Source organism: Vitis riparia, chromosome 16, assembly GCF_004353265.1.
Source record: "Vitis riparia cultivar Riparia Gloire de Montpellier isolate 1030 chromosome 16, EGFV_Vit.rip_1.0, whole genome shotgun sequence".
In the NCBI taxonomy this organism is placed as follows: domain Eukaryota; kingdom Viridiplantae; phylum Streptophyta; class Magnoliopsida; order Vitales; family Vitaceae; genus Vitis; species Vitis riparia.
In genome coordinates this window covers 21,542,238-21,603,185 of record NC_048446.1, presented here as the reverse complement: position 1 = coordinate 21,603,185, position 60,948 = coordinate 21,542,238, and the positions used below count along the sequence as shown (strand labels likewise).

The following is a 60,948-nucleotide window of genomic DNA, read 5'->3' as shown; positions in this document are numbered from 1 at the left end:
CAAGAAGTTTTTTCCTACTCACAGAACAAATAGCTTGGAAAGGCAAATTTCAAACTTCTCAGCGAAAGAGAATGAGAAATTCTATGAGCGTTGGGAAAGATACATGGAAGCCATTAATGCTTGCCCTCACCATGGCTTTGATACATGGCTGTTGGTGAGTTATTTCTATGATGGGATGTCTTCCTCAATGAAGCAACTCCTCGAAACAATGTGTGGAGGGGATTTCATGAGTAAAAATCCTGAGGAAGCTATGGATTTCTTGAGTTATGTAGCTGAAATCTCAAGGGGATGGGATGAACTGCATAGAGGAGAAGTGGGAAAGATGAAGTCTCAACCAAATGCTCTTCATGCTAAGGCTGGGATGTACACCTTGAATGAAGATGTTGAAATGAAAGCAAAATTTGTAACTATGACAAGAAGAGTGGAGGAGCTAGAACTGAAAAAGATGAATGAAGTGCAAGCTGTTACTGAAACACCAGTGCAAGTAAAGCCATGTTCTATTTGTCAATCTTATGAACACTTGGTGGAGGAGTGCCCTACAATTCCAGTTGCTAGAGAAATGTTTGGAGAACAAGCAAATGTCATTGGACAATTCAAGCCCAATAGCAATGCTTCATATGGCAATACTTACAACTCAAGTTGGAGGAATCATCCAAATTTTTCATGGAAGCCAAGAGCACCTCAGTACCAACAGCCGGCTCAACCATCTCAACCATCTCATCAAGCTTCAAGTCTTGAACAAGCAATAGTGAATCTCAGCAAGGTTGTGGAAGATTTTGTTGGAGAACAAAAGTCCATCAACTCTTAACTCAGTCAAAGAATTGACAGTGTAGAGAATACTTTGAATAAAAGGATTGATGGGATGCAAAATGACTTATCTCAGAAGATAGATAATCTCCAATACTCAATCTCAAGGCTCACTAATTTGAACACAGTGCAGGAGAAAGGTAGATTTCCTTCTCAGCCTCACCAAAACCCCAAGGGTACCCACGAAGTGGAAATTCATGAGGGAGAATCTTCATAGGTGAGAGATGTTAAAGCCTTGATCACTCTAAGGAGTGGTAAAAAGGTTGAGTCACCAACACCCAAGCCATATGTTGAAGAGAACCAAGAAGAAGAGACAAAGAAGAGGGAAGAAATGAAAGGAAAGAAGAAAGATAATAGTGAAGGGAAGAAGGACCATGATTCAATAGTGAATGTAAATTCGGAGAAAGAGCTTATTAAGGAAGAATTGATGAAGAAACGTACATCTCCACCTTTTCCTCAAGCTTTACATGGGAAAAATGGGATAAAAAAATGCATCAGAAATCCTTGAAGTATTGAGCCAAGTGAAGGTCAACATTCCATTGCTGGACATGATTAAGCAAGTTCCATCATATGCCAAGTTCCTAAAGGACCTGTGTACTATCAAAAGAGGGTTGAATGTGAATAAGAAAGCCTTCTTGACTGAGCAAGTGAGTGCCATCATACAATGCAAATCTCCTTTGAAGTACAAAGATCCGGGATGTCCTACCATTTCAGTCATGATTGGAGGAAAGGTAGTGGAAAAAGCTTTGTTAGATTTGGGAGCAAGTGTGAATTTGTTACCATATTCTGTTTATAAGCAATTAGGACTTGGTGAATTAAAGCCAACATCAATCACCCTATCTTTAGCTGATAGGTCAGTGAAAATTCCAAGGGAGATAATTGAGGATGTTTTAGTTCAAGTTGATAATTTCTACTATCTAGTAGATTTTGTTGTTCTTGATACTGATCCTTTAGTTAAGGAAGCTAATTATGTTCCTATCATCCTTGGAAGGCCATTTCTTGCTACTTCAAATGCAATCATAAATTGTAGGAATGGACTTATGCAACTCACTTTTGGCAACATGACACTTGAGCTTAATATCTTTCATATGTCAAAGAAGCTAATTACTCCGGAAGAAGAAGAAGGTCCAGAAGAGGTATGCATTATTGACACTCTAGTGGAGGAGCATTGTAATCAAAATATGCAAGACGAGTTGAATGAAAGTCTTGAGGATCTTGAAGAAGGGTTGTCTGAACCCGCTGATGTCCTTGCTACTCTACAAGGTTGGAGGAGGAAAGAAGAGATCCTACCTTTATTCAATAAAGAGGAAGGACAAGATGATGTAACAGAAGAATTCCCGAAGCTCAATTTGAAACCTCTGCCCATGGAGTTAAAATATACATACCTGGAAGAAAATAACCAATGTCCCATTGTTATATCTTCATCTCTTACCGGTCATCAGGAGATTTCTCTACTTGAAGTTCTTAAGAGGTGCAAGAAAGCAATAGGATGGCAAATATCTGACTTGAAAGGAATCAGTCCTTTGGCTTGTACACATCACATATATATGGAGGAAGAAGCTAAACCAATTCGTCAACCTCAAAGAAGATTGAATCCTCATTTACAAGAGGTGGTGCGAGCTGAGGTGCTGAAGCTACTTCGAGCAGGTATTATTTACCCTATATCTGACAGCCCTTGGGTGAGTCCTACTCAAGTGGTACCAAAGAAGTCAGGGATTACTGTGGTTCAGAATGAAAAAGGAGAAGAAATTACTACATGCCTCACTTCAGGTTAGAGGGTGTGTATTGATTATAGAAAGTTGAATGTTGTAACCAAGAAAGATCATTTTCCATTGCCATTTATCGATCAAGTGTTGGAGAAAGTCTTTGGCCATCCGTTCTATTGTTTCTTGGATGGGTATTCAGGGTATTTTCAAATTGAAATTGATGTTGAAGATCAGGAGAATACCACTTTCACATGTCCGTTTGGAACATATGCCTACAAAGAATGCCTTTTGGTTTATGCAATGCACCTGCAACATTCCAAAGATGTATGCTTAGTATCTTCAGTGATATGGTGGAGCGAATTATGGAGGTTTTCATGGATGATATCACCATATATGGAGGTACATTTGAAGAATGCTTAGTAAATTTGGAAGCGGTTCTTAAAAGATGCATTGAAAAAGACTTGGTGCTCAATTGGGAGAAATGCCATTTTATGGTACATCAAGGAATTGTCCTTGGCCATATCATCTCCGAGAAAGGCATTGAAGTTGATAAAGCAAAGGTGGAACTTATTGCCAAATTGCCATCCCCAACCATTGTAAAAGGAGTAAGACAATTTCTTGGCCATGTAGGGTTCTACAGAAGATTTATACAAGACTTCTCTAAGCTTTCAAGGCCTCTTTGTGAACTTTTAGCTAAGGATGCTAAGTTTATTTGGGATGAAAGATGTCAAAAGAGTTTTGATCAATTGAAGCAATTTTTGACAACTGCTCCAATAGTAAGGGCTCCTAACTGGTAATTACCCTTTGAAGTAATGTGTGATGCCATTGACTTTGCTATAGGAGTTGTACTTGGCCAAAGAGAAGATGGGAAACCCTATGTGATCTACTATGCAAGCAAAACATTGAACGAGGCTCAAAGAAACTACACAACTACAGAGAAAGAATTATTAGTTGTGGTGTTTGCTTTAGACAAGTTTCGTGCTTATTTGGTAGGGTCTTTCATCATTGTTTTCACTGACCATTCGGCCTTGAAGTATTTATTGATGAAGCAAGATGCAAAAGCAAGGTTGATTAGATGGATTCTTTTGTTACAAGAGTTTGATCTCCAAATCAGAGATAAGAAAGGGGTGGAGAATGTGGTAGTTGACCACCTTTCAAGATTAGCTATAGCACATAATTCCCATGTATTACTTATTAATGATGACTTTCCTGAGGAATCACTTATGTTGCTAGAGAAAGCTCCTTGGTATGCTCATATTGCTGACTATTTGGTTACTGGTGAAGTTCCAAGTGAGTAGAAAGCGCAAGACAGGAAGCACTTCTTTGCAAAGATTCATACTTATTATTGGGAAGAGCCCTTCCTTTTCAAGTATTGTGCAGATCAGATCATAAGGAAGTGTGTCCCTAAAGAAGAGCAACAAGGGATCCTCAGCCATTGCCATGAGAATGCCTGTGGAGGCCACTTTGCCTCTCAGAAAACAGCCATAAAGGTCTTGCAATCAGGGTTTACTTGGCCATCGCTTTTCAAAGATTCCCACATCATGTGTAGGAGTTGTGATAGATGCTAAAGATTCGGGAAGCTTACAAAAAGAAACCAAATGCCCATGAACCCCATCCTTATAGTTGATCTTTTTGATGTTTGGGGTATTGACTTCATGAGACCTTTTCCAATGTCTTTTGGTAACTCTTATATATTGGTGGGGGTGGACTATGTTTCCAAATGGGTGAAGGCAATCCCCTGTAAACATAATGATCACAGAGTGGTTCTCAAATTTCTTAAGGAGAACATCTTCTCAAGATTTGGGGTGCCCAAGGCCATAATCAGTGATGGAGGTACTCATTTTTGCAACAAACCTTTTGAAGCCCTATTAGCCAAGTATGGAGTGAAGCATAAGGTAGCTACACCTTATCATCCTCAAACTTCCGGACAAGTGGAGCTAGCAAACAGGGAAATAAAAAACATACTGATGAAAGTGGTCATTACAAGCAAAAAAGATTGGTCTATTAAGCTACATGATTCGTTATGGGCATATAGAATAGCTTATAAGACTATTCTTGGCATGTCCCCCTATCGTCTCGTCTATGGCAAAGCATGCCACCTCCCTGTGGAAGTTGAATATAAGGCTTGGTGGGCAATCAAGAGGTTGAACATGGACTTGATCAGAGCTGGGGCAAAGAGGTGCTTAGACCTTAATGAGATGGAGGAATTAAGAAATGATGCTTACATCAATTCCAAAGTTGCAAAACAGAGGATGAAGAAGTGGCATGATCAACTAATCTCCAACAAAGAATTGCGGAAAGGACAAAGAGTCCTACTCTATGACTCAAGGCTCCATATCTTTCCAGGGAAGCTCAAGTCAAGATGGATAGGTCCTTTCATTATTCACCAAGTACATCTCAATGGAGTGGTGGAATTACTAAATTCTAATGGCATAGACACCTTTAGAGTCAATGGTCATCGCCTTAAGCCATTCATTGAGCCGTTCAAGCCAGAAAAGGAGGAAATCAACCTCCTTGAGCCACAAAAATCCTGATCAGAGAAGGGTTAGATGGACTTGGTTGCACCAAAGTCCATAATTTTGTTAAATATGTTAATTTTTAAGTTTTGTAAATTATTTGATTGTAATTTTGGTCTTGAATTATGTTAATTGTAACTAACTTTTTGAATGATTAAAGTCAAGGAGGAATTGCAAGAAAATCGAAAGAAGCTACTCTGAGCTGATGCCATTCCCAACTCATCAGAGCCATCACAGGCCCCTCCTTTTGTTGATCAACCTATGCCTCATCAAGAGGTACCACTCCATGTCACTCAAGAGGTACCACTTCCTCCTTATTTTTCAATCGCTTTTGTCACATTGAGGACAATGTTCGGCTTGGTTGGGGGGAGATTTGAGGAAGGAAGTATTGTTAATAATGCTAAGTTATTTTGGTAATTTAGTTGCTTTTTGCTTAATTTTAAAATTTTTTAAGTTTTTATTCTACTCTCCATGGTTATCAAGGAAAAATTCTCAAAAATGAAAAGAGAGAAATTGAATTTTTGTCTTTTTACTTGACTTAGATTTTGTATTATGTTTACTAAAGTTGATGAATTGTTGAAACTTCTATTGAATTCAACCTTAGTTCTTCCACTTTAAGCTATTCACACACTGTGAACAATATGTTCTGATTATACGATGAAAAACTATTTCCCTCTTGACTTAGGAAAATTTTAGACTTGGTACATTTGACCTCATTTAATAGTGTTGGGACACCTTATAAAAGGCTAATGAGCCTTTGAAAAAATATGTTTGCTTGCCTTGAAACCCGAGCAAGGTCCGAGAGGTATATGGTGAAAATCTTTAAAACATGGTGCCCTAAGCCTTAATTGGTTGGGAGTCACCGACCGCAATGCTCGTTACAAGGGTGAATAGGTGGAGTTTAACATACTGTAGGTGCTTGGGTATTAAAATTTATTCTCAAAAGTCCAGGGTAAAATCCAAGGAGTTAGTGGTTGAAAGATCCTTAAAACTTGATGCCCTAAACCTTAATTGGTTGGGAGTCATCGATGGACCCCCATTACATGGACAATTTAGAAAATAATACCTTTAAGCCTTATACTCCTACAATGAAAAAAAAAATTTGTGAAAAAAGAGGTGCGTTCTTAACCTATTGGAGGTTGATTAGTTTGCTAAGCTGTGAAAAAGAACTAGGTTGGGGGGAGAGATTAGTTCAACATACTATATTCGGAAGCTAATAAATAACACCTAGATTTTTGTGGAAGAGTAAGGTTTGACCCTTTGGGAGTGGAAACTCTTTTAAAGCTTAAATTTGCATAATGCCTTCTCTTTAAGAATTGTGATTAGACAAGTTATTTGATAACTCTTGTTGAAGTTTGAGTTTTATTTCTTTAATGTTCCATGTGAGAGTTAGATCATCATGCCACTTGAAAATTGTTTTTTGATCAGCATGATGTTGTAAATAATAGTACTGTTTATTTTTATTTTTCTCTCCTTCATTGCTAAGAGACTAGCAATATGTCGGTTGGGGAGAGTGATTACTACTCAAAAAGTGCTATTTGATAGCTTGTAGTAAACTCTTTTAAACACTTTTGAGTAATAGTTATCACCTTTTAACCCAATTAACATATTAAGGACCCTTGTAATCAATTCTAATCAAATTGTGTTAAGTTTTGGTGTTTTGATAGCTTTTTGATCACCAAAGCAATCAGAGATTGAGGAGAGTTCTTTGGAATCCATGGCATAGCAATGGAAAGCTAAAAAACATGTAGAACCGAAGCTTTGAAGTCCTTTGCCATAAGCAAATCCGGAATATAAGGAGTAAAAGATGTCCGGACAGGGTGTCCGGATAGGATGACGGCGGAACGTGGGCTGTAGCAAGGCTTGGTCACTTTAGTCAATGATCCGGACAACATATCCGGATAGGATATGCTATCGTCTGGGTGTGATGTTCACGAGTGCCATGTGCTTCTCCCTAAGGGAGTCCGTATAGGGGAGCGCGCCACATGTCCTCTTGGGGAATCCGGATGGAGTTGATCCAGATAGCCATGCGCACTCCGTGTCATCCGGGAGAGGGGTCCTTACACCTTGCACACACAGACGGTCCCCTTTACGGCATAGCTCATTCCACCCGGGGAGGAATTCCGTCCGCCGACATTTCACATCTGGAATTCCGTCCGCCAAAATTTCACATCCAGCGCCTGACATCCGGATGGGAGAGGAGGACGTTTCAACTTCTCCGGTCAGACATATCCGGATCCTCTGATAGCGCTTACTCGGAGAGTTTTTCTCTCAGTATACAATGCCACGGTGTTCTCCTGAAGCTTCCTGATATTTTCGACCGACATCTTGAGATATTTTGCTTTAGATATTTGTTGTCTAAATCCCCAAAGTCTCCTTGTAACCCACCTATCATAGGATTCCTTAGTCTTTAAGTAAGAAAAAGGGTGAATAACCTCATATATAAGTTTGTAATTTTCTTGAGAAGAATTATTATGTAATCGGTGGAAGGAAGAAATATATTTTATAGAGCACTTGCTCTGTTTTTCCTTCATATGTTTGTTTTCTCGATTAGTTTTCTTTCTATCCAAACAAGCTCTGAGGAAGTTTCCTCAGAGAATGAGTGGCTAGACTTTTAGTTCCTTGGAGTTAAGGTTGCCGAGAAAGGTTCCAAGTGCAAGAATTTATAGCTTTGTGGTTTCAGCCATTAATGAAGAGAAAGTGTGATCTTTTAATGATTTCTATGTTTTTAGTTAACTTAAAACACCTTCAATTCACTTAAGCCAACACGTGGTAAGGCAAGTGATCTCCATCCAGGGAGATGCACTAGTTTACCTCTTGCGAGCTTTTGGGAAGTGACTTGAAGGTAGGATTTTCTAGAATTGCCAACACTTGGTAAGCTTTTGGACTCCAAGGAGACATCCATTAGTTATCTCTTGCGAGCTTGAGAAGGGAACTCCAAAGTTAAAGATCACCTTGAATGGAAAATGCTAGGTGAGAGGCACGAGCCATTGCAAGTTGCATCAGTGAGAGGGAATTAGAGCTGAAATCCATTTAAAGGTTACATCTGTACACCACCGATTAGAGAATCGACTATATGTTAATTCTCTAATGCGAGGAAATGAACCAAATGACCGGAGCTCTGCTTTTGGCATAAGGAACCTCCCCTGTGAACCTAAACCTCCAAGGAATGTTTTTCTTCATAAGTAATTTCCATTACTTTCTTTTTAGTTAACTTTAAACAAAACCTCATTTAAACAAAGTTTGTGTTTTATTTCTTAAGCTAACCTTGAAATGAAAATGCACCAATTTAACTTTGAATTGATATCAGTTGAGAGTTGAAAACCCTTCCCAGTGAACGATCCTAGAGCCACTATGCTATATTAGCTAAAGCTATCCTAATGCATGGTGATATAGGTTATAAATTTTGTTGATCACTCCCTCAGTCAAGGAGCACTAGCTGGACATGAATCAGCTGAGACACCAATTGGGAACGAATCACTAAGTTTACTATTTTCAAGTTAAATACAATGGTCCCAAAAATAATTTGGATTTTGAGCACTCCGGGTTGAGGTGTGATTTCATACCCAAATTGCCCTCCCCATTCAGCCATGTCAGCGTCCACATATGATAAACCAAAAAATAAAATAAAAAAAACCAAAAAAAATACATCCCTCCTCACACATTTCTTTATCCGTCTTAACTGTCTCTCCACCGGCACTAAACTCAAATACTCTATCTGTTCATCTCCCTCTCAAAACCCACCATTTCTGAAACCCTAACCTCTGCCTGGTCTTCATCTCAATCTGAAGAACCTAAATCCTGTGAAGCCTAACCTGCTATTTTCCTATATATCCCTGAAATCTCTAGAATCCCGGGAAACCAACCCTAACCTCTTCTTCGTGAGTCAACAACGTAGATTGAAGAATTTGGGGAAACTGTATCTGCTCTCTTCGTCTTTGTCTACAGATCCAGCTCCGAATCTCTATCTTCATCACCATCATCAGGTGATTATCTTCTTTACTAGTCATTTGAATCATGTTTCTCTCCCTCGTTTTCTGTTTTTGTTGATGTATTTTTTTTGTAGATTTATTTATGGTTTATTTGTGTTGGTTTATTTTCACATTGATGGAGGGGAGATTATGTAGGGTTACAACATTTTTGGAATCCAAATATTATTATTCGATTTAGGTTTTGAGTGGTGCACATTTGGAAACAAATAGGTTATAAATTTCTTTGGGGAAGTTGTGTTTTAGGAGGCCCATATGAACAGATCCATAAAACACAGGGATGGAAAAAAAAAAGCAATTTTTTTTGTTTTCCTTGGGGGTTTTGCAAGGATTTTCTCGGAAATCAAACTAGGATGAATTTTCCTGGAAATCAAATGGGGGATGGATTTTCTTGGGATCCAAACGGGGGTTTAAAAAAAAAAAATTAATAACGTGATTAGATTAGCACCTGCGAGAATTGAGAGTGGCAGAGGAAAATAAGGCCTTTCTAGGGATTCTCTTGTCTAGAGGGAAACTTCAGAAAATGGCTCCTTGATGGCCGAATGAGAGAAGTGGGTCACCCTTTTGAATTTTGGATTTAGTATGAAAAAAAAAGGAAACAAATCATGAGCACAATTTGCTCCATATAAATAATTATTAATTATCCATTTTAATTTTTATTAAATCAGCTGATAATCTATTGTGTCTTACACTTCATTTATGATTTGGCTGAAATGAGTTCTAATTCATGGCTATGGATATCGCAAATACACATGCTGTTTGTTGTTACCCAGAAAATTATGCCTTCAAGCTAAGTTGAGTAATTAGTATGGCTACTACAATTTTTAAGATTTATGTCCATGGCATTTTGATATCTTGTGAAAATTATGCTTGCTCTTCAGTTTGAAGATTGAATTACTATTTCCAAAAAAAAAAAAAAAAAAAAAGGTTTCAATATGGAAATCTATTAAAATTGGAAAATTGAGAAAAGGGTAAGGTTAAAAATATGATTGGTTTTGCAGCCCTAATCAAGTTTTAACTGACTCAAACAACACTGTAGGAAATATTAGCCATGAAATAGGAGGAGAAAGTATCTCGAATTTGTCTAATGTTGGACCTCAAGAGCATCATAATATAACAGTGGAAAAACTAGATGATGAGTGTTTAAAAGATGGTTCTCAGTAGAATTCTGAGTTCCCTCCTGCTTATAGTAATGCAAAATGCAAACAAAACCATGAAAACATTATGATTCAAGCCAAGATACAAAGTAAGAACACAAATGAATCAGTTAGACCTTCCACTAGGCCTGGTAAGGCAAACCAAAAAATCGACTTGAAAACCCCAGTTGGGGAGAGAGCAAGCAGTTCTGGAAAGAAGACTAAGAGGAAATTAGATTACAATATACAGGTCAGTTGTTCTCAGGACTTCTCTTTATAAAGTCTATTTTACTTTTCCTTTAACTTATGTGCATTAATTATAAAAACCTGGCTGTTCATCAAACATATTGATTTACAATTTGATGACTATTTACTGACTGACATTTCCATTATGATCAACCAGATATATTCTCAATAGTTTCTCAATTTATATAGTGATTATGATATTGAAGGTGATTAAAATCTCTAGTTAGGAATTATTTTCTAAGTGAAGGAATTGATGGGACAATTCTTATTCTAATATAACAATATGATGCAATATGATAAGTCTTGTATATAATGGTGTTGCTAACTAAGATATGTTAGCATTTGGGTTTCCTATAACATTTACGTAGATAGCAAATGAAATGTCATCATCTAGGTACCTTAACAACCTTGGTGCTTGAAATAGCATTTAACCTTGAGTTAGTTCTTACTCATGATTACTGTAACTTGGAAATTGGGGGTTCATGAGATGGGATAGGACGCAGCTATTATTGTTGGTTGGTTGATGTAACTTTCTGATGTTCTTAGCATGTTTCTATCTGCAATTTTGTTGCCCATTTGTTTTAATTTATCTGGGTTTGTTTTTATTTATCTGTTTTATTGTTTCTTAACTTTATTCTATAGCTTTTTTTCTTTCCTTCTTAATGTGTTTTATTTAGGTAACGCATCCTAGCATAAAAGAGAGAACAGAAGTGTCAATTGTTTCTCCAGAATTATTGAGTTTGAAACGATCCAGATCAGGTAAATTTGTAGCAATCCCTCTCCTGGTGTCCTGTTTATGTAATAGCTAAAATAAAAGAGCATTGACCTACTTGTTTTTCATCCTCTCATGCATTTATTTTCTGTATGTTTTTTAATTGTAACCTATCTTTGGCGAACTCCTCAAAAGTGTTATTATTTTACTTCACAATAAATTTGTTGCTACAAATTATACTCGTTATTGGTTAAATCAATGTCCCCTGTGGGGGCTGGGGTGGTGGAAGAAGATGGTAGTTCTGAAGGGAAGAAGTCATTGTATTACATTTTTCATCACATTTGGATGTTTTCATTTTATTTATTATATTGCTTGTACTGAGTCTAATATATTACAAATTATTAGTTGTTAATTGAAAACAAACCAATTCATTTAATAGAAAATGAGTATAACACGACAAGAAGGATTAATTATCGTTAAGAAAAAAATAACAACAGACCAAGACATGGATAAGGATAACCAAAGCAAAAGTAACAAACTCAAGTGAAAAAAATCCCCTACTAAAGGGTTTAAATAAGAAGCTATTCCCATAGCCAAAAGTCTGATATTTCATGTAGGATCAATTTTGAACTTCTGCCAAAAAAGGTAGTAGAAAATCTAAATGATATAATTTCTTGAAATCTTTTAAGCATGAACCTTTTGCCTTGCTATGCTATGAAATTTGGTAATGAATGATTTTATCACCATGGGATGTTTGGATACACCCTTTATAAACCAAAAAATGTTCTTTCATCTTCTATGTATACTCATATGTTGCTTTCCACATTTGTGTTAGCTTTTCTATTTATCAAGTTTAATTTTTTGCAGGAAGACTACTTTTACCTTCCCTAGATTTCTGGCGCAACCAAAAGGCAGCTTATGATGCGGTTCGTGATATCTTCCTACCTCATACATGGTTTCAATTCAAGTTTGCAAGTTGAATTGAAATGAAGTGTTTGCACCTCTCTAAAATGAAAATGAAGAGCTTGAATCTCCAGAGTTTCCAATGTTGTGGAAAAATGAGTTTGGTTTGGGCAAAAGAAAGATCCTGAGATTTTTTAGTGCCATGAGAAAAAATATTGGATATCTCAATTTATTTAAATAATTTTAAAAATCATTACATTTTTAAGAACTTTTGTATCTCATATACAAAAAATATTAATATTTTTTATTTTTAAAATTTATGACAAGAAGTATAATTAGATAGATATTAAGTTAGGGGTGCAACTTGGGCAGAATACGGACCCAACTTGTAGACTTGGACAATCATTTTCAGTACTCGGGTTGGGCAAAAATTAGGTTTTTTTTTTTCCCGAACTTAATCAGGGCTGGGTTTAGTTCAAGGTTCAAACAACCTAAGCCTAACTTGAACTTGATTTAATGTTTTTATAATATTTATAATGTTGTGAAACAATTGCCAATAAGAGGGCACTTCCCTAGTACTTGTGATGTTCATAAGGATTTTAAAACGAAAAAACAGGGGGGAAATTAAACTCCTTGATCCTTAAAGTAGCAGCTGAAATATTAAATGAAATCTACGAAAGAAAGGCCTCTATTTCTTACTGATGTAGTAGACCATTCAATAAAAAATTCAGGAAAACATTTTTCAGGTACAATTCTGATTGATCAATATCATCAAAGATTGTTTTATTCTTTCACTTCCAAATACATCAAGATATGCATGGTCGGCTCGTAAGCCATACTTCTCTCTTTCCTCTTGTAATCTCCTAGTCAACTATTCAATATGTCCTTAATTTAGAGATTTGCTTTATGCAAACTTTCAATCTTGTCCTCTCATAAATCTGTGTTCCATTTGTCTCTCTACCAAACATGATCTTAGATTCTGATGACTGGGAATATACATACAAGATTGGAGTTGTATGATGACTGGGAATTGTTACCACTAGGCCTAATAAATGGGTCCTGAGAAATTGCAATCAATTTATCCAGATTGCTAGTTATTTTTATTGAAGGTATAATGCTTCTATTTTATTTTTCTGGCTATATTAGATCAGAAAACCATCCTTTGGCTCTGTTTTGATCTCTATGGTTCTCTTGTTTTCCTTTTCTATATTTCTTTTCAGAAATAAAATTTTCTACTACTATTTATTTATTTATTTATCTTTTCTCTCTTTGGATAGTTCTTAAGCCTTTTATCTATAGTTATTGATTTGGTCATTGGAAGCTTGCTAAAACAGTAAGACATCATAGTTGTTAGCAATTCTGTTGTGGTACAATTTAGGAATTATTATTGGATTGGTTAGAAGCTAGGCACTTAGGCATTTTATGGATATTGGTCATTTTTTTTTCTCTCCTCTGTAAACAAATAACTATGAAGTTAATCCTCTTTAACTGATACTTTCTCTTCTAGTTGTTGCTGGCTAGAGATTGTTATTGAGACTTAAGAGCTTTAATCTTAATTGATGGAGATTTTAATAAAAATTCCCTTTGCGTTTTAGAGTATCTTTTGACGTTATTGGGCTGTGGAAGCTTGCTGTATCCAAGAGATTTTAATTCTTTAATTCTCACCAACCTAATAAAAATTCCCTTTCCTTTTCTCACCAAAGCTTTAATTCTGACTACTTAGGGTTGGATACATGGCTTCTTTTTCACATTTCATCTTTATCTATGAAGAATTTGTTTAGAAGTTTGGGATTTCATATTTAAACTATAGGAATATCGTTGGTTTGGTTAAAGATATCTTTCTAGGAAAATATTTGTGTGTTTTTATATAATTAACTTGTCTTTCTAGAAGAGAAGAAAGTATATGGGGGTGGGGTAGAGTCATGATTGGAAATTTTTTGTTTTCACTCTCTTTGTCTATCTTCTTGTTGTTGTACTATGAAAGTCTGAAGTTTAGCTATATAATTTTACAGCAGCCAATGAATGGAAGGATTTTATGTTATCATTTTTTCTCTGATGGCAAAGTTTAAAAAGATCTTGTGGAAATATATTTAATCTCTTGGATGGATATTGATTCTTTATTTTATCATGTACTTGAAATAATATATGCTGATTATTTTCTCATAATAAATTTGTTCTTTAATATATATATTTGATTACTACCAAAAAGTGCTATTTTGTAGACCTAATTATAATGGTTTTAAGCACCTTTAGGTAGTAATCATATTCATTTAACCCAATTAATTCATTAAGGTCCTTAGTAATTGGTTTTAACCATTTTGTGGCAAGTTTACATGTTTATATCAGCTTATGAATCAATTCAAGCATGCCAAATGATGGAGGAGCTACTTAGACAAGCCAACCAAAGAAGAAAAGCAAAGAAAAGCAAAGAGAAGCAAAGAAAAGCAAAAGAGAAGCAAAGAGAAGCAAGGAGAAAAACAGAGGACAGCAGCTGCAGTCTTCTTTGGCACTTTTGGAGCACTTCCCGAAGTCCATTTTTTACATGCTATATACCATTTCAAAGCTCAGGAAGTTAAGAATCTAACGCTTCAAACCGTGCACGATTTGGAGCTGAAACGAGGAAGTTGTGACCTTCGGAAGAAAACTGCTCCAGGTGTGCGAAAATTTCGCACACCTTCTGAATGGTGTGCGAATTTCGCACACCTCCTGATCAGGTGTGCGAATTTCGCACACCCCCTCCCCTGTTTTGCCGACTCCACACGAGATCTTTTCTTTTATATATTTTTGTATAAATTTCCATTCTTCTCCTTGTAATCCACCAATCATAAGATTTCTTAGCTAGGAAGGATGGAAAAGCTTCTCTATATATACTCCTTTGCATCCGTTGAAACAGATGGAGAAAAATATGTAATATACCCATATATATTGAAATATACCACAGAGCCTTGCTCTGTTTCTCCTTCTCTTTTCTTTCTTATTTTCTTAGTAGCCAAACATCCTTGGTGGATGAAATCCCCAAGGATGAGAGGCTAACCTTTTAAGTTTCTCAAAGTATGGATGTTATGTGATGGCTTGGATGCATTCCCATGGAAATTTCTTGCACCCGGAAGGTAAGGTAGTCATTTTTCATTAATGGTTCATTAATGCAAAGTTTAGTTTTTATTTCCATTAGACAACTTCCAATGGCCAATACTTGATAAGCTTTTGGATTTCTATCCATTAGTTATCTCCTACGAGCTATTGGAAGGTGAGGTTTTCAATTCCAAGTTTTGCATTAATCCATTAGAACCAATTTCAATGGCCATTGAAAGGTGAGTTTATCACTTGGAATGACTTTGAGTTGCCAATATTTGGTAAGCTTTTGACTTTAGACCATTAGTTATCTCTTACGAGCCATTCAAAGGAAGTCTAAGGTGAATAACCATTGATGAAATTCACTACCATCTGTTTTGACATTTGAAAGGATTAAAACTTGATTTGCTAAATCCATACCGGTTCGGGAAGCAAGCATCACCATAGTTGCAACCCCAACGCGAGGAGCCTATCCTGAGATTTCCAATTTGCATAAGAGCCAGAGCATAGCTATCCTATCTTTGAGAAACTTGTTTTTACACCCTTTCATTTTAGTCTTTAATGTTAGCTTAAATTAGTTTAAATCTTTCTAAAACATTTACATCTTCTTTTAAAGCTAACATCCATAAGAAAATCACCTACTTTCCTAATTTGAATATCACTTGTGTTTGCGAAAACCCTTCCTAGTGAACGATCCTAGAACCACTATGCTATAGTAGCTTGGCTACTTTAGTAATAGTATCTAAGGTATAAATTTTGTTGATACGCCTTTAAAGCTAAGCTACCATGAGTCGCATCAAATGGCGCCGTTGCCGGGGAAGGTGCCACAAGCACAGTGAAGCAACCATTAAGGGTAACTTGTGATCTTCATCACAAGTTTGGTGAGTTTTCTTCTAATTTTTTTTTATTTAGTTTAGTTTTTACTTAGTTAAATTTTTTTTTTATTCTCTTTTCTTTTATTTTTGTTTTAATTTCAATTTGTGCATTCCTTGTTGGATTCGAGACCAAGAGGGAACCCTGCTACAAGTTGAAGAAAAGAGCCTTAGTTGAATATCATTTTTTAGAAATGGAAATTCCACATGAAGATCAAAGCTCTCATTATGATCATGAGAAGGACAAATTTGCATACTTATCCATGAGGGATCGGATTGAATTAGGGAAAAGGCGGGTTCAACAAATCCAATGGGGTAGTAAGAATGCTTTGAATGAAGACATGAGCATGAAGGCAAAGCTAGCATCTATGGCTAGAACGATAGAAGAGTTTGAATTGAGAAATGTGCATACTGAAGCACAACCACAAGCCATGCCAACTTCATTTGAGTATGTAAACCATCCTAACCTTACAAGCCAACCTCAACATCAACCGAATGACAAATTCGCATACCTATCCATGAGGGATCGGATTGAATTGGGGAAAAGGCAAGTTCAACAAAGCCAATGGGGTAGTAAGTATGCTTTGAATAGAGATGATTCATATGAGCATACGGTAGGGGAGTGCCCTACCATTCCAACTATGAGAGACATGTGCGGTTATCAAAGCTCCTACACCTCAAGTTGGAATAACCATCCCAACCTTACAACCCAACCTCAACCTCAACCATCAATGAGTACATCTTCATTGGAGCAAGCCATTTTGAAGATAAGCAAAGTCATGGAGGACTTTGTAGGTGAGCAACAAAAGATCAACTCTCATGTTAATGAAAAGATTGATAATTTGGAGAGTTCAATAAATGTAAGAATGGAGGAGATTTATAATGATCTATCACTAAGGATAGAAAAAGTTCAAGACTCCATTGAGAAGCTCACCAATCTCGACATAGCAAGGGAGAAAAGGACGCTTCCTCCTCAACCCCACCATAACCTTCAAGGAACCAATACAAAAAGATTAAGGAAAGTGTTGAAGATTGACACTTTGGTGGGGGATTGCTATGACAACTCTATGAACCAACCTTCCATTGAAAATCATAAGGTTCAAGATGATAAAGGGTTACTTGAACCCTTTAAAGCATCCACTTCTCTAGGGAAGAGAAGAGAAACGAATTCCCTTGGACCAATTGGGAAGGATGCCAATTTTGTTTGGGATCCAGGGGGATTTCAGCATGAAGTGGGTGTGTGAGTGAGGATGAGCTAACTAGTTCATCTTCTTTTTGGGGTACATGCTATTAGCTCCATTTAAATTCTATGCTTTTTTTTAAATTTATGCATGTTTTAGTTTGAATTCTTCGCTTTAATTTAGTTTTAATATGTTTTTGAGATGAGTTTTGAAGTGTTCATGTAGGTAGGAAGGCTTGAAGAATGAAGTCTTGGTGGAAACAGGGGAAAACAGGGGAGGAAAAATCAAGTTTCAGCAAATTTCGCACACCCCCTTTTGAGGTGTGCGAATTTCGCACACCTCCCCTACCCGGTGCGAATTCATTTTTGCTCCACTTTTCAAAATTGCATACTCTCTGTCCCCCTATGCGAATTTCACAGGTATGCGAACCTGGTGCGAACCCGGTGCGAATTTGTTTTTGCGCCAATTTTCAAAACCATGCTCTCTGTCTTGGAGAACCACAGGTGTGCGAAATTCGCACACCCCCCCTCCCCTGTGCGAAAAACTTCCCAAAGTTCATTTCATGCATACTATATCTCATTTCAAAGCTTGGGAAGTCAGGAGTCCATAGCTTCAAACGGTGCTTGATTTGGAGTTGAAACGAAGAAGTTATGGCCGTTTGAAGACGGCTGTGCAAAGCTTAAACGGAAATATTGCAGCCGCACCCATTTTTTTTTTGCTACTGTTGGACACGTTTTTGGAGCACTTTCTGGAGCTCAAATTATGCATGCCATATGTCATTTTGAATCTTAGGAAGTCAGGAGTCCAGTGCTTCAAACGGTGATCAATTTGGATTTGAAACGAAGAAGTTATGGCCATTTGAAGGAGCCACACTTTTGCATTTGCGCGGGTGAATAGTGCCCTGTGCGAAAATTTCAACTTCTTCATCCCTACTCTCCCCAAACCTAAGCCTCTAAGCCTCATTTCTTTACTCCATTATGCCTAAGACCCGAGGAGGCTATGCCACAGCTCCCCAGAGCAGTCAAAGAGCCCCGCGCACCCTGGGATCACACACATGAAGCCTCTCACTCTATTTCTAACCTCCTTAAACCATCAAAGCCCATAGCTCCAACTGAGAGCTCCAGTTGAGGAGACTATGCCATCCAAGGAGAATACCAGAACAGAGGCCAAAGTCCTGATCCAACCTACTCAGAAGGCCACCACAGATGCATCAACTCCACAGGACCCTTCCATTACTTGATCATCTCTTTAATTTTTTGCATATTATATTAGTATAAATAATTCCATGTTTTGATGCTTTATATTAGATGTATTACTGATGATACATCATATATAGACATCAACTCTTGTTTAAAACTTGGCATTTTTCTATTTCCTCTACTCACTAACTCTTATGTTTTCTTTGAAACATGTGGTTTCTCCTACATGACTCAAACTCCATGTCACTCAGGAGGTACCACTTCCTCCCTATTTTTTAATCGCTTTGTCACATTGAGGACAATGTTCAGCTTGGTTGGGGGGAGAGTTGAGGAAGGAAGTATTGTTATTAAATGCTAAGTTATTTTGGTAATTTAGTTGCTTTTTGCTTAATTTTTAAAATTTTTTAAGTTTTTATTCTACTCTCCATGGTTATTAAGGAAAAATTCTCAAAAGTAAATGGGATAAATTAAATTCTTATCTTATTGCCATAGTCTTAGAGTTTGTATTATGCTTACTAAAGTTGATGAATTGTTGAAACTTCTATTGAATTCAAGCTTAGTTCTTCCACTTTAAGCTATCCACACACTAAACACAATAGGTTCCGTTTATAAGATGAAGAACTATTTCCCTCTTGACTTAGGAAAATTTTAGACTTGGTACCTTTGACCTCAATAGTGTTGAGACACCTTGTAAAAGGCCAATGAGCCTTTGAAAAAGAAAGAAAGAAAAATGTTTGCTTGCCTTGAAACCCGAGCAAGGTCCGAGGGGTATATGGTGAAAATCTTTAAAACCTGGTGCCCTAAGCCTTAATTGGTTGGGAGTCACCGACCTCAATGCTCGTTACAAGGGTGGATAGGTGGAGTTTAACATATTGTAGTTGCTTGGGTATTTAAAAATTTATTCTCAAAAGTCCGGGGTAAAATCCGAGGAGTTAGTGGTTGAAAGATCCTTAAAGCTTGATGCCCTAAACCTTGATTGGTTGGGAGTCATCGATGGACCCCCGTTACATGGACAATTTAGAAAAGAATGCCTTTAAGCTTTGCACTCCTACAAGAAAAAAATTGTGAAAGAGGTGTGTTCTTAGCCTATTGGAGGTTGATTAGTTTGCTAAGCTTTGAAAAGAACTAGGTTGAGGGGAGAGATTAGTTTGACATACTATATTCGGAAACTAATAAATAACACATAGATTTTTGTGGAAGATTAAGAGTTGGTCCTTTGGGAGTGGAAATTATTTTGATACTCAAATTTGCATAATGCCCACTCTTTGCATGTTGTGATAGGTAAGTTATTTGATGACTCTTGTTGATGATTGAGTTTTATATCTTTGACTTGCCATGTGAGAGTTTGATCCAATCATGCCACTCATATCATTTTTTGGAGTGATTTGCATGATCTCTTTTATGTATATTATTATAGTTTACTTAGTTTTTATCTCCTCCATTGCTAAGGGACTAGCAATGAGTCGGTTGGGGGGTGTGATTACTACCAAAAAGTGCTATTTTGTAGACCTAATTATAATGGTTTTAAGCACCTTTAGGTAGTAATCATATTCATTTAACCCAATTAATTAATTAAGGTCCTTAGTAATTGGTTTTAACCATTTGTGGCAAGTTTACATGTTTATATCAGCTTATGAATCAATTCAAGCATGCCAAATGATGGAGGAGCTACTTAGACAAGCCAACCAAAGAAGAAAAGCAAAGAAAAGCAAAGAGAAGCAAAGAAAAGCAAAAGAGAAGCAAAGAGAAGCAAGGAGGAAAACAGAGGACAGCAGCTGCAGTCTTCTTTGGCACTTTTGGAGCACTTCCCGAAGTCCATTTTTTACATGCTATATACCATTTCAAAGCTCAGGAAGTCAAGAATATAACGCTTCAAACCGTGCACGATTTGGAGCTGAAACGAGGAAGTTAGGACCTTCGGAAGAAAACTGCTCCAGGTGTGCGAAAATTTCGCACACCTTCTGAATGGTGTGCGAATTTCTCACACCTCCTGATCAGGTGTGCGAATTTCGCACACCCCCTCCCCTGTTTTGCCGACTCCACACGAGATCTTTTCTTTTATATATTTTTGTATAAATTTCCATTCTTCTCCTTGTAATCCACCAATCATAAGATTTCTTAGCTAGGAAGGATGGAAAAGCTTCTCTATATATACTCCTTTGCATCCGTTGAAACAGATGGAGAAAAATATGTAATATACCCATATATATTGAAATATACCACAGAGCCTTGCTCTGTTTCTCCTTCTCTTTTCTTTCTTATTTTCTTAGTAGCCAAACATCCTTGGTGGATGAAATCCCCAAGGATGAGAGGCTAACCTTTTAAGTTTCTCAAAGTATGGATGTTATGTGATGGCTTGGATGCATTCCCATGGAAATTTCTTGCACCCGGAAGGTAAGGTAGTCGTTTTTCATTAATGGTTCATTAATGCAAAGTTTAGTTTTTATTTCCATTAGACAACTTCCAATGGCCAATACTTGATAAGCTTTTGGATTTCTATCCATTAGTTATCTCCTACGAGCTATTGGAAGGTGAGGTTTTCAATTCCAAGTTTTGTATTAATCCATTAGAACCAATTTCAATGGCCATTGAAGGTGAGTTTATCACTTGGAATGACTTTGAGTTGCCAATATTTGGTAAGCTTTTGGCTTTAGACCATTAGTTATCTCTTACGAGCCATTCAAAGGAAGTCTAAGGTGAATAACCATTGATGAAATTCACTACCATCTGTTTTGCCATTTTAAAGGATTAAAACTTGATTTGCTAAATCCATACCGGTTCGGGAAGCAAGCATCACCATAGTTGCAACCCCAACGCGAGGAGCCTATCCTGAGATTTCCAATTTGCATAAGAGCCAGAGCATAGCTATCCTATCTTTGAGAAACTTGTTTTTACACCCTTTCATTTTAGTCTTTAATGTTAGCTTAAATTAGTTTAAATCTTTCTAAAACATTTACATCTTCTTTTAAAGCTAACATCCATAAGAAAATCACCTACTTTCCTAATTTGAATATCACTTGTGTTTGCGAAAACCCTTCCTAGTGAACGATCCTAGAACCACTATGCTATAGTAGCTTGGCTACTTTAGTAATAGTATCTAAGGTATAAATTTTGTTGATACGCCTTTAAAGCTAAGCTACCATGAGTTGTGATTACTACCAAAAAGTGCTATTTTGTAGACCTAATTATAATGGTTTTAAGCACCTTTAGGTAGTAATCATATTCATTTAACCCAATTAATTCATTAAGGTCCTTAGTAATTGGTTTTAACCATTTTGTGGCAAGTTTACATGTTTATATCAGCTTATGAATCAATTCAAGCATGCCAAATGATGGAGGAGCTACTTAGACAAGCCAACCAAAGAAGAAAAGCAAAGAAAAGCAAAGAGAAGCAAAGAAAAGCAAAAGAGAAGCAAAGAGAAGCAAGGAGGAAAACAGAGGACAGCAGCTGCAGTCTTCTTTGGCACTTTTGGAGCACTTCCCGAAGTCCATTTTTTACATGCTATATACCATTTCAAAGCTCAGGAAGTCAAGAATCCAACGCTTCAAACCGTGCACGGGGAGCTGAAACGAGGAAGTTATGACCTTTGGAAGAAAACTGCTCCAGGTGTACGAAAATTTCGCACACCTTCTGAATGGTGTGCGAATTTCGCACACCTCCTGATCAGGTGTGCGAATTTCGCACACCCCTTCCCCTGTTTTGCCGACTCCACATGAGATCTTTTCTTTTATATATTTTTGTATAAATTTCCATTCTTCTCCTTGTAATCCACCAATCATAAGATTTCTTAGCTAGGAAGGATGGAAAAGCTTCTCTATATATACTCCTTTGCATCCGTTGAAACAGATGGAGAAAAATATGTAATATACCCATATATATTGAAATATACCACAGAGCCTTGCTCTGTTTCTCCTTTTCTTTTCTTTCTTATTTTCTTAGTAGCCAAACATCCTTGGTGGATGAAATCCCCAAGGATGAGAGGCTAACCTTTTAAGTTTCTCAAAGTATGGATGTTATGTGATAGCTTGGATGCATTCCCATGGAAATTTCTTGCACCCGGAAGGTAAGGTAGTCATTTTTCATTAATGGTTCATTAATGCAAAGTTTAGTTTTTATTTCCATTAGACAACTTCCAATGGCCAATACTTGATAAGCTTTTGGATTTCTATCCATTAGTTATCTCCTACGAGCTATTGGAAGGTGAGGTTTTCAATTCCAAGTTTTGCATTAATCCATTAGAACCAATTTCAATGGCCATTGAAAGGTGAGTTTATCACTTGGAATGACTTTGAGTTGCCAATATTTGGTAAGCTTTTGGCTTTAGACCATTAGTTATCTCTTACGAGCCATTCAAAGGAAGTCTAAGGTGAATAACCATTGATGAAATTCACTACCATCTGTTTTGCCATTTTAAAGGATTAAAACTTGATTTGCTAAATCCATATCGGTTCGGGAAGCAAGCATCACCATAGTTGCAACCCCAACGCGAGGAGCCTATCCTGAGATTTCCAATTTGCATAAGAGCCAGAGCATAGCTATCCTATCTTTGAGAAACTTGTTTTTACACCCTTTCATTTTAGTCTTTAATGTTAGCTTAAATTAGTTTAAATCTTTCTAAAACATTTACATCTTCTTTTAAAGCTAACATCCATAAGAAAATCACCTACTTTCCTAATTTGAATATCACTTGTGTTTGCGAAAACCCTTCCCAGTGAACGATCCTAGAACCACTATGCTATAGTAGCTTGGCTACTTTAGTAATAGTATCTAAGGTATAAATTTTGTTGATACGCCTTTAAAGCTAAGCTACCATGAGTCGCATCAATATTTTTTTTTGGGATGAGTGGTGTTGGGAGGAAGTAGATGCTGGGGATGAGTGGTGTATGAAGATCTAATTCTCCTTGTTTTGTTTATTATCTCAGTGTAACTTTTTTCAAAGCAATATTCATGACTACCTTACTTACTCTGTAGACAATGAGGGTCGTGAATACGTTCTGAGGCATATTCTCTGTAAAGCTGTTTGTTATGGAAGTGAAGTTCTGAAAGCACAAGAAGGATTCTTCAATAGGTAGAAATGACAATGGTGCTTAGGTTTCTTTTAATTTTCCCCTGTGTAGGCATTTAATGAAGTTTTTCTTGTATCTTTTTTCCCTAATTTTTCACATAAAGGACCACTTGAAACTTCGTTCACAGTTTTTGTTACTAATTCATAACTCTATATACTGACCATTTTTGTTAAAACTAGCCTCGTAAACATTATTGTAAAAGTGATGGGTGATGTTTTCCCTGAACTAAAACAACATGAAGTGCACATCAGTTTATAATTACTGAAGAGGAAGCAAGTTTTGGCAAGACATTACTTAAGGTATGCGTGCGTATATGTATATAATTATTGCTAAGTTTCTTTACCTTATGCTTGATGTTTTGGTCTGAAATTCTAACATTTGTGGACTTCACTGAATTGTTTTTATGGGTTCACAGTTTAGCATTGCTAGAAATATTGAAAATTTTGAAAATGGGAAACTTTAATATATTTCTGAATGGGTAGAACTTAGAAGTTGCGGTGACATTTTTTTGTCCTTTAGGTCAAATCTATATGACATGTTGTGGAACTCCCCAGAAATGGATTTAAAAAACTTTACAAGTTCTAGGGCTCCATGTTTTTTTTTTTTTTTTTCCTATAAAAGAACAGTGAACATGAATAATTTCAGAAACTTTCTCACTGCTAGGCATATATTCTAAAATTTAAAATAATTTCAAATTCTTATTCTTTCATTGTCTGATGTTGCTAGAATGCTAACGGGAATTATTTTGTGTCTTGTTGAAACCATTATTTTTGAAATTATGTTGTTAGTTTAATACAAAGAGGGCTTTTATGATCTTCTTTTAATTTTAATTTATCTTTTTGGTTGTGTTGTTGGATTTTGTCCTTCCTTGTGTTGCCTATTGTAGTTAGTGCACTGCTTGCATATTCCACATAAAGAGTTGATCTTAAAGGCTTGTTTGGGATAGCATTAACTTTTGTGCAGTAGAGGTGGAAGTAGAAGTAGATATTGTCGTCGGGTTGCATTTTATGTTTGGGAATTGTATTTTAAAAATACTTTTATTCAAAGAAGGATAATTTGCACATTTTTAAACATTTTAATCAAATAAAAATTTTCTCCCTGCTTCATGTTTGAGGAAAACCTTGGGTCTTCCTGATTTTCCAAAATGTAAATAAATCACGTTTGAATGTACATGGCCATTGTTGAAAGTTCTATCCAAATACTCTCTTAAAAGCTGCATTTGACCTTCAAACCCTGCTTTTAACATCTTAGAAGCTCTCCCAAGTTGGGTTAAATGTTGTTGGATAAGTAGATGGGTAGAGGGATGCCCATTATGGAAGATCTTCCATTTCATGGGTTTTGAAGTATTCACTTTTTGTGTGTGCGTTGGGGGGAGATGGAGAGGGACATTGAACCTATTAAATTGGGAGGTCTTTAAGGGATGAGACAAAGAGAGGAACACCCTTTGTTTACAAGTATTTTTAGTAGGTGTTGTAGTTGTCAAATTTCATCAAGGATAGGTGAATTAATACACACACACATAACATGCTTGGTTCCAAGAACAGTATTTCACTATTACAAATACCATCATGTAACTAATAAGCAAATAAAGGATGTATTTTTGGGGACTTATAGTGAGCATGCAGATTTTAACTATTAGGCCTAAACTAATTGCATCAAAAGAATGTCCCTCTTCGATATGTGCGATCATTTAACTATTAATGTCTTGTCCCTGGTAAAAGGTTCTTTTCGATAACTGTTATAAGATGTAATTATGTTTTTAGGATGATGAGGAATGGAAGTGGAAAGAAACATAGAAAATCGGTTGGAGATGAGGACATGGGAAAGGTGGGTAGGAAGGAAGCCACCATTCATATTCCTTAAGCAACTTCATGGCATTAGATTATGGATACATGTATATATTAAGGATTTGAATATAGAAAGGGGCCCTTTAATCCATGCTCCCTCATTTCCTCTATGTCTTATGTGTCACTAAGAAAAAAAATCTTAGACGTTCGATTACCATCACATGGCCCGAGGATGACCCCTTTATGACCTTTCTCTTCTCCTCTTTCCTTCATCATTATATTCATACATAATCCCTATTTACTTTTGTTGTCATTTTTTTTGTAACAAGTTTATATTTAATTAAGGTGATGGAAGAGGACATGTTCTGCTACATTCATGAAGGCGGTTAGCTAGTTAAATGTGTTGGAGGGTCTGTTCAATATCAGGGTGGTCGTAGTGAATCGATGGTTGTTAGCCGGCATATGTCACATAGTAATTTCGTTACAAAATTGTGTGATGCACTGCACTTTGACCAGAATTCTATCAAATTGGAATTCACAGTCAAGTTTGAGCCATCATGTTTACTACCGTTGCATGATGATGCAACCCTACTTAAGATGTTTTGATTCAACAAAATTTTTTGTCACGTCTATGTCTCATCATTAAGTGAAGTTGTTGAAGGATGTATAGCACCGAATAGGTACTGATAGCCTTCCCAACATCACATCCACTATGTCTATTAACTTTTCTTCAAATATATGTAGATGGATGATTTTTTTTTTTTTTTCCTTTGTAGTGCCCCTTCTCCTATTGTTGGTTCGAATTCTGCACACCTACTTCCATCCGATGGCGAAATGCCAATTAATATTTGTAATGACTCTCTTACAATTGAGTCATATGGGTTTTCCCATAGATGTGCGGAAGCAAATATACTTGAACGTGACTCAAGGCGGTTTGAAAATTCCATTATGGGTAGTGGACATACCTTCCCCAATGCTGCCGAGTTCCGTGATGCCGTTTATTTGATGTCAATTGCTACTAGATTCCATTATCGCTTCAAGAGGAATAGTACGAAACACATGACAATTGTTGCACAGTTACTAAATGTCCTTGGAAAGTCACAGCTTGTGCAATTGGGGATTCGAACATCATCTAAGTTCACACTTTTCATAACCACCATAATCATAGTTTGGAAGATGTTGCCGCATGCCAACCTTTAGTGAGATCTAATCGGGCTTCATTGCTTATTGATGATGTCATCCGGTCCACTCCCGATTACCAACCTCACCAAATTTGTAAGGACTTTCAAAGGCAACATGGGATGTAATTGACGTATCTTCAAGCATGGAATATCAAGGAGAAGGCAAATGAGTGCATTTATGGAGAACTCAAATATTATTACAAATTCTTGCCTTGGATGTGTGAGAAAATGGTTGCAACAAATCCAGGAAGCATTGTTGAGTTGCGGCATTCAAGTGATGGACATTTTGAGCAACTCTTTGTTGCTCATTCGGTATCTATCCAAGGGTTTGTAATGAGGTGTCGACCAATCATAGTTATTGACTCCGCCCATATGAGTGGGCCATATATAGGTGCGCTATTTTCAGCGACCACATACGATGCTAATGACGCCATGTTCCCCTTAGCCTTTGGCGTGATGAGCTCAGAAAATTATGACGATTGGTCTTGGTTTTTGCAAAATTTGAAGAAGGTTGTTGGAGATAAGGAAGTCGTTATTATCTTAGATAGACATCCTGCTCTCCTTTGTAGTGTTCCTAAAGTGTTTGGGCTTGCAAACTACTATTACCGTCACTTGAAGGAAAATTTCAGCTCTTTCTTGAGCAAACATAACACAAGAAGGAACAAAGGTAAAGTAAATGCACTCCAATTCCTTGATAGTATTGCCTATGCAAGGTTAGAGCACGATTACAATGTTTCCATGTTTGAACTACAGAAATACAATGACGCTTTGGCCAAATGGGTTGAAGAAAATGAACCTGAACATTGGGCTATGTCCAAATTCCCAAAACAAAGATGGGATAAAATGACCACAAACCTTGCCGAGTTGTTTAATGCTTGGCTAAGGAATGAAAGACATCACTCCATTTGTACATTTCTAATGGAGCATATGGCTAAGTTAGGTTCTATGCTTGTCAAACATAAAGAGGAATCAAACAATTGGAAGGGATGCATAGGGCCAAAAATTGAAGAAAAAGTGCAACAAAAAATTGCCAAGGGTGAGGTGTATCTGGTCACTCCTTTCATGAATGGAATATTTGGGATTTCTATCAGAACCACCTTCTTGAATGTGGACATTATGAAGCGTACTTGCACATGTAGGGGTTGGGAAATGTTGGGCATCCCTTGTGAACATGCAACAACCGTTATTCTTTCCATTGGTCAGAATGTTGTTGATTTTGTTCAAGATTGGTACAAATTCCCAATGCAAGAGCTGATTTACTCAGGCTCCTTCTCCGGTATAGAGACCCATGACATGCCAATGGTCGCTAATGATGGTTTGGTTCGATCTATCACTGGTGAAGTTTTCCTCTCTCTTAACCCTCCCCATACCAAGCGGCCTTCCAGTAGACCAAGAAAGAAGCGCATTGAGTCCCAATTTCAAGATAAACGGATTGTCTCTTGCTTAAGATGTCATACTTCCGGGCACAACAGGAAAACATGCAAGAACCCTTTGTCTTAAGTGCAATGCTGTCACATTCTTCCATGACTGAAACTATGTGTTTTTTGTATATCCATTACATGTTTTGAATACTCTTTTAAAGGTTGTTACCAACCAAGAACACATATGTAACACTTTTCATTGGTGTGTTGCAATGGGTAATATTACATCAAGATTGTTATCATAATTCCTTTTGTTTTATTTCTTAGTAGGCTAATCTTGTTGAAAACCATATAGTGGTGTACTTTTTTTTATTCCAATTTAAGGTATATTGTAAATATCAAGCTCCCATTTATTAAGAACTGTGTTGTACAATACTTGAAAAAATGTTATTGTTGTACTAAACAAACTTATACAGGTTGTAAATCAAAATCCATCATTCCCAGACATAGGGACAACTGTTTTATGTAAACTTTATTAATTTTCTTTGACCTCTGAACTCATTTTTATTATATTTGAGATCAATTCTGATCAATTGATACAACTACAACACTATACATGTAGCATTTTAAGATTGTTATGCTGTTAATGATGCATACATATATAAAACTGCTCATTTCATTGTGCAGATGCAGCATCTACCCCTTATATTGCTATTATCACAATGATGCTCCATTCACAATCTCTTAGTGCATAATTTTCCCCAACTACTAGTCTACGCTGTTGCTGAAAATACTCAAGGAAAAGAAGCACTTCATTTATTAAACACATGGATAGCAGACAAAGGAAACGGAGAAGCCATGTTCCATCAAGATCTGAAGCAGTAAAATATTCAACAACCCTTTAACCTACTTTTAAAACTATTGCCCTTGAGGCTTAACTCTGGAATTGCGACATATTTGTAATATATTTTCCTTCTTTTATGTCGTAGGTTAAGTTACCAAAATCCCGCTGCTCGGGAAAGAAATTCCTATCAATCATGGATACCCTCCCAATGGATAAGAAAAATGCCATTAGCGATATGGGATTCAGGGGCTTGCTGCAGCTTGGTTGTAAAGAATTGCGTTATGAGCTAATAACGTGGATAGTCGCCAAGTACGACATTGGCTACCACCACTTATGCATGGAAACAAAAGTTGTTGTCCCAGTCACGCCCAAAGATGTTAGAGAGGTGTTGGGCATCCCGGACAATGGCGTTGACATTCTCATCTACAATAGGCGTGGCACACCCAACCACACATATGACATTAAAATATTGGAAGCTAATTTGCGTGATCTACCAGTTGGTGAAGAATTCATGAAATCCTTCCTCATTTTCGCCTGTGCCACTATCCTTGCCCCCAACTCAAAACAAGAAGGTATTCATGACTTATGGGACACAGTTAAGGATAGTGAAGTGGGGGTGTGCAAAAATTGGGCCAAGTTTGTTCTCCAATATGTCGAGGATGGGATAAGGGACTATCGTACAAGTCACCCGACATACATTAGAGGTTGTGTCTTGTTTCTTCAGGTATTCGTTTCTCAACCTCTCTACATTAATGTTGTATGCGTTTACCAAAATAATTTCTTCTTTTGTTGATATTGTAATAGCTTCTCTAACCAACTTATATTTGATACCCAATTCACAGCTTTTCTATATCACAAAGTTCTATATGACGGCTTTCCAAGTTGAAGTCCGCAGTCCACTTTCGGCTGCATGGACAAATGAGCAAGTCAAGAGGCGCTTGGCTACCGAAATACACACCTATGGCAATTATGGCCATGTCCAAGTATGCTAAAATTCAGCAACTTCATAAACGTAGTTTGGTGTTATCATTAATTTATGTTTCAAACGTAATCATCAATGTTTGTTTGATGTATGGGCAGGTTATACAAGAAAGCAAACCTTCTGCACATAATGATGGACATCCATACGAGGAGGGTTGCTCACACTCTAATGACCCAACTGAGGTACGCCATGGCACTACGACTTTATTACTTCACAAAAAAACTTGAGCACCATCCTCATTCTAGTTGACTGTGCTAATTGATATTCATTTTCCAAAACCCTAGACCATTGAAGCACGACTGAGTCAGAATTCCAAACATCTTATGAGTCTCGCTTCATCTGTGGCACAAGACATTGCCACACTACGTGGAAGGTCCAATGGAGGACAAAGTGGCTATGCACTCACCCCACTAGAAGAAGCTGTGAATGTAGAAAGAAAAAAAGATGAGGGAAGCACCGATGTGCATCCTTATAGTGATGAAATGATGAGAAAATGAATCGATGCCGCAAACACTCATTCTGGCCAACAAAGAGTCACCGGTGCAGTAGTAGATGATGACCCATGTATTAACCACGACACATTCCCACCTTCACAAAAGAGTGTTGAATTGCAATCACTTAAAGGGGTGCAAATGGGTGTTCAAGAAGGCTGTGGCAGCAAACAACCTTCTCCTACTCCTAGGCGGAGATTTAAACACACAGCGAAAAGGCTTGTCAAGCCAGCCGCCATTTGCAAATCCCCTTTTGTCTCTCAATGTGTTCAACTATTTCCTAAAATCAGCCAACAAGAAAGGTTGGTTGCGGATTATGCGTTGTCAGAAGACGGTGAGCCAAGGTACTTCACATGAATTCACCATTTTTTGTTAAAGTTGACATTATTGTTAATGTTTATGGCTGTTGACTTAACACATTTTTGACATGGCAGCGAGATCTTGTGCGAGATGCATGGCACATATATAACATGGGATGAGCTTTCTTTGCTCAATGAAGGCCGTTGGCTAAATAGTGTGGTATGTCTCAAAGATTTCTATTCTGCCTTGCTCGTTATATAAGATGCACATTATTATGTTTTATGGTCATTTACATGTGTACATTTTCAGATTATCGGAGTGGTATGCCGAATGATGAATGCAGAACAAGCTATACCACCGCGTGCGCACTATTTCGACCCATCATTTTCCGTGAGGCCTTAATCATAATTCTTTAATGCGTTTCTCTATTATTTTAAATTAGAGACTATGTGGTGAGCTGTAAGAACAAATGGCCAGGTGGTGCTAGCCAGCCTTACGGCAAAGGCCAAAAAGCATGAAATCAGAGAGCGGTGTCGGATGTTCCTTCATGCTGAATTTCCGGGCCATGATTTCTCAAGTTGTGATATGGTACGTCAAACCTAGTATAATGGCATCATGGTCAAAGTCTTTGTTTCATTTAATTATCATATTATAGTGCCCTACTAACCTATTAATGGCAATGTCATCAATATGTGTGTAGCTATTTTTTCCCGTCTACGACAACAACCATTGGCACGTTGGTCAATATTCCAGCTTCAAGGGTCGAAATCTTATCTTCATTGCCTTTAAGAAGGGGTAACGGGATAAGTGTCGTATCGAGACATTTGTCTGATGCAATTGATAAAGCATTCCATGCTCATGGCATGCTCAGGTGATTAGAGGTCTCAAAATTCCAGCATGTGCAACCCCAAATTGTGCAACAACTAAATGGGTAGATTACTTTAATCGTTATTATTTTAATTATCATTAAATATTCGGTACTGATGTATTTGTCTTTTATGCTTGATGTATGCATATGATTGGTGTAATGCAATTGGTGGTGTAGATATGATTGTGGCATGTTCGCAATCAAGTACATGGAACATTGGAACGAGGCGACACTAGCACATTCAATCACGGAGGTAAGTGCAACCAAGACTTTAGAAATTGGTTTATTTGAATTTTTACCAAACCAGCCTATGATTTTGGTGTGTGTTGTGCAAGACAAGATGCATCTATATCGACAGAGGCTGGTCGATACTTTGGTTACTAATGCGGCAAACAATGCTAGAGATAAGGTCTTGAAGGCATGTCGAATTTGATTAATAGAGGCCACCTTAGACAGGCAAGGTCAATGATGGAACCGTACTTGCATGAGAGTGGGGCTGGTGGTGCCGGCAGTGCATAATCAGAAGGTGGCGCCCTCTATTTTTTTCTTTGTTGTTTGTTTCTCTTGAAAATTTATATTTGAGGGAATTACCTTTCCAATAAAAAATACTCAGGCATAAAAGAAGACTTTTTCTTGGAATCACAATTAAATACATATGAACTAAGCCAATAAATTAGTGTCCTTACGAGTTTTGATAAGAGAAGACACACACTATAATGAATACCCTATGAAGTATTTTATTTATTATTATTTTTTTCTGTGATAAGTACCTTGTCAAGTGATTTTGATAGTTTATTACTAAAAACTTTATACCAGAATTATATCTGTTGAAACATATAGAGGCTTACTGTTTGAATATTTGAGCATGTAGGCTTTATCAATGGAAATTTAATGGTGCGGAATCTGGAGGTGGTTCGTAAGCTGGGAAAGCACTGAGAAAAGAAGAATAAGAAAATACCAAGGTTCTCCTCATTAATGCGATCTCACTTGCACATGCCAGTTGTAAGTTCTCATTTCTTGGATTGTTTGGATCTTTATGTTAAAGTTGTTAGTATCATGTGAAAGAGCTACCATCATACTATTGACTTCCTTTTTTTGTTGTGTTGTGAATTTCATTAGGTGCTTTTGTTTTTTGCTACTTTCAACGATACAGATAAAAATTACGTTATTATTATTATTATTATTTCGTAATTGTAGGCGACAATTGGAAAATAAGATGGTTGACAACCATAAAGACATGAGTAATGTTACAATTCGAAGTCGTGGCTGCTGGAGAAAGGGATGTGATCATAAGACATTCTCATCATGACTCAGACTTTATAATATAACTGTTCCTATTTTGATTTTTGTTTGTAAATGTAGGCATGCCCAAGATTGAAGCCCTCTAAAAACTATATAGATACATCATAATTGGTTTTTTGGTTTACCATTTTTACTTTGGGCACCCATTGCATACTTCCGATATATTTGGGTTGTGACCCCCTTTCTGTTAGGTGCTTTTAGATTAATTTACCACTGACTATAAAAAATACATTGGTATATGAAATTTTCGTTGAGCTAAAGAGATTACTCCATGACCTCTTTGCAGGTGCGTAGTTCTAAGAGAGTCATGAAATATGAGAAACTATTGGCTAGGTTGAAGAAATTGATTTCTATTCTGCCTACTACTTGGCCAAGCTAATTCTGCTACATGAGAGGTGAAGCTAAAATTTTTAAGTAAGATATGGTGAATTCTATTTTGTGTCATCATCATGAATAACACCTATCTAATATCTGCATACTGCTGATATTGAATCTGTAATGGACAGTATCTCTTGGATTCTTTGAAGACGTCTACAGACTGGTCCATCTTATGCCAAATCCATCCCACTATGAGCCTAACCCATAAAAAAATCTCACCTACATTTAAATTTTTAATGGAATTAAAATTAGATTGTTTAGTATTTCACCATTTGCTTTCTTTTTTTCTTTTGTCTTTTTTCACTCATTTCATGGCTACTCCTTACAGCTGTATGTATAGTGTAAGGACTTATTTCCTTTTATGGAATTCTAGGAGTCAAGTCATATGGATATCGGATAATCAAGAACAAAAATTTCCTATAGATGGGATAGACAAGGTTTATGTTGCATAATTCTGTTTATAGATCTATAATTATGCTAAAACTTTCAGTTGTGGTTTGCCTTAACTTTTGGTGTTCTGCTACAGATAAGGTTCCAAGTTCAGAGTGTAAGTTATTCTCCAATTCCAGTTGAGCAACGAAAAGAGTCAAAGCCATTTGCCCCTATGATGATTTCGGTAACTTCATCCTTTGAACTTCATCCTTTCAAGGTTTTTCATCTCTAGAAGTAGGGCACCTCAAGCTCTTTTTCCTTTGGAAGCTGTGGTATAAATTTAAGGGCCAACTGCATAGAGATATTGGTATCTACTAATTTTGTTCCCATTATGCATTATGTTTCATCCATAAAATTAGTAAGTTTTTACTAAGTGCCATTTTCATCGAACTAATCTAAGAGCAATTGTTTCTCATACTGAAACTACAGTTTTAAATCATTAAGCTGTGTAATAATCATGATTTTAAGGATTGCTTTTATTCAGAGTGTAAGGCCTCCTCAATTCAACTCAATATTATGACTATATCAATTAATATCTTTCCAATCCAGTAGGTTAATCCAGCTTTTTTTATCCCTTATCATATGCAAAATGAATTTTCATGAGTAATTATTATTGCATTGCAGGCATACTTGATTTAGTATTTTAGTTTTGTCATAGAATGCAGAGATCAGGTTGAACTGGAATGATCAAATATGCGGTTGCTTCATGTTTGCCTGCCAGCAATGGTTGTTTAATGCATTTTGATTTAAAATGGTGCTTTTACATCAGCATATTCTATTTTTTCTTTTTACAGATGAACCACCTTTTGTTGGAATCATTTATGACCGGATATCTCAACTTACATGTCCATGGAGTTAGATATGCTTATTATTATTTGGTTGATGGATGCATTGCTTTGTTTTATTCTGCTAAATTTTTTTACTGTCTTAACCAAGTAGGCATTGGGAAGTGTCTTTGGGAAAATAGGTTTAATTTAAGATAGTTTTCATTCATTTTGTTTCTTCATCTTTTGTTGATAATCTATTTTCTGATGTTTCAAGTATCTTAGTTGATTTGGACAACATTTGTATTATGAACATCAAATAGTGGTTTACAACTTATGTTATATTTGAAGTGCTTGGCTTGAAGTTTGATGGAGTTTTTTTTGTCTTTTGAAGAGTTCATATCTAGTTATTTTAGTGATGTGCAGACCCTCCACCCCCCAAAAGTAGGAATCGGATAACCTCATAAGTCATGATAGTGAAACTTAAACTAATAATATTTTCAACTTGAGGTTAAATTTAGAGATTTTTTCAAGTTCATTACTTTCTTCTTAAAGATTGAATTTTTAGGGGTTATCAATGATTTAACAAGACACAACCTGGAGGTTTTTGGAGTTACTAGTGATTGTTGCTCACCTCTCAACCTTCCATTGATAAAACAGAACAAAGAGGTATTTTTTCCATTTTATTTTGTCATACTTCCACTTAGATGATCATCGTGGATTCTTTTGTCTAGTAAACTATCAATCTAAACTTCTTTAATCATAGAAGAATGATGAGATTTGGTTATTTATTTATTTTTATTGCTTTGGCTAAGAAATAAAATTTTCATATAGAGCACTTGTTTAATTTTATCTGCATAATCTTGTTTAGCAAGTGTCTTAGCTTTGAGGAGATTTTGATTCAATATTCAAGGTCTTTTTCTGGCCTAGGTTTTCTATCATTGTACTTATCTGGCAAATACAACCATTTGACAATAGAGGCCATGTTGCAAAACTTTGCATTGTGTTTCTTTCCCTACTCGTTGCATCTCTTATTGGCATTTCTCGAGTGGATGACTAGCAAGATGTTTTCCTTTTTGCTTCTCTATTTTTCTATAATTAATCTCATTATTAATATGTTTGTAAACATGAACTTGTGTGCCTTTTTTGCTTCTTTTATATTCTTTTTCTATTATTATTATGTTTTTGGATTCGTGTGCATTTATTTTCCTGCATCTGCATCTGCTCCAATTTCAACCCCGTATAAGATCTCTAAGCTTGCCCATGAAAAATAAATCTTAGAAGTTGCAGAATCCAACATAAATGAACCTCATTGTCCAAGCTAAGAAAAGTTTGTGTATTTATGATTTTCTATTTTTTGGACATTGAGAAAAATTTTTTTGTTCCTGTTGTTTTCTACTGCAGGCATTCAAGAATGTATTGATCAATATCTGGGAGTAAATTATAATGGCCCAAAACCATTGGTTGGGTGAGATATACGCTGACACAAACTTCTCTAAAGAAATTGGTCCCGCCAGTAGCCATAAGAGAGCAAATCGATGCATGTCCCCAGAAGATGCTTTTGTCTCAATTGGTACTTTTACATGTGAGTCATCCACATAATTGTAGAGTATGAATCATTGCTAACTTTAGATGGTGTTGTATTTCTCAGTTGAGTACGTGCTATCTGAGCCATGCTAAATGATCTGCAATGCTAGTCCATTCATTATTTGATGTTCTGTCTGGTTTTAAGTTATGAGACATGTTTTTGTTCTTCATCCAACTTACATGGCATAAAACATACTGATCCAACACTGTTCACCAAGATGATCTCAACTACCCACTAGTGTATTAAGAGTATCACTCCCTGAGTATGATTAAAAAATTTCTAAGTTTACCTTATAACCTCTTGATATAGGTGCCAAAGAAGTTTGTGCTACTATGGCTCACCAATTAATCATAATTAGAAGGATATGTTCTAATAATTATCTTTGTCAATCATTTGAAGTGAATTTTGTGTAGGATTGATTATGGCTACATTTTTTCCCACCCCTATATAATGTCGAAGGTATTTCTTATGCATGCAACTAAGGGTTGTTTTTTATTTATTTATGGAAGTTGTATTTTTTATTGATGCATTTCTTCACCTGTATTGATTCAATATCAATTATACACGCATAAGTGTATGTGGAAGGCACTTGATGTCTCTATACTCTAGCTTACATTTTGAGTATTAAATCACCGTATTCAATCAATTTGACCAGAATATTTTTACATTTTGAGGGGATCTATTATGCAACAAATTCTATTTTTAGGATAGAATGTTTAGTGTAAGATCTTCATCTCTTTTGTTGCTGCTAATGTTCTCAGTGTTCTTTATACAGCAAAGAATGCTAAAAAAACTAGGCACATTATTCACTAGGTGCATGTGGGCTTCCTACTGCTAATCATCAAATGTGCCTCTGTTATAAACACTTCAAGGGGCTGAGAAATACTGTTGTGGCCCCGGGCTCCAGATTTCCAGATGTGATCTTCAAAGATATCTATAATTCCAAGTTGAGGATGATAACAAGTGCTAGTTAATAGGGAGTGTAATTTTGCCTTTTAAGAGTTAAACTGTGATATGCATTAGAAGATGCAACATTATTCAGAAACTTAGTTTTTAGTAGTTTGTGTTTGTTCAAGCTAAAAGATTATGTACCATATATACCTGAAACCTCTTACTTGGGTGCTGATTCTCCTAGACCATTGTTTTGGAGAGGCAACCATTAGCAAGATTCCAGAATGTCCAATAACTTGTATAGAACGCTCAGATGCAATGCAATAAACAGGGTATTGGGCACCATAGCACGCTCATTAGTTGACCTACTTGGTGTTGGATTTTTCAAGGTGTTATACCTTAGGTTCTGAAATAAAGGTCTTGATCATCTCCGAGTTTTATTTTTATTTTTTTGATAAGTTTGATTATCTCCAAGTTTTGAGTATACATATCCAAGAAGAATACATCTTTGGCTTGGAAACTTCTAGGGCTTTGTATAATTTGATATGGTAGAGATGGTATAGGTATAGCTTGAACACATTGAAGGTTAAGTGTGATGATAATGAATATATTACTAAATATGGTTGTAATGATTTCATCAATTTGTTTCAAGCTGGTTATAGTCTTAGCATACCCTTACACAATGTTTGATGGTTCTCTCTTTTTAAAATTTCTGCTATGCATTTATATGATCATGTTTATATGTTGTGTTCACCAAGTTTGCATAGTCCATTGTGCCACATTTATGATTTTCATCAATGTACTGGGGAGAACTCTAGCCTACAGTAGAGAAAGATGAACCAACTACTGTCAATTAGAGGAAATGAGGCATGAACCTTGATGGTTCTATTCAACTCAGCTCTATGAAAGTGGGATTAGCATTGATAATCAACAACTTGGAATAAACATCTTGTTCTATCTGCCTGTCTGATCATAAATGAATTTGTTTGTTTTAGAATTAGCTCTAATCATACTTCAACACTTTCCCCCTAACTTGTTATTTTGTGCTTATTTAATTTCATGGTTATGCTCCTACATTCCTCTTTAACTAATCCCATGTCTCTTATATTTCTCTTCTGTAGGAGCAGGACAAGAGAATTGAAGAACTGACAGTAGAGTTGGAAAATGCAAGTCAGGGGTGTGAGGTGATTACTACCCAAAAAGTGCTATTTTGCGCCTTTAATTCATTATGTTTTAAGCACTTTTGTGTAGTAGTTCTCCATTCTTATTCCAATTGGCATGTTAAGGACCTAGCAATGACTTCTAATCATATTTGTGGCTAGTTTTAGTGTTTTGATAGCTTTTTGGATCATTAAGACAAGCCAAGCAAAGGAGAGAAGCAAAGAGGAAAACAGAGTGAAGAAAACAGAGGACAGAAGCTACAGTCTTCCTTCAAACTTTTGGAGAACTTCCTAAAGTCCATTTTCTACATGCTATATACCATTTCAAAGCTCAGGAAGTCAAGAATCCAACACTTCAAACCGTGTATGATTTGGAGCTGCAATGAGGAAGATATGGCCTTCGAAAGACAACTGCATCAAGCCATGGGAACACCATTTAGCAAGGTGAATTTCACCTTGCGAAAATTTCGCAAGGAGATTTTCTTCATAAATGTTTTCATTCAAAGTAAAGCTTTTAATCCCTCTGACTTGCTTTGAATGGCCAATACTTGATAATCTTTTGGTCTTAGTGGATTCTTATTGTTAGATCCACTGACGTTCATTAGTTATCTCCTACGAGCCATTGTATTGCAAGTCGAGGAGATGACCTATACCAATAAAAGAACATTTATGAGGTTCAACTACCCTTTTTGTAAGTTTTCAAGGACTAAAACTCAGTTGTTAAACTCATACCGGTTCGGGAAGTAAGCATCACCTTAGTTGCTTCCCCAACTCGAGGTAAACAGTCCCAAAATCTCCATTTTTACACAGTGAGTTAAGCATGGCTATCCAAAGCTTTGAGAAACTTATTTTTCCATCTTTTAACCTATTTTCATGTTAGTTTAGTTTACAGCACCTTCATCTTTTTATGTTTTCATCTTAACCTAATTTTTATTAAGAAAAGTTCACTCCATCCTCTGAACTTCACCAGTTAAAGTAAAAACCCTTCCCAGTGTTCGATCCTAGAGCCACTATGCTATAGTAGCTTTGCTACTTTAGTGTAAGGACCTTAGGTATAAATTTTGTTGATACCCTTACATGCCAAGCTACCAAGATTCTGGTTATCAAATGGCGCCGTTGCCGGGGAAAGGAGATTGGAAGAGCTAGAAATGGACCAGATGCAAGAAGTGCAAGCCATCTCTCAGACACCATTGCAAGCTATGCCTTGTGCCATTTGTCTATCTTATGAGCACTTGGTGGAAGAGTGTCCTACCATTCCAGCCGCGAGGGAAATGTTTGGTGATTGCAACACCTACAATTCCAATTGGAGGGACCATCCAAAATTCTCTTGGAAACCACAGCCACCTCGGTACCAGCAACTTGCTCAAGCACCACAGCAAGCCTCAAACCTTGAACAAGATATGATGAATCTTAACAAGGTCATGGTAGACTTTGTTGAAGCTAAAAAATCCATCATTGATCAAGTCAGGCAAGAAATTGACAGCCAAGACAGAAAGATGGATGGGAAGTTGAATGATCTGTCTCAGAAGACAGACAATCTCGAATACACAAGCTCAAGGTCTGTCAACCTCAACACAATGCAAGAGAAAGAAAACTTTCCTTTTCAACCTCATCAAAATCAAAAGGGTATCCATGAAATGGAGGCTAAGGAGAGTGATAAAGAGGTTGATCTGCCCACATGCAAGCTAGAGCACAAGGAAGAAAGTGAAATAGAGAAAGAAAAGAGGGAGGAAAGAAAAAGGAAAGAAAAAGGGGAAAAGTATAGAGGAAGATGGCTATGATGTTAATGTACAAGGAGCACCACAAAGGATAGTCATCAAGGAAGAAATGATGAAGAAACACATCCCTCCACTTTTCCTCCAAGCTTTGTATGGAAAAATCATACAGAGCAAATCTCAAGTGAGGGATGCAAACTTCATATGGGATCCGGGCAAGCTAAATCAGGATCAAAATTTTTTGATGGACTTAGTCTTTCTTAAGACTAACTAGTCCATAGCTTTTTGTTTTATTTATTACTTGTTTTAATTTTGATTTCAATGCTTTAATTCTAATTTGTTTTGATGTAATATAGGTTTTTGGATTATCAAAATCAAGAGGAGCTCAAAAAGCAAGGAGGGGAAGCAAAAAGAAATCTGCCATGAAGCATTCTTGATGACAGTCATTTCAGCCACTTTTGGAGCACTTAACGAAGTCCATTTCATGCATACCATATTTCGTTTCAAAGCTTGGGAAGTCAGGAGTCTAGAGCTTCAAACGGTGCACGATTTGGAGTTGAAACGAAAAAGTTATGGTTATTGCAAGAAAACTGCGCCAAGCTGAAAGAAAATTTCGCACGGTGCGAATTCGAGTGCGAAAATCAAAACATGGTGCGAAATTTTCGCACCTTGAAATCCAAAGTGCGAAAAATCCTTTCCAAGCCATGGCCAAGACTAGAGGAGAGCCCCGTGCACCCTGGGATCACATACATGAAGCCTCTCACTCCATTTCTGACCTCCTTAAACCATTAAAGCCCATAGCTCCAACTGAGAGCTCCAGTTGAGGAGACTATGCCATCCAAGGAGAATACCAGAACAGAGGCCAAAGTCCTGATCCAACCCACTCAGAAGGCCACCACAGATGCATCAACTCCACAAGACCTTACCATTATTTGATCATCTCTTTACTTTTTGTCTTTACATATTATATTAGTATAAATAGCTCCATGTTTTGATGTCTTGGGATTGGATGTATTACCGATGATACATCATATATAGACATCATTTTTTTGTTTAAGCTTGGCATTTTTCTATTTCCTCTACTCACTAACTCTTATGTTTTCTTTGAAACATGTGGTTTCTCCTATATGACTCAAACTCCATGTCACTAAAGAGGTACCACTTCCTCCCTATTTTTCAATCGCTTTTGTCACATTGAGGACAATGTTCAGCTTGGTTGGGGGGAGAGTTGAGGAAGGAAGTATTGTTAATAATGCTAAGTTATTTTGGTAATTTAGTTGCTTTTTGCTTAATTTTAAAATTTTTTAAGTTTTTATTCTACTCTCCATGGTTATTAAGGAAAAATTTTCAAAATGAAATGGGAGAAATTGAATTTTTATCTTTTTACTTGACTTAGAGTTTGTATTATGCTTACTAAAGTTGATGAATTGTTGAAACTTCTATTGAATTCAAGCTTAGTTCTTCCACTTTAAGTTATACACACACTGTGCACAATAGGTTCCGTTTATAAGATGAAAAACTATTTCCCTCTTGACTTAGGAAAATTTTAGACTTGGTACCTTTGACCTCATTTAATAGTGTTGGGACACCTTGTAAAAGGCCAATGAGTCTTTGAAGAAAATAAAGAAAGAAAGAAAAATGTTTGCTTGCCTTGAAACCCGAGCAAGGTCTAAGAGGTATATGGTGAAAATCTTTAAAACCTGGTGCCCTAAGCCTTAATTGGTTGGGAGTCACCGACCTCAATGCTCGTTACAAGGGTGGATAGGTGGAGTTTAACATATTGTAGGTGCTTAGGTATTTAAAAATTCATTCTCAAAAGTCCGGGGTAAAATTCGAGGAGTTAGTGGTTGAAAAATCCTTAAAGCTTGATGCCCTAAACCTTAATTGGTTGGGAGTCATCGATGGACCCCCGTTACATGGACAATTTAGAAAAGAATGCCTTTAAGCTTTGCACTCCTACAAGAAAAAAATTGTGAAAGAAAAGAGGTGCGTTCTTAGCCTATTGAAGGTTGATTAGTTTGCTAAGCTTTGAAAAGAACTAGGTTGAGGGGAGAGATTAGTTTGACATACTATATCCGGAAACTAATAAGTAACACTTAGATTTTTGTGGAAGATTAAGAGTTGGACCTTTGGGAGTGGAAATTATTTTGATACTCAAATTTGCATAATGCCCGCTCTTTGTATGTTGTGATAGGTAAGTTATTTGATGACTCTTGTTGATGATTGAGTTTTATATCCTTGACTTGCCATGTGAGAGTTTGATCCAATCATGCCACTTGATTATTTTTTGGAGTGATCAGCATGATTTTGTAAAATATTATATTATCTATTTTTCTTTATTTTTCTCTCCTTCATTGTTCAGGGACTAGCAATGTGTCAGTTGGGGGGAGTGATTACTACCCAAAAAGTGTTATTTTGCGCCTTTAATTCTTTATGTTTTAAGCACTTTTGTGTAGTAGTTCTCCATTCTTATTCCAATTGGCATGTTAAGGACCTAGCAATGACTTCTAATCATATTTGTGGCTAGTTTTAGTGTTTTGACAGCTTTTTGGATCATTAAGACAAGCCAAGCAAAGGAGAGAAGCAAAGAGAAGCAAAGAGAAGCAAAGAGGAAAACAGAGTGAAGAAAATAGAGGACAGCAGCTGCAGTCTTCCTTCACACTTTTGGAGCACTTCCTGAAGTCCATTTTCTACATGATATATACCATTTCAAAGCTCAGGAGTTCAAGAATCCAACGCTTTAAACCGTGTATGATTTGGAGCTGAAATGAGGAAGATATGGCCTTCGAAAGACAACTGCATCAAGCCATGGGAACACCATTTCGCAAGGATATTTTCTTCATAAATATTTTCATTCAAAGTAAAGCTTTTAATCCCTCTGACTTGCTTTGAATGGCCAATACTTGATAATCTTTTGGTCTCAGTGGATTCTTATTGTTAGATCCACTGACGTTCATTAGTTATCTCCTACGAGCCATTGTATTGCAAGTCGAGGAGATGACCTATACCAATAAAAGAACATTTATGAGGTTCAGCTACCCTTTTTGTAAGTTTTCAAGGACTAAAACTCAGTTGTTAAACTCATACCGGTTCGGGAAGTAAGCATCAGCTTAGTTGCTTCCCCAACTCGAGGTGAAAAGTCCCAAAATCTCCATTTTTACACAGTGAGTTAAGCATGGCTATCCAAAGCTTTGAGAAACTTATTTTTCCATCTTTTAACCTATTTTCATGTTAGTTTAGTTTACAGCACCTTCATCTTTTTATGTTTTCATCTTAACCTAATTTTAATTAAGAAAAGTTCACTCCATCCTCCGAACTTCACCAGTTAAAGTAAAAACCTTTCCCAGTGTTCGATCCTAGAGCCACTATGCTATAGTAGCTTTGCTACTTTAGTGTAAGGACCTTAGGTATAAATTTTGTTGATACCCTTACATGCCAAGCTACCAAGAGTTGGGTTATCATGAGGCATATCGAGCCAGTCTGCTTGCTATTTTGAAAGATATGGAGGAAGAGAAATTAAAGATAGCAATGAAAGTTCAGAACACAAGGCTGAATCTCAAAGGTTGAACTTAGAGAGATGGTGGGCGTGCCTTATCCATAATCGCCTTCATCACGTATACTACAAAAATAGCAAAAACCAAAGAGTGTGAGTTAGGTTGGTTTACATTGTGATGGACTACCCATGATCTCTACATATTTTTCTTCAGTGACCAGAAGAGAGTACAGTTTTTTTTTTTTTTTGCCTTAGCCCTAGCACCATTAGTGTGATGTGTATTCGTTGTGAAGAATTCTAATAGGCTTGTATTATTATTTCATTCTGCTTCTTGTTCAATTTCTCCTCTTCTACTCTCGTGATCTGAAAGAAAAAGTTCAAAATCATTAATATGTGATATGCTATTAAGGCCATGTTTGCTTTCGGAAAATTTTGATCATGTTTGCTTTTGGAAAATTTTGATAGAAAATGTGTAGAAAAGAAAATATAAAGTAAAAGTAGAAAAAAAGAAAAAGAAAAAAGTGAAAAAAAAAAATTATACTCAATAAATTATGTTTATATGGTTATTTAGACATTTGGTGACACATCATGGCCTTCTCCATGTGCATTTAGACATTTGATTTAAACCCAACTTAAATCCTTCTGAAGACCATACCAATGGCTTTACTAATGGAAACTGAAAAGTTGAAAAACTTTCTGAAAATTCAATCTACTTTGAAGGATCAAGAAAACAATCATGAAATAGTATAGCATTTTATTCTAACACAGGTGCATGTAAGGATTGAAGTTTTCTTCCAGTACACTGTATTTGCTTACATACTAGCACAAATCAATCAAGATAGCTTTATATTTGAAACAAAAAGTTTTCATGAGGCAACACATACAAACTAGCAATAGCAGCCAAGTTATGCAGCATATTATCCAAGTGTACAACCATTCTCATACATAGAGGATTTACATGTAATATGGGAGGTTACTAAGTTACTACAGAAGCATACAGAGACATTAAAACTTCTACCTTCCTATTATGCTCAAAGCTGACTCAAGGTAAATAACTAAATGCATTCGGATAGTATTAAGACCTAGGACACAGATTTATTTGCCTTAATTGAAAGTTCATAGACTATGATAGTGCAAAATTGTTACATTTTTCCTAAATCACAAATTACCAAGTTTGACAAGTGAAAGTACATGAAGTTGTTAACATACTTCAGAAATAGTGTTTAAAATTCAAGCTTTGATAAACTATTATGGTAGAGATTATCAAATACAGTGGTTTTGCTTTTAAGTTGCTTAGATTAGTTTTGCATCAAGATTGTCCAAAATAGATTGATTTGAAGTAAATAACAATTGACAGTTGAGACCTAAGTAGAAGTCAACCGATTGATAATGTCAAAATCATATCCAAACCTCCAAAGCAATAAGTTTAAATAAACCTAAGCTGCAAAAGTATGGAGAAAAGTCCAAGTAGCCTTTCCAAGCTCTACTTTAGTCAACGGATTAGCTGATTTTCCCTTAACAAAGAATTAATGAAAAAATTTAGCAAGAAAGCCAAGTCTTACATAATACCATATGATAGAATAAATTCACCAAGTAGATGCAAATATGAATAGATATCGGTATTACAACATAAATCAGGCACTAAGAATCCTATATCTGGTATGTGTAGAAGGTTTCACTGAATCATCAATTTTGACATGGCAAGTTCAATGTAGCATGATAGAAGTACCAAATCGAGAGAAATGGCATAAAATGGGGAAAACCCAATTGAACCAACAAGCCATTCACAAAAAACCAAACATTAGACAAGGTAGTAGCTAAGGACCCTTAAGATAGTACCTAAGGGATATTAAGGTAATACCAAAGGGCTCTTAAGGTAGTACCTAAGCAATAGTCCCAAAAAACCAAAGGTGAACCACTTGAACACACATGAGAACCACGTAATGGCATGGTCTAAGGGTCATAAAGGAACACCCGAGGCTTGGGAGAGGTTGAGTTGAAGTCTAGCTAAGGTAGTACCTAGGGTCCCTTAAGGTAGTACTTGAAGCCCACTAAGGTAGTACCTAAAGGCCATTAAGGTAGTACCTAAGGAACAGTAGCAAAAAACCATGGGTGGACCACTTGACGACTCAAGAGAAGCATATAATGGCATGGTCTAAGGGTCACAAATGAAGACCCGAGGCTTGGGAGAGGTTGAGTTGAAGTCTAGCTAAGGTAGTATCTAGGGTCCCTTAGGTAGTACCTAAAGGCCACTAAGGTAGTACCTAAAGGCCATTAAGGTAGTATCTAAAGGCCATTAAGGTAGTACCTAAGGAACAGTAGCAAAAAAACCATTGGTCGACCACTTGAGGACTCAAGAGAAGCATATAATGGCATGCTCTAAGGGTCACAAATGAAGACCCGAGGCTTGGGAGAGGTTGAGTTGAAGTTTAGCTAGGGTAGTACCTAGGGTCCCTTAAGGTAGTACCTCAAGGCCACTAAGGTAGTACCTAAGGAACAGTAGCAAAAAGCCATTGGTGGACCACTTAAGGACTCAAGAGAAGCATATAATGGCATTGTCTAAGGGTCACAAATGAAGACCCGAGGCTTGGGATAGGTTGAGTTGAAGTTTAGCTAAGGTAGTACCTAAGGGCCCTTAAGGCAGTACCTGAAGGCCACTAAGGTAGTACCTAAACGCCATTCAAGTAGTACCTAAGGAACACTAGCAACAAACCATTGGTGGAGACCTTGAGGACTCAAAAGAAGCATATAATGGCATGGTCTAAGGGTGACAAAGGAAGACACGAGGCTTGGGAGAGGTTGAGTTGAAGCTTAGCTAAGGTAGTACCTAGGGGCCCTTAAGGTAATACCTAAAGGCCACTAAGGTAGTACCTAAAGGCCATTAAGGTAGTACCTAAGGAACAGTAGCAAAAAAACATTGACGAACAACTTAAGGACTCAAGAGAAGCATATAATGGCATGGTCTAAGGGTCACAAAGGAAGACCCGAGGCTTGGGAGAGGTTGAGTTGAAGTCTAGCTAAGGTAGTACCTAGGGTCCCCTAAGGTAGTACCTGAAGGTCACTAAGGTAGTACCTAAAGGTCATTAAGGTAGTACCTAAGGAACAGTTGCAAAAAACAATTGGTTGACCACTTGAGGACTCAAGAGAAGCATATAATGGCATGGTCTAAGGGTCACAAAGGAAGACCCAAGGCTTGGGAGAGGTTGAGTTGAAGTCTAGCTAAGGTAGTACCTAGGGTCCCTTAAGGTAGTACCTAAAGGTCACTAAGGTAGTACCTAAAGGCCATTAAGGTAGTACCTAAAAGCCATTAAGGTAGAACCTAAAGAACAGTAGCAAAAAACCATTGGTGGACCATTTGAGGACTCAAGAGAAGCATATAATGGCATGGTTTAAGGGTCACAAATGAAGAACAGAGGCTTGGGAGAGGTTGAGTTGAAGTTTAGCTAAGGTAGTACCCACGGTCCCTTAAGGTAGTACCTAAAGGCCACGAAGGTAGTACCTTAAGGCCACTAAGGTAGTACCTAAGGAACAGTACCAAAAAACCATTGGTGGACCACTTGAGGACTCAAGAGAAGCATATAATGGCATGGTCTAAGGGTCAAAAAGGAAGACCTGAGGATTGGGAGAGGTTGAGTTGAAGTTTAGCTAAGGTAGTACCTAGGGTCCCTTAAGGTAGTGCCTGAAGGCCGCTAAGGTAGTACCTAAAGGCCATTAAGGTAGTATCTAAGGAACAGTAGCAAAAAACCATTGGTGGACCACTTGAGGACTCAAGAGAAGCATATAATGGCATGGTCTAAGGGTCACAAAGGAAGACCCAAGGATTGGCAGAGGTTGAGTTCAAGTTTAGCTAAGGTAGTACCTCAAGGCCACTAAGGTGGTACCTCAAGGCCACTAAATTAGTACCTAAAGAACAGTAGCAAAAACAATTGGCATGGTCTAAGGTAGTACCTGAAGGTCACTAAGGTAGTACCTAAAAGCCATTAAGTTACTACCTAAGGAATAGTAGCAAAAAATAATTGGTGGACCGCTTGAGGGCTCAAGAGAAGCATATAATGGCATGGTCTAAGGGTCAGAAATGAATACTGAGGCTTGGGAGAGGTTGAGTTGAAGTTTAGCTAAGGTAGTACCTAGTGTCCCTTAAGGTAGTACCTGAAGGCCACTGAGGTAGTACCTAAAGGCCATTAAGGTAGTACCTAAGGAACAGTAGTAAAAAACCATTGCTGGACCACTTGAGGACTCAAGAGAAGCATATAATGGTATGGTCTAAAGGTCACAAAGGATGACCCGAGGATTGGGAGAGGTTGAGTTGAAGTTTAGTTAAGATAGTACCTAGGGTCCCTTAAGGTAGTATTTGAAGGCCACTAAGGTAGTACCTAAAGGCCATTAAGGTAGTACTTAAGGAACAGTAGCAAAAAACCATTGGTGGACCAGTTGAGGACTCAAGAGAAGCATATAATGGCATGGTCTAATGGTCACAAAGGAAGACCCGAGGATTGGGAGAGGTTGAGTTGAAGCTTAGTTAAGATAGTACCTAGGGTCCCTTAAGGTAGTACCTGAATGCCACTAAGGTAGTACCTAAAGGCCACTAAGGTAGTATCTAAGGAACAGTAGCAAAAAACCATTGGTGGACCACTTGAGGACTCAAGAGAAGCATATAATGGCATGGTCTAAGGGTCACAAATGAAGACCCGAGGCTCGGGAGAGGTTGAGTTCAAGTTTAGCTAAGGTAGTACCTAGGGTCCCTTAAGGTAGTACCTGAAGCCCACTAAGGTAGTACCTAGAGGCCATTAAGGTAGTACCTAAGGTACAGTAGTAAAAAACCATGGCTGGACTACTTCAGGACTCAAGAGAAGCATACAATGGCATGGTCTAAGGGTCACAAAGGAAGACCCGACGATTGGGACAGCTTGAGTTGAAGTTTAGTTAAGGTAGTACCTAGGGTCCCTTAAGGTAGTACCTGAAGGCCACTAAAGTAGTACCTGAAAGCAACTAAGGTAGTACCTAAAGGCCATTAAGGTAGTAACTAAGGAACAGTAGCAAAAAACCATTGATGGACCACTTGAGGACACAAGAGAAGCATATAATGGCATGGTCTAAGGGTCACAAAGGAAGACCCGAGGCTTGGGAGAGGTTGAGCTGAAGTTTAGCTAAGGTAGTACCTAGGGTCCCTGAAGGTAGTACCTGAAGGTCACTAAGGTAGTACCTAAATGCCATTAAGGTAGTACCTAAAGGCCATTAAGGTAGTACCTAAAGGCCAATAAGGTAGTACTTAAGGAATAGTAGCAAAAAACCATTGGTGGACCACTTGACGACTCAAGCGAAGCATGTAATGGCTGGTCTAAGGGTCATAAAGGAAGACCCGAGGATTGGGAGAGGTTGAGTTGAAGTTTAGCAAAGGTAGTACCTAGGGGCCCTTAAGGCAGTACCTGAAGGCCACTAAGGTAGTACCTAAAGGCCCCTAAGGTAGTACCTAAAGGCCATTCAGGTAGTACCCAAGGAACACTAGCAAAAAACCATTGGTAGAGACCTTGAGGACTCAAAAGAAGCATATAATGGCATGGTCAAAGGGTGACAAAGGAAGACACGAGGATTGGGAGAGGTTGAGTCGAAGCTTAGCTAAGGTAGTACGTAAGGGCCCTTAAGGTAGTACCTGAAGGTCACTATGGTAGTACCTAAAGGCCATTAAGGTAGTACCTAAGGAACAGTAGTAAAAAACCATTGGCAGACCACTTGAGGACTCAAGAGAAGCATATAATGGCATGGTCTAAGGGTCATAAAGGAAGACCCGAGGCTTGGGAGAGGTTGAGTTGAAGTCTAGCTAAGGTAGTACCTAGGGTCCCTTAAGGCAGTACCTGAAGATCACTAAGGTAGTACCTAAAGTCATTAAGGTAGTACCTAAGAAACAGTTGCAAAAAACAATTGGTGGACCACTTGAGGACTCAAGAGAAGCATATAATGCCATGGTCTAAGGGTCACATATGAAGACCCGAGGCTTGGGAGAGGTTGAGTTCAAGTTTAGCTAAGGTAGTACCTAAGGTCCCTTAAGGTAGTACCTGAAGGCCACTAAGGTAGTACCAAAAGGCCATTATGGTAGTACCTAAGGTAAAGTAGTAAAAAACCATGGTTGGACCACTTGAGGACTCAAGAGAAGCATATAATGGCATGGTCTAAGGGTGACAAAGGAATACTCGAGGATTGGGAGAGGTTGAGTTAAAGATTAGTGAAGGTAGTACCTAGGGTCCCTTAAGGTAGTACCTGAAGGCACTAAGGTAGTACCTAAAGGCCATTAAGGTAGTACCTAAAGAACAGTAGCAAAAAAACCATTGGTGGACCACTTGAGGACTCAAAAGAAGCATATAATGGCATGGTCTAAGGGTCACAAATGAAGACCCGAGGCTTGGGAGAGGTTGAGTTCAAGTTTAGCTAAGGTAGTACCTAAGGTCCCTTAAGGTAGTACCTGAAGGCCACTAAGGTAGTACCAAAAGGCCATTATGGTAGTACCTAAGGTAAAGTAGTAAAAAACCATGGTTGGACCACTTGAGGACTCAAGAGAAGCATATAATGGCATGGTCTAAGGGTGACAAAGGAATACTCGAGGATTGGGAGAGGTTGAGTTAAAGATTAGTGAAGGTAGTACCTAGGGTCCCTTAAGGTAGTACCTGAAGGCCACTAAGGTAGTACCTAAAGGCATTAGGTAGTACCTAAAGAACAGTAGCAAAAAAACCATTGGTGGACCACTTGAGGACTCAAAAGAAGCATATAATGGCATGGTCTAAGGGTCACAAATGAAGACCCGAGGCTTGGGAGAGGTTGAGTTGAATTTTAGCTAAGGTAGTACCTAGTGTCCCTTAAGGTAGTACCTCAAGGCCACTAAGGTAGTACCTCAAGGCCACCAAGGTAGTACCTAAGGAACAGTACCAAAAAACCATTGGTGGACCACTTGAGGACTCAAGAAAAACATATAATTGCATGGTCTAAGGGTGACAAAGGAAGAGCCGATGCTTGGGGGAGGTTGAGTTGAAGTTTAGCTAAGGTAGTACCTAGGGGCCCTTCAGGTAGTGTCTGAAGGCCACTAAGGTAGTACCTAAAGGCCATTAAGGTATTACCTAAGGAACAGTGTCAAATATCCATTGGTGGACCACATGAGGACTCAAGAAAAGCATTTAATGGAAGGGTCTAAGGGTGACAAAAGAAGACCCGAGGATTGGGAGAGGTTGAGTTGAAGTTTAGCTAAGGTAGTACATGCGGTCCCTTAAGGTAGTACCTAAAGGCCATTAAGGTAGTACTTAAGGAACAGTAGTAAAAAACCATTGGCAGACCACTTGAGGACTCAAGAGAAGCATATAATGGCATGGTCTAAGGGTCATAAAGGAAGACCCGAGGCTTGGGAGAGGTTGAGTTGAAGTCTAGCTAAGGTAGTACCTAGGGTCCCTTAAGGCAGTACCTGAAGATCACTAAGGTAGTACCTAAAGGTCATTAAGGTAGTACCTAAGAAACAGTTGCAAAAAACAATTGGTGGACCACTTGAGGACTCAAGAGAAGCATATAATGCCATGGTCTAAGGGTCACAAATGAAGACCCGAGGCTTGGGAGAGGTTGAGTTCAAGTTTAGCTAAGGTAGTACCTAAGGTCCCTTAAGGTAGTACCTGAAGGCCACTAAGGTAGTACCAAAAGGCCATTATGGTAGTACCTAAGGTAAAGTAGTAAAAAACCATGGTTGGACCACTTGAGGACTCAAGAGAAGCATATAATGGCATGGTCTAAGGGTGACAAAGGAATACTCGAGGATTGGGAGAGGTTGAGTTAAAGATTAGTGAAGGTAGTACCTAGGGTCCCTTAAGGTAGTACCTGAAGGCCACTAAGGTAGTACCTAAAGGCCATTAAGGTAGTACCTAAAGAACAGTAGCAAAAAAACCATTGGTGGACCACTTGAGGACTCAAAAGAAGCATATAATGGCATGGTCTAAGGGTCACAAATGAAGACCCGAGGCTTGGGAGAGGTTGAGTTGAATTTTAGCTAAGGTAGTACCTAGTGTCCCTTAAGGTAGTACCTCAAGGCCACTAAGGTAGTACCTCAAGGCCACCAAGGTAGTACCTAAGGAACAGTACCAAAAAACCATTGGTGGACCACTTGAGGACTCAAGAAAAACATATAATTGCATGGTCTAAGGGTGACAAAGGAAGAGCCGATGCTTGGGGGAGGTTGAGTTGAAGTTTAGCTAAGGTAGTACCTAGGGGCCCTTCAGGTAGTGTCTGAAGGCCACTAAGGTAGTACCTAAAGGCCATTAAGGTATTACCTAAGGAACAGTGTCAAATATCCATTGGTGGACCACATGAGGACTCAAGAAAAGCATTTAATGGAAGGGTCTAAGGGTGACAAAAGAAGACCCGAGGATTGGGAGAGGTTGAGTTGAAGTTTAGCTAAGGTAGTACATGCGGTCCCTTAAGGTAGTACCTCAAGGCCACTAAGGTAGTACCTTAAGGCCACTAAGGTTGCACCTAAGGAATAGTAGCACAAAACCATTGGTGGACCACTTGAGGATTATAAAGAAGCCTATAATGGCATGGTCTAAGGTTCACAAATGAATACTGTGGCTTGGGAGAGGTTGAGTTGATGCTTAGCTAAGGTAGTACCTAGGGTCCCTTAAGGCAGTACCTCAAGGCCACTGAGGTAGTACCTAAAGGCCATTAAGGTAGTACCTAACGAACAATAGCAAAAAAACCATTACTGAACCACTTGAGGACTCAAGAGAAGCATATAATGGCATGGTCTAAGGGCCACAAAGGAAGAACAGAGTATTGGGAAATGTTGACTTGATGTTTAGCAAAGGTAGTACCTAGGGTCCCTTAAGATAGTACCTGAAGGCCACTAAGGTAGTACCTAAAGGCCATTAAGGTAGTACCTAAGGAACAGTTACAAAAAACCATTGGTGCACTACTTGAGGACTCAAGAGAAGCATATAATGGCATGGTGTAAGGGTCACAAATCAAGACCCGAGGATTGGGAGAGGTTGAGTTGAAGTTTAGCTAAGGTAGTACCTAGGGTCCCAGAAGGTAGTACCTGAAGGCCACTAAGGTAGTACTTATAGGCATTAAGGTAGTACCTAACGAACAATAGCAAAAAACCATTGCTGGACCACTTGAGCACTCAAGAGAAGCATATAATGGGATGGTCTAAGGGCCACAAAGGAAGAACCGAGTATTGGGAGAGCTTGAGTTGAAGTTTATCAAAGGTAGTACCTAGGGTCCCTTAAGGTAGTACCTTAAGGCCACTAAGGTAGTACCTAAAGGCCATTAAGGTAGTACCTAAGGAACAGTGTCAAAAATCCATTGGTGGACCACTTGAGGACTCAAGAGAAGCATATAATGGCATGGTCTAAGGGTAACAGAGGAAGACCCGTGGATTCGAAGAGGTTGAGTTGAAGTTTAGCTAAGGTACTACCAACGGTCCCTTAAGGCAGTACCTCAAGGCCACTAAGGTAATACCTTAATGCCCTTACGGTAGTACCTAAGGAATAGTAGCATAAAACCATTGGTAGACCACATGAGGACTCAAGAGAAGGCTATAATGGCATGGTCTAAGGGTCACAAATGAATATTGTGGCTTGGGAGAGGTTGAGTTGAAGTTTAGCTAAGGTAGTACCTAGGTTCCCTTAAGGTAGTACCTTAAGGCCATTAAGGTAATACCTAAGGTACAGTAGCAAAAATCCATTGGTGGACCAGTTGAGGACTCAAGAGTAGCATATAATGGCATGGTCTAAGGGTCATAAAGGAAGACTCGAGGATTGAGAGAGGTTGAGTTGAAGTTTAACTAAGGTAGTACCTAGAGTCCCTTAAGGTAGTACCTGAAGGCAACTAAGGTAGTACCTAAAGGCCATTAATGTAGTACCTAAGGAACACTAGCAAAAAACCACTGGTGGACCACTTGAAGACTCAAGAGAAGCATATAATGGCATTGTCGAAGGGTCGCAAATGAAAACCCGAGGCTTGGGAGAGGTTGAGTTGAAGTTTAGCTAAGGTAGTACCTAGGGTGCCTTAAGGTAGTACCTCAAGGCCACTAAGGTTGTACCAAAAGGCCATTAAGGTAGTACCTAAGGAAGAGTAGCGAAAAACCATTGTTGGACCACTTGAGGACTCAAGAGAAGCATATAATGGCATGGTCTAAGGGTCACAAATGAATACTGAGGCTTGGGAGAGGTTGAGTTGAAGTTTAGCTAAGGTAGTACCTAGGGTCCCTTAAGGTAGTACCTAAAGCCCACTAAGGTAGTACCTAAAGGCCATTAAGGTAGTACCTAAGGAACAGTAGCAAAAAACCATTGGTGGACCACTTGAGGACTCAAGAGAGGCATATAATGGCATGGTCTAAGGGTCACAAAGGAAGACCCGAGGCGTGGGAGAGGTTGAGTGAAGTTAGTTAGGGTAGTACTAGGGTCTTAGGTAGTACCTGAAGGCCGCTAAGATAGTACCTAAGGGCCATTAAGGTAGTACCTAAGGAACAGTAGCAAAAAACCATTGGTGGACCACTTGAGGACTCAAGAGAAGCATATAATGGCATGGTCTAAGGGTCACAAATGAGACCCCAGCATTTAGAGAGGTTGAGTTAAAGTTTAGCTAAGGTAGTAGCTAGGGTCCCTTAAGGAAGTACCTGAAGGCCACTAAGGTAGTACCTAAAGGCCATTAAGGTAGTACCTAAGGAACAATAGCAAAAAACCATGGGTGGACCACTTGAGGACTCAAGAGAAGCATATAATGGCATGGTCTAAGGGTCACAAAGGAAGACCCGAGGCTTAGGAAAGGTTGAGTTGAAGTTTTGGTAAGGTAGTACCTAGGCGCCCTTAAGGTAGTACCTGAAGGCCACTGAGGTAGTACCTAAAGGCCATTAAGGTAGTACCTAAGGACAAATAGCTAGAAACCATTGGTAGACCACTTGAGGACTCAAGAGAAGCATATAATGGCATGGTCTAAGGGTCAGAAAGGAAGACCTGAGGCTTAGGAGAGGTTGAGTCGAAGTTTAGCTAGGGTAGTACCTAGGGTCCCTTAAGGTAGTACCTCAAGGCCTCTAAGCTAGTAACTAAGAAACAGTAGCAAAAAACCATTGGTGGACCACTTGAGGACTCAAGAGAAGCATATAATGGCATTGTCTAAGGGTCACAAATGAAGACCCAAGGCTTGGGAGAGGTTGAGTTGAAGTTTAGCTAAGGTAGTACCTAGGGTCCCTTAAGGTAATACCTCAAGGCCACTAAGGTACTACCTGAGGAACAGTAGCAAAAAACCATTGGTGGACCACTTGAGGACTCCAGAGAAGCATATAATGGCATGGACTAAGGGTCACAAATGAAGACTCGAAGATTGGGTGAGGTTGACTTGAAGTTTATCTAAGGTAGTAGCTAGGGTCCCTTAAGGTAGTACCTGAAGGCCACTAAGGTAGTACCTAAAGGCCATTAAGGTAGTACCAAAGGAATAATAACAAAAAACCATTGGTGGGCCACTTGAGGACTCGAGAGAAGCATATAATTGCATGGTCTAAGGGTGACAAAGGAAGATTCGAGGCTTCGGATAGGTTGAGTTGAAGTTTAGCTAAGGTAGTACCTAGGGGCCCTTAAGGTAGTACCTGAAGGTCACTAAGGTAGTACCTAAAGGCCATTAAGGTAGTACCTAAGGAACAGTTGCAAAAAACCATTGGTGGACCACTTGAGGACTCAAGAGAAGCATATAATGGCATGGTCTAAGGGTCACAAAGGAAGACCCGAGGCTTGGGAGAGGTTGAGTTGAAGTTTAGCTAGGGTAGTACCTAGGGTCCCTTAAGGTAGTACCTCAAGGCCACTAAGGTAGTACCTAAGGAACAGTAGCAAAAAGCCATTGGTGGACCACTTAAGGACTCAAGAGAAGCATATAATGGCATTGTCTAAGGGTCACAAATGAAGACCCGAGGCTTGGGATAGATTGAGTTGAAGTTTAGCTAAGGTAGTACCTAGGGTCCCTTAAGGTAGTACCTCAAGCCCACTAAGGTAGTACCTGAGGAATAGTAGCAAAAAACCATTGGTGGACCACTTGAGGACTCCAGAGAAGCATATAATGGCATGGACTAAGGGTCACAAATGAAGACCCGAGGATTGGGAGAGGTTGACTTGAAGTTTATCTAAGGTAGTAGCTAGGGTCCCTTAAGGTAGTACCTGAAGGCCACTAAGGTAGTACCTAAAGGCCATTAAGGTAGTACCAAAGGAACAATAGCAAAAAACCATTGGTGGGCCACTCGAGGACTCAAGAGAAGCATATAATTGCATGGTCTAAGGGTGACAAAGGAAGAACTGAGGCTTGGGAGAGGTTGAGTTGAAGTTTAGCTAAGGTAGTACCTAGGGGGCCTTAAGGTAGTACCTGTAGGTCGCTAAGGTAGTACCTAAAGGCCATTAAGGTAGTACCTAAGGAACAGTAGCAAAAAACCATTGGTGGACCACTTGAAGACTCAAGAGAAGCATATAATGGCATGGTTTAAGGGTCACAAAGGGAGACCCGAGGCTTGGGAGAGGTTGAGTTGAAGTTTAGCTAGGGTAGTACCTAAGGTCCCTTAAGGTAGTACCTGAAGGCCACTAAGGTAGTACCTAAAGGCCATTAAGGTAGTACCTAAGCAACAGTAGCAAAAAACCATTGGTGGACCACTTGAGGAGTCAAGAGAAGCATATAATGGCATGGTCTAATGGTCACAAATGAAGACCCAAAGCTGGGGAAAGGTTGAGTTGAATTTTAGCTAAGGTCGTACCTAGGGTCCCTTAAGGTAGCACCTAAAGGCCACTAAGGTAGTACCTTAAGGCCACTAAGGTAGTACCTATGGTACAATCCATAAAAAGCACTTGTGGCCCACTTGTGCACTGGAGAGAAGCACATAAGGGGATGGTGTAAGGGTAGGAAAGGAAGGCCAGAGGCTTGGGAGGGGTTGAGTTGAGGTTTAGCTAAGGTAGTACCTAGGGGCACTTAAGGTAGTACCTGAAGGCCACTAAGGTAGTACCTCAAGGCCACTAAGGTAATACCTAAGGTATAATTCCTAAAAAGCACTTGGGGACCACTTGAGCACTCAAGAGAAGCACATAAAGGGATGGTGTAAGGGTAGGAGAGGAAGGTTTGAGGCTTTGGAGAGGTTGAGTTGAGGTTTAGCTAAGGTAGTACCTAGGGGCCCTTAAGGTAGTATCTAAAGGCCACTAAGGTAGTACCTAAGGTACAGTCCTTAAAAAACTAGACTACTTACCAAAATTACCTTCTAAAATATTATTATTGAGCCTTAACTTGAGGTAGGTCTTTGGATGAACGGTTCTATAATTGAGAAGTGTTGACCAAAATCATCAAATCAATTTCGACCCCATATGAAAAAATAGCCTTTTTTTTATCTAATTTCCCAAAAATACATTGAAATGTTGAATTTAAATGGTTTTTTGTTTGTTCGATTTGGGGATGAACTTTTGAATTTAAATGGTTTTCTACTGGTACCATTATTATTAATTTTTCCTCAGAAATGGTGAAGAAGAAGACAAGATTACTCCTTGAAGGTGGAAATTCGTACCAGCAGAAATGGTCTTCTTCTTCACCTTTTCTGAGGAAAAATTACAGGATTACTCCTTGAAGGTGGAAACCCACTGAACGGAGACCCACATAGCTCATGTTGTGTTTCCTCTTATCGGCTTCTTCTCGGTTCAGATTTGAGCGCTTATTACATGGAATATTTTGGAGACCAGTGGCTGCTTACATGGACACCGTGGGGCTGCTGACAAGGAAAACAAAAGTGCAATTTTGGAATAACTTTTTGAAACAGTATTTAGTGCATAAAACTCATATTCCACTTTCTATGGGTTTCATTCCCATATAACCTTCAAATGGGCCTCCCGAAACACAACTTCCCCTTCATTATAGGCTTAACATCATTATTGCATGAGATAACACTCAAGTTCATTGTTGGGCAACTGAATCTGACACCTATGTTCCTTGTAGAGGGGCATCAATCCCTCTAGGGCAAAGACAAAAACCCTTATTTTTCAAACTATTTTGTCTTTATTGCCAATGTTATTTAATGCACAAAAACATCTTGAAATACCTTTCTTACAATGCGTTGCTTCCTAGAAAGTACCCTAGTGTTAGCACAAGATAGTGATACAGCTTCTAAGTTTGTGTCCTAACTTATATTTGGCCCTCTGGCTGAAATACAAGGAAATAGCAACAGAGACAATGTGCCCTCCATTTGAATGCCCTACCAATCTTCATATATGATAATGGAGCTATTATTTCATGTGGGTTTTGGGGTATTTTCTCTCTAAGAATCCCATTTTCATATTCTTTTCAGGACTGAACACAATAAAGATCAACTATGTAGGCTAAGGTTGTTGCCGGATTTGTTACTCAGTGGCTAGATAAAGTCTTGGATGACAAGAATTTGCAAAAACCATGGCCAGAAATATACTCAATAGGGGTGTGATATTTCACATTGAACAGAGGAAAAAGTTTCTGGTGATATATCAAACCTAAAGCGGACCATGGTTTGCAGAAACCATGCCCTACAAGTTTTTCACATATTTTAAGTCTGCAAAGGCATATCAAACCTAAAGCGGACCATTTACAGTTAGCCCATATTTTGTCTTTCTAACAATTAAAATTGTTGCAATTTTGAATATGCCGAAAACCATGAAGAATCTCACTGGATAGCCACTGAATAAAGCTCCTCTACATATGATCCATTAAGATTCATTCATCTCATGATTTTATTCTTTACTACAATATATTTTACGTGTACAGAACGCCAAGATCAGTGCCTAGAGCTCCAGCTCCAGTACTCAAAGGCCATTAACCGCCAGTAGAGTGAAGTTTGGACATGGATAGACTTGTCCAGGCCCTTTCACATTTATGGGTGGAAGCCACCATCTTTCAAAAGCAACACTCTAGCATTATGAGAAAATTTGTAATTATCTCATGGAAATGCATCCTTTGTCCCAATATGCAATTACTGAGATCATAGACTCAACAATGCACAACCCATTAGGCAAAGATGGCAGGGATGTTGATGGATACCAAACAAAGCCATACAAAAATGGTTATCTGACTTTTAAGTGCCTAGATATAGGGTAGTACCACAACTTCAAGAATCCTATTCTAGAAATGTTTGTCAATACTGGGGGAAAGCTTTCATTAAAACCCACCAATAAGAGTGTTAGAAGTTTGCTTTTTGGACTGCCATGTTATGTTTTAATTTTTCAAAGTTTGAATAAAACTAAGTCATTGTTAGTTCCTTTTCTTTAGGAGATGTGAGTCCACTTTCATAAATTGTGGATAACGTACTATCTGTTTTGAATTTGAGATTTTTTTTTCTCTTTTCGGTTATTTTCCAGTTCTATAAATGTACATTGGATGGAGGAAATAAAAAATGGACTTCCACTGATATATTTTCTCTATTTTCTATTGTGTATTCTTTCCTTAGCTTGTCTTAAAACACCAACAATTAGTATCAGAGCTTTATATTCTTGAGGGACCGTGAGTAAAAAAATTGTGAGTTTTCAAGAGAGTTGAGGGCCACCAAAACACCACGTATTCCACCAAAATTTCAAGCATGGAAGGAGACTCAAGTTTCTCAGCAATGGCACCTCCAATCTTCAATGGTAATAATTACACCATATGGGCTGTGCAAATGGAAGCCTACCTAGATGTTGTAGATTTATGGGAGGCTGTTGAAGATAACTATGACGTTCCTCCACTATCAAACAACCCAACGATGGCTCAAGTCAAGAACCACAAGGAAAGGAAAACTAAAAAGTCTAAGGCAAAAGCTTGCCTATTTACAACAGTTTCAGCTACAATCTTCACCCAAATTATATCTTTAAAATCAGCCAAAGCCATATGGAGTTATCTCAAATTTGAATATGAAAGAGATGATCGAATTAAAGGCGTGAAAGTGCTGAATCTAATAAGAGATTTCGAATTGTAGAATATGAAAGAGTCATAAACCATCAAGGAGTACTCTGAAAGGCTTTTAAGCATAGCCAACAAAGTAAGATTGCTTGGTTCGGGGTTTAAAGACTCTAGTATTGTTGGAAAAATTCTAGTTACTATTCCTGAAAGATTTGAAGCTACCATAACCACTTTGGAAAATACCAAAGATTTGTCCAGAATCATGTTGGTAGAGTTGTTGAACTATTTGTAGGCACAAAAACAACGGATGGTTATGAGACAAGAAGCAATTGTAGAGGAAGCCTTGCCTGCCAAACCTGAAGATGGTTGGAGAAACAAAAAGAAGAAAAATAGAAAGCACCAGCAAGCAAATGGAGAAGCTGCAGCGCACAAAGCAACAAAAACAAAGCTGGAAGTTCCAAGGAAAAGTACCCACCTTGTAAGCATTGTGACAGAACTAGCCATGCACCGTTCAAGTGCTGGAAAAGGCCAAATGCTAAGTGTAACAAGTGCAATCAACTTGGACATGAAGCTATTATTTACAAAAACCAAAACCAGCAACAAGACGCGGATGCCCAAATCGCTAATGAAGATGAAAATGATCTCTTTGTTGCAACTTGTTTTTCAGGTAGCATTTCAAGCGATAGCTGGTTGATTGACAGTGGATGCACCAATCACATGACTCATGACAAGGAACTTTTCAAAGAATTGAAGCCTACAAGAATTGCAAGAGTCCGGATAGGTCACGATGGTCATATTCTTGTGAAAGGAATTGGAACTGTTGCTATTGCAACCCATTTAGGTACTAAAGTCGTTGATAATGTGCTTTACGTACCTAAAATAGACCAAAACTTGTTAATTGTTGGTCAGCTGCTAGAAAAAGGTTTCAAGGTGTATTTTTAAGATAATTATTGCCTGATCAAGGATGCCTCTGGTCAAGACTTGTTTAAGGTCAAAATGAGAGGAAAAAGTTTCTCATTAGATCCACTTAAGGAAGAACAAATAGCTTTTCCAACAAAAGAAAATATTACTGAATTATGGCATAAGCGGCTAGGGCACTATCATTATCAAGGGCTTCTCAAAATGTAAAAATCAGAAATGGTGGAAGGCTTACCTGAGTTTGAAGTGATTTCCACAAGCTGCCAGACTTGTCAATATGGAAAGCAAAGCAGACTTCCATTCCCAACAGCAACTTGGAGAGCCTCAAATAAGTTGCACCTGATTCACACTGATGTTGGAGGACCTCAAAGGACACCCTCACTCAAAGGTAGTCGCTATTATATCATTTTTATAGATGATCTTACTAGAATGTGCTGGATATATTTTTGGAAATTCAAATATGAGGTTGGAAACACTTTCTGGAAGTTCAAAGCAAAAGTGGAGAATGAAAGTGGCTGCAAAATTCAGATTTTAAGATTTGATAATGGCAAGGAATATACTTCATGTCAACTCAATTTATTTTGTGAAGAAGCAAGAATTGAACACCAACTTTTAGCTTCTTATACTCTAGAGCAAAATGGAGTGAGTGAACGAAGAAACCGATTTATTATGGAGATGGCCAGATGCATGCTGCACGAGAAGAATTTGCCAAAGAAATTTTGGGCAGAGGCTGCAAACACAGCTGTATTTTTGCATAATAGACTTCTACAAAGGCAATAAAGAATCAAACTCCTTTTGAAGCATGGTATGGGTACAAACCTCCAATGAATTTTCTTAAAGTGTTTGGTTGTCTTTGTTTTACCTATGTTCCTTAGGTTAAACGAGATAAACTAGACAAAAAAACTGCTATAGGAATTTTTATTGGTTATAGTACAGTTTCAAAGGCTTATAAAGTCTTCCAGCCACATACTGATACTATAATTATCAGTAGAGATGTCCACTTCATGGAAAATGAAGAATGGGATTGGGAATATTCAAAGACAGAGCTTGAAACAAGTTTTTTAGATGAAAGGGAGGATGATCCACCAGTAAGAGGTACTCGATTGCTCTCTGAAATTTATCAGAGATGCAATGTTGCAATTTATGAACCTACCGACCATGAAGAAGCACTCAAAGAGTCCAAATGGAAGGATGCAATGAAGGAG

At 38.0% G+C, this 60,948-nt stretch overlaps 1 protein-coding gene and 1 pseudogene across 1 annotated transcript; both read left to right on the top strand.

The window, feature by feature from the left end:
- Positions 1–892: 892 nt before the first annotated feature.
- Positions 893–4,891, top strand: LOC117934026 (annotated as a pseudogene).
- A 21,711-nt stretch (positions 4,892–26,602) lies between these two features.
- Positions 26,603–27,874, top strand: LOC117933406. Its single transcript, XM_034854767.1, has one exon. It carries the CDS (start codon positions 26,603–26,605, stop codon positions 27,872–27,874), a length of 1,272 nt encoding a protein of 423 aa, XP_034710658.1.
- Positions 27,875–60,948: the final 33,074 nt, after the last annotated feature.

Coding starts and splice junctions, on each gene's coding strand:
- LOC117933406 (XM_034854767.1), top strand. CDS start 26,603: ATGGTTGCAACAAATCCAGGAAGCATTGTTGAGTTGCGGCATTCAAGT.